The sequence below is a fragment of the Dipteris shenzhenensis genome, chromosome 22, assembly GCF_047967505.1.
Source record: "Dipteris shenzhenensis isolate YYH24624 ecotype China chromosome 22, Dip_SZ_1.0, whole genome shotgun sequence".
Lineage (NCBI taxonomy): Eukaryota > Viridiplantae > Streptophyta > Polypodiopsida > Gleicheniales > Dipteridaceae > Dipteris > Dipteris shenzhenensis.
The window spans coordinates 33,063,617-33,135,705 of NC_141617.1; the positions used below are offsets into that span (position 1 = coordinate 33,063,617).

The 72,089-nt window shown below is 41.8% G+C and overlaps 1 protein-coding gene and 1 pseudogene across 1 annotated transcript; both read left to right on the plus strand.

Moving 5' to 3' along the window:
- Positions 1 to 38,861: 38,861 nt before the first annotated feature.
- Positions 38,862 to 43,664, plus strand: LOC147888015 (uncharacterized; annotated as a pseudogene).
- A 7,051-nt stretch (positions 43,665 to 50,715) lies between these two features.
- Positions 50,716 to 53,028, plus strand: LOC147888016 (SPX domain-containing protein 1-like). The gene is made up of 3 exons (XM_087393762.1): positions 50,716 to 51,169; positions 51,485 to 51,653; positions 51,774 to 53,028. Exons 1-3 carry the CDS (start codon positions 50,774 to 50,776, stop codon positions 52,229 to 52,231), a joined length of 1,023 nt encoding a protein of 340 aa, XP_087249888.1. The 5' UTR covers positions 50,716 to 50,773; the 3' UTR covers positions 52,232 to 53,028.
- Positions 53,029 to 72,089: the final 19,061 nt, after the last annotated feature.

Here is a 72,089-nt window from a genome sequence, read left to right on the forward strand (position 1 = left end):
AATTGCATATGAGGAGCTCACGACAAGGTTTGTACCCTATCTATTAAAATTGAAACAATTTCATGACATTATGCCATCATCTAATCAAAAAGATATGGGCAACAACCTATGATACCAAGTCATCCATTTTGGGAACACATAAATATGTATCTAGATAGCACAAGTATTGAAAGCTCATCAAAAGCAGACTTCAGACACTCAGCTACACAAAATAGTCTAAATATTGCAAGACAATTCCAAAAAGAACAATGCCAGGGAACACGTCAAAGATCCCAAGAGCTGATAGCACTATACACAATAAGTCCAACAAAGAGCACTAAAGTACCCATTGCAAAGCAACAAAGGAATGAGAAACTTGATCCACCAATACAATTGACATAAGATATACACTAGGTAGCATGTCAAGGATCCCAAGAGCCAATAGCATTTTACAAAGAATTCAAACAAAGAGCATTGAAGTACCCATAGTAGAGCAACAAAGGAATCAGAAAGTTGATCCACCAGTACAATTGACAGAAGTGCAAATTATAATATTGAGAGAAATGAGACCTCTTTTGTAGATGAGTGACATAGAAGCTATACTTAAAACCTTACAGCTAGGGAAATACATCATTTGCAATTGGACATGCAGCCAAGAGATATTTATCACCATTGGAAGCTAGGAGACAAGTTGTCCCAATATTTGGGATTGCAATTAATGTTTCATATATGTGATCCTAAAGATCAAGGAAATCCATGTGCGTGGACACTCTCTCTTAATATAGTGGTTGTCAATTGAGGCCCAAATTATCATTTAAAAGCTCCTAAATTAAGAATTTTGTTATATAAAAGCTCCTAAATATTCAATCAAGTAGTCTATAGAGAATACATTATTTCCTCTTCTGCCCTTTTCTTCTCTTATCTCCTCTCTTCTCCTCTCTTTCCTACTCTCTTTTCCTCTCTTTACTTGTCTCTTTTTCACTCTTTTCTCCTATCTTTTCCTTCTCTCTTTACTTGTCACTTTCATCCTCGTTTCTCTCTTTTCATAAGCATATGTATTTGTGTATGCTTATGCTTATCCGCTTATGCATGCGCTTTCCTCTCTTTACTTCTCTCTTTTTCCCTCTTTTTCTCCTCTCTTTTCCTTCCACTCTTTCATCCTCTCTTCCTCTCTTTCATCCTCTTTTCTCTCTTTTCATAAGCATATGCATTTGCATATGCTTATGCTTATATGCTTATGCATGAGCATATGCTCATGCATAATTATATGCTTTCTCTATTTTCCTTCTCTCTTTTCCTCTCTTTAATTCTCTCTTTTTCTCTCTTTTCCTCTTTTTACTTCTCTTTTCCTTCCACTCTTTCATCCTCTCTTCTTCTCTTTTATCCTCTTTTCTCTCTTTTCATAAGCATATGCATTTGCATATGCTTATGCTTATATGCTTATGCATGAGCATATGCTCATATGCTCATGCATAAGCATAATGATATGCTTTCTCTCTTTTTCTTCTCTCTCCTTCTCTCTTTCCTTGTCTCTTTTTCTCTCTTTTTTCTCTCTTTCCCCCACTCTTTCCTTCTCTTTTTTCCCCTCTCTTTTTTCCTTTTCTCTTTTCCCCTCTCTCTTTTTTCCTCTCTTTTCTTCTTGGCCTCTCTTTTCTTCTCTCTTTTCCTTCTCTCTTTTACTCTCTTTCCTTTAAGCCTTCATTCTCTCTTTTCCTCTTTCCTCATATGCATCTACGTATGCTTATGCATGAGCATATGCTCATGCATATGCATAATCATATGCTTTCTATCTTTTCCTCTCTTTACTTCTCTCTTTTCCTTCTCTTCTTTCCTCTCTTTCCTTTAAGCCTTCATTCTTCTTTTCCTCTTCTTCTCCCCTCTCTTTTTTCCTCTCTTTTTATTTATTCCTCTCTTTTCTTCTCTCTTTTCCTCTCTCGTTTCCTCTCTTTCATCCTCTCCTCCTCTCTTTTCCCCTCTCTTTTTCCTCTTTTTCATTCTCTCTTCTTGCTCTTATCCTTTTCCTCTTTTTTCTTTTGCTCCTTAGCCATATTTGGTTCTTTTTTTTCAAACAGATTCTAAATGGAACACCCATGCCGCCCTCACCCACAAGTGTCTTCCCAAAACCCCAACCTAGTTCCCCACATTGGAGTGATTCGAGACATCCAAACTCTATTATCACATGTAGCAGAGAAGATTGTGCATGATACAAACTGGGTGAAGTATAATGTTGAAGTGCATACGCTTGGGTGGGGTCCTGACCAAAGGTGTGTTGAGTAGCAATGATGATTGAGGCAAGCACAAAACAACCTATAGGATCTTCGTGAGTTTTGGAGAGACCTCCATGACTGACTATATAGCAAGGATGACACTATAAAGGACATAATGGGTTGTGTAGAGATCTTCATGGATTCCAAGTAGTAATCCATGAAAAGTATGATTATATATTAAAAGAAGTGGAAGATGAGGTCCCGAGTGACCCATCTAGCGATGAGGAGGAGGAAAGTACCTCAGACAGGAATGTAGAGCAATAGACCTCCTCCTCTATTTTGGCATTTTTGGAGAATGTCTCTTTTGGAGACAAATTTTGCTTAACAATACTATTTTTGCGATATTTTTTGTATATGAGAACTCTTGTTTAACAATACTATTTTTTGCGATATTTTTTGTATATGAAAAATCTTTTGGATTCCACTTGTCTCAAGTAAATAATTGTCCTTTCATAATTGTCTTAAGTAAATAATTTTCCTTTCATAATTATCTTACGTAAATAATTGTCTTTTCATAGTTTTATTAAATTGAATTTGAGCTTGAAGTAATAAGTTGTCTTTTAAGAAAATTGTCTTTCCGCTGCTTACCCACTCTTGTGTTTGTTTTTGTTTTCATGTTTGTGTCTGCATTTGTCCAATCTCCCCAAATTAGACATGGCATCACACTGCACGTCCTCTCAGTATGGAACCCCTCGTAGGAGGAGACGTCATGATTTGTACTCTCAAGAGGACCCCTCAGTCGACTCCTCAAGGGCCTATCCCTGCGACTACCCCTAGGCCGACTCCTCTCAAGTCTAGCACTACGACTACTACTCAGGGAACTCCTTTGCTAGTAGCCCACGGCTTCCTTGAGAGTCCCAACGTGTTTGTCACATAGATGAGAGATGCAAATGTAGAAATATTCTTCTCTCTACTGACCCAGAGAAGCTCAACTATTCCTACACCCCTCGGGGGTAGATAAGGGCCATTGACAACAGTTGTACCTACTAGACAGCCATTCCCTCTAGCCCCTTCGACCAAGCGGTCATCATCTAGGCATACCCATCATAAGGGAAGGAAGAATAGGAAGGGTTGAGGCTATTGTGCTGACTTGAGGGATGTAGATGAGTTAGCACACTCACATCCCTATAGGTCTCCACTTGCTCATGAGACCCAGTACTAGTCAGGTCCCTTTCCTTCTCCCACTCCCACTCCCTCTACTACTCCTCACTCTGTAAGTGCTCACAGTACCACCCCTCACTCAATCTCTCCTACTGCCACTCCCATGCCCTTGTCCCCACTCGAGGACTTGTATCATTACCTCACTAGGGGTGGAGAGATCATAGAAAATAAAAAAGGCAAAGAAGTGCTGCCATGAGGCAGTTGATGAGCCAATTTCAAGAGCGGTATAACAATTGACTAGCGGCACCAAGATGACAAAAAGAAGAAGGCAATCATTGAGGAATTAAAAAGGAAATACCCTAACCCCTCCAATTGGGAGTTTGATGACAATTACATGCGAGAGCGTATGTGTGCTGTCTTGAAGCATTGTAGGTCAATCTTCCGAATTGCCATCGTAGTCAAGAAGCATAAACCTAGCTAGGTAGATAAAGCTGGCTAGAAGATTTTGAAGAGGGAGTATAGGGATAATCCCAAAATTTTTGACAATTAGAGGAGGGTTGCGAGGAGACAGTTGGACACTATAGGTACTTTGCACCTTAGTAGTGGTGGAACGGGCACATTCGAGGCATGGGTGGCAAGTCTACTTCTTCTCATTTAATTTATTGTTCTATTTTTTGAATTATATATTGCATGCACTTTATCTAACTCTCATAATTTGGGTCCACAACAATCTATGATTGGTCTCCTTCCCACAAATGAAGAGACGAGATGCGCATTATGCATAAGAGTGAAGCCATGGTTTATTGAGATGGAGGCACAGGGAGTGGCAGGTGATTGGACTGCGGTGGCTACTCGCTCTCGTTATAAGTCTACTCTAACTTCTAATCTCACTTTTTAAATTGTTTTATTCTTTAAGTTCCAATCTCATTTCAAATTAATATGGTTTCACTCTTAGGATGCAAGCTCAAATGTCCCATCAGTGGTGTAGGTGCACGGTGGTGATGAGGAGGCATGTCTCGAGGGGTTTGGATTAGATGGCTCCTACAAGGGCCTAGGATCAGGCGAAGGTCACAAGGGCAAGGGATAAGGTGGAGGTCATGAGGTCCAAGGCAATGACAATGACGAGGACGATGACTTTGAAGAGTTGGATGTGCAGCAGCAGTAGTAGTAGTAGTAGTAGTAGTAGTAGTAGTAGTAGTAGCAGTAGCAGTAGCAGTAGCAGTAGCAGTAGCAGTAGCAGTAGCAGTAGCAGTAGCAGTAGCAGTAGCAGTAGCAGTAGCAGTAGCAGTAGCAGTAGCAATAGCAGTAGCAGTAGCAGTAGCAATAGCAGTAGCAGTAGTAGCAGTAGCAGTTTGTACATACTTTCACATATATATGCTTTTGTATTTCGGTTCATTTGAGAAATTTTGTATCACCCTTTTTGAAGGGGAAATTTTGTAACAAACAAGGTTGAATATATATACTTCAACATGTATATGGTTTTGTCTGTCGGCTCGTTTGAGCAATTTTGTATCACCCTTTTCACAAGGGAAATTTTGTAACAAACAAGGTTTGATAGCTTTATCTCGCCTGTTTGCTTGTAAACATTCTTTTGTAATGCAAAAAAATAAACATTAGTGGGGCAAAATGGGGCCACAGCAAGCCTTTTTTTGCCCCACTAATTTTTTTAAAAAAGTTCTATCAAGGGTCGGTATATATTGATACTTAACTAGTGTTGGTATATACCGACCTTTACCAACGTCATTATATATTGACATTTATATCACGACGCATGTTTTCCAACATTAATAGCAACGTAAATAGTGACCTTTGCACTTGTGACATGAAGTTGGGGGTAATAAACTTCATGCACCTCTTCACTTCCTACTGCTTTCGGTCTGAGTGATAGAGATATTCTTCATTGGGAAAGGGACATTAAAAGAAGCTTTTATATCAATAGACCACACCATACTATCCTCCCTTAGATGAGAATGAAGATGGTAACATCCCAAGTGATGTTGTAGTCAAGCATAGGGAGAAGGAGAGGATTAGTGGAGGCCATAATCTCAGCAAGCCGGTCTGCGCCAAAGAGAAGAGCAATATGTTGTTGAAAGAAGATCTTGCAGCTCAACATGACATGAACTGATATATATCGAGGATTTTGAAGGGGTTGATTGGGTCGGATGGGTAGGTTTCACCCCCTTCATAGGATGTGCACAGTTTTCGAGCAAAAACCTACGAGCAAAAAGTTCCGAGCAATAATTTTTGACACCAACCATGCTTGTATATTTCTCAAAGAAATATACAATTCTTTCTTAATTTCTCATTTATGGAACCATATACTTACTTATTTTTCATTATAACCCTCATTTTAGAGAACATCATCTATATATGAACAAATAGTGAACACTTTAGAAACTCCTATAAATACCTCCCTACCATGCTCTTTTTTGAGGATTTTGGTAATTCAATCAATTTAAAAGAGTTTCCCTAATCTTTAGCAATCCCATATTTGAAGCTCTCATGTAATAATGTATACCATATTCCTTGGATGAGTAGGAAAAAGATATTGGAAACCTCATACTTGAAGCCATTATAATCAATCATAAATTAATCTCTAATGCATTATCAAATATGGGAAGGCAAGGTAGGGATTCTAAAAATATTCCCAATTCTCTAAACCTAAGTACTTTTAAGGAAATGTGGTCTCTATTGAACTCCTTCCTACCATAATATGAATTAGGGAGAAGTAACTCTCATATACATCTTGAAATTCTTAATTTTTCTCTTTTATAACTATAAAAAATATAGTTTCAAGCCTTCCATTTCATAGATCATGAAATTTTGAGCATTTTTCCTTTTTATAGCTCCTCAATCTGAGCTAAGGAGCAAAAGTTATGACCTCTTCTGCGTAGGCTCTCCAAGGGTATTTCGGCAGTGGAATAGGGTTGGGACAAGCTCTTCAAACCATATTCCTCTAGCAAAATACACTTAGAGTGTCTATTAAAAAGGTACTATTTATTTTTCCTAGGTCATCCTCAAGAATTATAAACAGGATATTTGCTCAAAATTTTATGATCCAAGCAATGGTGAAAGCAAAAGAAAGGATTTTTGAAAGTCATAAAATAAGTCACCACTTGGAAAATAAGTCATAAAATAAGTCACCACTTGAAATCAAAAGAAAGGATTTTTGAAAGTCATAAAATAAGTCGCTTGGGGGTTTTTGCTCGGAAAATGGAAACGCCCTTCATAGATACCTTTACACTTAGCTCAAAACACTCTCCAAACTGTCATAAGATATAGAGACCCATAACTTTCAGCAAAGACATGATATAAAATATTCAAACACATATCTAGATGCATCTTGAAATGGGCTTCACTTTGATATAGGTTTCGTAAGAGATAGAGAAGCGGTTAGAAAGATATGGGCAGGTTGCTGGACAGGGGTAAAAACTATCTGAAAAACAAATAGTCACACACAGAGAGTAGTAGAATTTTGGTCTAAAATCTAATACAATAACTAAAGATAAGGGTGGTGTTTCTTGAAAAGAGCTTCACATTTATAGAAGTTTCACCCAAATCAGATGATCGAGCAAAAAGTTACGAGCAAAATACTGACAAGGGGTAAAATTGTTATAAAAAACACCTACTCCTTCTACTGGAGCTGACTTGGGAGAATACTACCTCCATGCTTAGACTTCATCAACGATCCCAGTCCCATAGAGGTCACCTAGGAAAAAAAAAAGAGCTCCCTTTGTGGCTTGGGAAATAGATAAACCATGTATGTGGAATGAGCAGCCAAATCGATAACACTTTTGAGCACTTTGGAAGAGAAAGCAATGGAAAAAGGGAAGAGACACTCAAGAGAGAGAAACTAAAGTGACCTTCATTACCAATAGAGTGAGACTCCACTCTAATGCAACTCAAAATACTACAAACACAAGGGAGAAGAAGAGGTTTCATATGTACAAGAGGGTGCGGAAGCTCCAAGACTACTCATAGAGAGAGAATGAACTAGAGAGAGATGGACTATCTACAAGACGGAGAGAAGGCTCATGGAAGAGGCTTGAGGATCCTAGAGCTACAGCAACATGAGGCCTAATGGTGGAAGAGATGAACAAGCTAGAGGAAGGCTCCTTTTATAGAGATTTCATCACCCTCCTTCACCCATTTACAATTGCTGCCTGTAGATTCTTTTCCCCATCAATCACATAAGCCCATATGTCACCATCCATGTCCTTTTTGGCTACTCTTGCCATATGTCCCATCAAAATATGCTCAAGACTCTTAAAATATTAAGAAATTCTAGAGTCTCCCCACATGGAGCCCATAGGGACCCTCTCTTTTTCATATGTCCACATCCTCCTTATTCCACATAGGAATTCTAGAAGGATTTCTCTTGACTCCACACTCCTCCACATGCCTTTCACATGCCTTCCACATGCTTGGCATGTGATCTCTCTTATATTATTAGAACACAAGGACATGAGCCCACCTCTTTATATGACTCTCTTCCTATTTTCTAAAAACCCCATAATATCCCATACATAAATAACTCTCACTGCATATGAAGGTATTTATCATTCATACACATGATATTTACAATGATCCATTCCACTTATCCTCTCAATCCCATGCAATATCTTAGAAAATAGAAATAAGTGAGAGCCACTAGGCTATCACTTGATACTCAAACTCTTATCAAACATAGAAGAAAACAATACCACTGCCAAATTAAAAAAATCAAATTTTTGGCATCACCGCACCTGTTTTAAAAAAACTTTTTAATGTAAAAAAGGTCGGTATTTCCATCAAAAAATGGCCTGTACCTTGTAATGGTATGGATTGATTTCTTACATAAAGTAACAAAGTCGCAACATCCATCATGAAAGAAATAAAGAAGGTCATAGATGCACGTGGATGTTTACCTTGCACCTTGCGTATACATGCCGATCATAACTTCTAGACAAAAAATAAGAATAGATATATATTTGTTTTATGCTCTATGTTGGTTGGTTTGAAAATATTTGAAGTAGTGGAAGTTGTTTTTCTTCTTGTTGTTCATACACATGAAGACATAGATCAAATATTTAGTGCTATCTTTGGTGAGTCAAAGTCAAGGGTTGTTCTAAGATTGGAGGATATGATGTCTTGAATTGGGAAAAAAATTGGAAGCTCTTGAAAGGAGGAATCAGAAGTGGCTATTTTGGAGAGAATGGTAGATTGGAGGGCATTTATAGAGCCACATTTACAAGGGGGAGATGAAGCATTAATAGGGCACACAAATCCACACTATTCTGATTTAGCATGCATAACGATATTCCAGTGTTGCAATGGAAGCACTACTCAATTGATGAAGGTCATTTATGGAGTGAGCCATATGCTTTATTACAGAGAATAACTCCATTGGAGGAAACTAGATTTGTTCTTGCAAATGACAAAGAAACTGATGCAGATTAAATGAAAGGCTTGGATGCCTTTATTAAACATCTTCAAAGTGTGGCGCAAAAATATCCTGAGCAGGCAATAAAGAATGGGGAGATAATCAAGTTAGTTGAGGCACTTGTCAAATCTTTACAAAAATAAGAAAATTTAATGAGCATTAAATACTCTGAATCTTTTTGGCCAGAAGAAGCTACGGCACCCAAATCCACATTGGATACAAATATGGGACTAGATGAGGAAGAAGATGAGCAATGCCTTTTACCTCGAAAATATTGTGGTAGGAAGGGGGATAAACCCTTACCAGAGTTTGTACCCTCTGATGAGATTGAAGAGGGTATGTTTGTTGTGGTTTGGGCATCTGATGTAGATTCAGAGTTGGATGAACAAGGTGGCCCAATTTGGGTGGCAAAGGTTGCTCATAAAGCAAGGGATTAGAAGGGAATGCCTATAACATTCACAACTTTATGGTATGAATCAAATCCTTTGAAAAATCACCCCAGAAAATACACAGTGAAACAATTATATGAGGGTTGCTTGCAAAAGAAACATGAATGGATTCTAAAATAAAGAGGACTTGACAAAGGTGGAAGTGATTAGCATTATTCATTGCTGGAAATCAAGGACTCAAAGCTACAAAAAGAAGCATGGCTATGATGTTGAAAAATGTATCACAACTCATGATCCTAGCCTTGCACATATTAAACATCATTGGCTAGGCTTAACCCATCAAGTGAAAATGCAATACATGACTCTTAATGAGATTTAGAAGCATAGGATAATATATTGTATGCATTGTTCTTCGAAAATGATATATCTATAAACATGGTATTCAATCAAATGGTGTATCTATACACCCCCTATATATTTAATTTGACAAACTCTTTTCCATATGATCAAATGGTGTATCTATACACCCCCTATATATTTAATTCAACCATTGACTCTTTCCATATATTGCATATTGAGTGGAGGTGGCACAACATTTTAAGCTTTATTAGACCATATTTGTGAGGAGGTGATCCATTTTTTTGCAAATTTACCCATGATGTATCAAAAAGAAGTCACCACTTACAACCTTGGGGGTTTTTTAGGTTTATTATGTGGAACTAACACATCTAGTGTTCCCAAAATACCCAATTTATGAGTCTACTAAGTGATATTGAGCGTAGGTGACTAGTTTAGAAAAAAATTCCAAATTAAGTGAGAGAGTGTAAAATTTTTGAATATGGTGTTTATAGTCCTTTCATGTTTCATCTTGTTTCGACTATCGGTGTCCAACATGGTTATGAAAAACCAATGTTGGTGACCCACATGTGGTCTAATGTGTCTGATGAGGTTCTTCAAAACAAAAATCCATGTATAGACCTATTTACAAGACAAGATTTGAATTGTAATTTGGTATATTATGAATGAGAAGCGTACCAAGTCTCCATCCATTATGAGATATAGAGCCTTGCCTTTGACCTTACCCTAACAAAAATATTTCTGATCGCAATGCGGCAAAGAAAGGGTATGTATAATATTCCTAAACATTTTTATTTTCTTCTAACCATCGATGCTAAACATGGTTATGAAAAACCAACGTTGGGTGACCCTCACGTGTGGTAATGTGCATGACAAGGATCTGTAAAATAAAAGGCATGTATAGACCTATTTATGGGAGAAGATTTGGTATGGTTCTTGGGTGCAATTTTGTTGAGAGTCATACCAATTATTTATCCATTATGAGATATAGAGCAATGGATTTCAACTTATCCAATCAAAGATGTTTTAGCTCGCGATGTGGCAAAGAAAGGGTTGTCTAGCAGAAGCCAATATGCTACACTAATTGAAATGAAATTAAACCTAGCAAAAATCTTTTCTACATCATATATGAGATTCATACCAAGTTTCATCTTGTTTTGACCATCGGTGTCCAACATGGTAATGAGAAACTAATGTTGGTGATCCACGCGCATTAAAGTGTGTGTGATGAGATTTGTTAAAACAAAAGCCATGTATAGACCTATTTATGGCACATGATTTGATATTGTGATTTGGTATATTATTAATGAGAATCATACCAAGCCTCAGTCCATTACAAGATATAGAGCCATGCATTTTACCTTACCCTAACAAAAATATTTATCATTGCCATGCGGTAAAGAAAGGGTTATCTACCCTAAAACAATATGCTATGCTACTCCAAATGCAATAAATAATAGTAATAATATTTCCATCATGTATCAGATTCCTATAAAAATTTGTTTTCTTTTGACCATCGATGCCGAACATGGTTATGAAAAACCAACGTTGGTGACCCTCACGTGTTGTAGTGTGCGCGACGGGGATTTGTAAAAAAAAAAGGAATGTATAGACATTTTCATCGGGAAAGATTCGGTATGGTACTTGGGTACAATGTTATTGAGAGTCATACCAATTCTCATTCCATTACAAGATATAGAGAAATGGATTTCAACTTGCCCTAACAAAAATGTTTTAGCTCGAGGATGTGGGCAAAATCGGGTTGTCTACAATAAACCAATATGGTACACTCCTTAAAATGAAATAAAACCTAGCCAAAATCTTTATGAGATCATGTATTAGGTTCCTACCAAGTTTCATCTTGTTTCAACCATCAGTGTCCAATATGATTATGAGAAACTAACATTGGTGACCCACACGTGTTCTAATGTGTGCGATAAGGTTCTTTAAAAAAGAAAGGCATGTATAGACCTATTTATGGGACAAGATTTGATACAGTTCTTTGGTATAATATGAATGATAATCATACCAAGTCTCGGTTCATTACAAGATATAGATCCGTGAATTTGAGCTTACCCTAATAAAAATATGTCTCATCATAGTGCAGCAATGAAAATCTACCCTAAAATAATAAGGCTACACTACTCCAAATGCAATAAAGCCTATCCATAATTTTCATGCCATCATTTATTAGATTCCTAAAAATTTGTGTCTTCTTCTGACCATCGATGCTGAACATGGTTATGAAAAACCAACTGTTGGTGGCCCACGTGTGTTCTAGTGTGTGCAATGAGATTCTTTAAAATAAAAATCCATGTATAGACCTATTTATGGTACAAGATTTGATACAGTGCTTTGTTATAATATGAATGGAAATCATACCAAGTCTATGTCCATTACAAGATATAGAGCCATGGATTTGACCTTGCCCTAACAAAAGAAATTCTTATTGCCGTGCGGGAAAGAAAGGGTTATCTACCCTAAAACAATATGCTACACTAGTCCAAATTCAATAAAGTGTAGAAATAATATTTATGTTATCATTTATTAGATTCCTTAAAATTTTTGTTTTCTTTTGACCATCGATGCTGAACATGGTTATGAGAAACCAACGTTAGTGACCCTCACATGTTGTAGTGTGCGGGATGGGGATTTTTTAAACAAAAAGGCATGTATAGACCTATTTATGAAACAAGATTTGGTATGGTATAATTGGGTATAATGTCATTGAGAGGCATACCAAGTCTTGATTCATTTCGAGATATAGAGGCAAGGATTTGACCTTACCCTATCAAACATATTTTTAGCTCACAGTGCGGTCAAAAAGGAGTTAGCTAGCCTAAAACAATATGCTATGCTACTATAAATGCAATAACACCTAGTCAAAATATTTATGCCATGATGTATTAGAGTCCTACAAAGTTTCATCTTCTTTCGTCCATTGGTGCCCAATATGGTTATGAAAAATCAATGTTGGTGATCCGCACGTGTTCCACCATGTGTGACTAGGTTTTGTAAAACAAAAAGGCATTTATAGACCTATTTATGGGACAATAGTTGCTTGGGTACAATGTCAATAAGTTGAATTCCAAGTATCAGTCTATTGTGAACTGTAGAGCCATGGATTTAACCTTACCCGATCAAGACATTTTAGTGTGTGGTGTGGTAAAACACAACTTTCTATCCTAAAGCAATATGCTATGCTACTCCAAATCAATTAACCCCTAGCAAATATCTTTATGCCATCATTTATTAGTTTCCCATCAAGTTTTTTCTTGTTTCAACCATCGATTCCCAACATGGTTATGACAAACCAACGTTTTCCACCACCACGTCTCATACATGAATATAAAAAAATACACGTCCATGTGCCCTCCACATGCTCCTATTGCATGCATATTTCTTCGATGGGTATGATACTTTACACATATCTTAAACCTATTAGCTGTAAGGCCCACCGTGCAAAGTATCATGTTCATCACACATCGTTTCCATGATTAGGCACACATATTTTATCTCGGGGGGGTCACTATGTATAAACCCTCTATATCACGTGCGTTCAAGGCCTATATTTTAAATCCCTTATCTGTAAATTTTTTCATTAATAAAATGTACCCCTTTTCTATACAAATCTGTAAATTTTTTCCAAAACTATTTTAAATAGTCCCTTATGTATATTTATTTCTGCAAATTTTAGAAATAAAAAATATCCTTCTGTTGAACTCACATGATAGGGTTATATATGATGAGTGACCCCCCCGAGTATTTTATCATTTATGTCTCTACATGAGTATCAAAAAATACACATCAATGTGCTCCAATCACATGTGCATATGTATGATGGTTATGATACTTTTCACATGCCTTAAACATATTCACTTTGAAACTTGTGCAAAGTCTTATGTCCATCAGACACTAACTGCATGGTTGGGCATGCATATGTTCTTGTTTTTCACCATGTCTCATACATGAATATGAAAAAATACGCATGATCGTGCTTTTATTGCATGTGCATATGTCCGATGGGTATGATACTTTTGACATTCCTTAAACCTATTCACTTTAAATCCCATAAAAAGTATCATGTGCATCAGACATTGTTTGCATGGTTAGGCACGCATATGTTTTCATTTTTCACGATGTTTCATACATGAGTATGAAAAAATATGCATCATCGTGCTCCTACCGCATGTGCATATGTCCAACGGATACAATAGTTTGTACACACTTAAAATTATTCACTTTAAGGTCCATTTAAAGTATCATGTCCATCACAAACCGTTTGCATGGATGGACACACATATTTTTTCGTTTTCCACCACATCTCATACATGAGTATCAAAAAGTGAGCCACTATGTGCTCCTATCACATGTACATTTCTTGGATGGGTAGTGTAATTTTCATATTCCTTAAACCTATTTAACTTAAGTCCCATCAAAAGTATCATGTCCATCCGACACTGTTTGCATGGTTGGCCATGCATATGTTCTCAAATTTCATCATGTCTCATACCTAAGTATAAAAATATACGCATCACTCTGCTCTGTCGACCACATGTGCATATGTCTAATGGATACAATACTTTGCAAACACCTTAAAATTATTCACTTCAAAGTCTATGCAAAGTCTCATGTCCATTAGACACCGTTTGCATAGTTGGACAAGCATATTTTTACATCTTTCAGTAGGTCCCATACATGAGTATAAAAAATAAACATCAATGTGCTCCTATCGCTTGTGTATTTGTCTGATGGGTATGATACATTTCACACATGTTAAACCTATTTACTTTAATGCTTGTTCAAAGTATCATGTCCATCATACACCCTTTGCATCATTGAGCATGCATATGTTCTCGTCTTTCATGTCTCATACATGAGTATGAAAAATACGCATCCGCATGCTCCTATCACATGTGCATTTTTCTAATGGATATGATACTTTGAGAATAACGTAAACCTATTGAATTTAAGGCATGTGCAAAGTATCATGTCCATAAAACACTATTTGCATGGTTGGACAGGCATATGTTTTCATTTTTCACCATGTCTCATACATGGGTATGCATTGGTGTGCTCCTATTGCATGTGCATATGTCTGATGGCTACAATTCTTTACACATGCCTTAAAAATATTCACTTTAACAACCATGCAAAGTATCATGGCTATCAAAAACTGTTGCATGGTTGGGCAGGGATATGTTCTTATTTTCCCACCACATCTCATACATGAGTATGAAAAAATATGCATCGGCGTGCTACTACTGCATGTGCATATGTCTGATGGATACAATACTTTGAACATGACTGACTTAAAACTATTCATTTCAAGGCCCATGCAAGTTATCATGTCCATTAGACACCATTTGCATAGTTAGGCAGGCATATTTTTGGGTTTTTCACCATGTCCCATAAATTCTTTAAAAAATATGCATCGGCGTGCTCCTATCGCATGTGTATTTGTTTGATTTGTATGATGCTTTGTACATAACTTAAACCTATTCACTTTAATTCATGTGAAAAGTATCATGCTTATCAGACACCTTTTGCATGTTTGGGCACACATATGTTCGTGTTTATGTGTCATACTACATGAATATAAAAACTATGCATCAGTGTGTTCCTATCGCATGTGCATTTGTCCGATGGATGCAATACTTTGAAAATTAATTAAAACTATTTACTTTAAGGCTTGTGAAAATTATCAAGTCCATCTAACACTGTCTGCATGGTTGTACATGCATATGTTTTTGTTTTTCACCATGGTTAAAAAAAATGCATCGGCGTGCTCCTATTGCATGTGCATATGTATGATGGGTATAATTCTTTTCAAACACCTTAAAAATATTCACTTTAAGGCCCATACAAAGTATCATGACCTTCAGACACTGTTTCCATGGTTGGGCAGGCATATGTTCTTACTTTTTCACATCTCATACATGAGTATGAAAAAGTATGCATTGGTGTGCTACTACCGCATGTGCATATGTACGATGGGTACAATACTTTACACACACCCTAAAACTATTCACTTAAGGCCCATGAAAAGTATCACATCCATCAAAAAACATTTGCATGGTTGAGCACACATATTTTCACCTTTTTCACCACGTCCCATACATGAGTATAAAAAAATATGCACCGATGTGATCCTATCACATGTGCATTTGTCCGATGGGTAGGATACTTTGCACATGCCTTCAATATTTTTACTTTAAGATACGTGAAAAGAATCATGTCCATCAGACACCATTTGCATGGTTGGGCATGCATATATCTCATTTTTCACCATGTCTCATACATGAGTGTCAAAAATACATATTGACGTGCTCCTATTGCATGTGCATTTTTCCTATGTGTATGATACTTTTCACATCCTTATAATTATTCACTTTAAGGCTTGTGCAAAGTATCATGTCCATCAGACACCATTTGCATGGCTGGGCACACATATGTTCTCGTTTTTCACCACGTCTCATACATGAGTGTAAAAAATATGTATTAGTGTGCTCCTATTGTATGTGAATTTTTCCAATGGATATGATACTTTGCGCACTCATTAGAACTATTTACTTTAATTCCAATGCAAACTATTATCTCCATCAGACACCATTTGCATTGTTGGGCATGCATATGTTCTCATTTTTTATGACCTCTCATACATGGAGTATAAAAAATATGTATGAGCGTGCTCCTATCACATGTTTATTTGTCTGATGGGTACAATACTTTGCACATACCTTAAACCATCAATATAAATGCCGTGCAAAGTATCATGCCCATTAGACAATATTTTCATTGTTCGGCACACATATTTTTGGCATAATTGAGTATCAAAAAATAAGCATATGTGTGCACCTATTGCATGTGCATTTTTCCAATAGATATGCTACTTTTCACACGCCTTTAAATTATTTATTTTGATACCCATGCAAAGTTTCATCCCTATCAAACACCATTTGCATGGTTGGCCATGCATTTTTTTTCGCTTTCCACATCTCATCGATGGGTATAGGCTCTATCCTAAAGCAATATGCTACGCTACTCCAAATACAATAACACCTAGTCAAAATTCTTATGCCATCATGCATACATTAGGAAAAAAGGGAGCTCATTTTAGGGCCTTTTACAGTTTGGAAAAATAAGCTCTCAACCAATCAATAGAGGGCCAATGTAACGTTTGAAATTCAGAAAATAAGAGAAAATAGAAAAAAGAAACAATACTTTATGTAGGTACAAGTGTGCTACATTAATGTGGAGATTGGTTTTTTATTCTCACAAGATCTTTGGACAAGAAGATAGAATCTAAACTGACATTTTATCTGACAAGGGCCTTCCCGCTTCCACCTTCCTTTGAAGTTTGAAATGTTGTGCCGCCTTTCCTTCGAAAGGTCTACCATTCTACACCACTGCCTCATTGTGCAGCAGCCTCTTATTTTCCAAAACTGCTCCCTTGATCCTGTTTGGCGGTAGAGTAAGATGTTTCTTGTCAACTGTCTGTCTGCCCACTTTCTCTTTCTTGAAACTTCAATTTGTTATCTTATTTACATTACTTTGCTATTGTTACAGATTCAGAAAATCTCCATGGTGAATAAAAACCATGGCCGTTCTTGTGGAAGACGCTCTGTGGATGATAATGTTATGAAGGCAGAATTATACCACACATCCTTACCCCGTCGACCTGCTTCTTCTATTTCTTCGGTAGAGAATTCAAGTACAGTCAAAACGGAAGGAACTTGGGAAAGGTTTAGTGTTTCGAAAGGAGCATGGGTGCTCATGCAACCTAGAAAAAGAAAAAGACCCCAGACAAAAAACAATTTCTTGGTGTCATGGAAGGGAAGAGTACGAGATTTTAAAATCACCAAAGGGAAGATATCGGTGAAAGAAGTTTTGATTCAGCATGTGTACATGCATAAAGAACTTGTCTTGCGAGACTATCCAAAAGATCTTCCACAACACAGGCCTAATTGTATATTTTTCTATTGTGGTTTTTTTCTTTACGAGGTGTATGGATTTTTAAGATGAAGCTTTCTTTCTTTGCTTATTGACATTCTTGTGTTGTTTTATAGATTTAATTCTTCATCGTATGAGACATGGCAAAACATCGATTGTATTCTGGGATTTGTAGATGTTCTGCATGGATCGATAGGAGAACAACAATACCAAGGTCAATGTGGAACAGAGCTAGCTCAATCAAGTATATTTTTTACTAATCATTTTTATCAGTTGCTGGACAATGCTAACACACATGGTGTGTTAATAAAACAAGACCTTCCGGCATGGAATTCAATGGATTGGCCTCACCCACATTCTAGTGTTACAGAGGCATATAGGGTCAAGCTTTTCAAAGAAGTACAGAAAGCTTTGAGGCCCAATATTGCCACAAGGATAATAAAAATTTCTTTATGCATGCCTCTCACAGTTTTTGTGGACTTGTTTAATACCTTTCCAGTGAAGGTTTCAAAAACAATGTTCATAGTTAAAGCAACAAGTTCAACATGCATGCCACAATTTTTGGATAAAGGTTGGGATAAGAAGACATGTAGTTCAGTGTTTTGTGAGGTTGTCCAACCTTCTATGCAACTGAAGTACATGGTTGCATCACAAAATTTTATTTTTTCTTTTTATTATAAGCGCAGTCGAATGCTAGGCACAAAACTAGTCCCAATGGATCAAGATGAAGATTCTTTTTATGCAGAAAATCAACTTCTTGATATTGATGTTGTTGAGAATGGTGATGTGCTAGTCAATATCTCATTAAGAGAATGCTGCTCCCTAGCTCAATTGCGCAATGACATTCTGTTTGAGACAAAAGGTTCTATTTCAAATGACTTTTTATTTATCTACAACAATAAAAAGGTACACCATCTGATTTATCCTAGTCTCATTAAGCATTGCTATTAGTTTACTTTACCACTCTGATTCATATTGCTTTTTTGCAGTTGCTCAAAAGAAGAGAGAGCTCAATAAAATGCAAAGACATTGAAAATTTGAAAATTGAGATAACACAGACTCCATAAATAAAGGTTTTGTATTCAATCAAGTAAGATTTTGTACAGAAGTGTTTAGTTGTACATGTAGAACATATTTCTGACATCCATTTTCTATTTATGTACAGCTTGATCTAGAGGCTGCTCTACATGGTCCAAGATCTCCCTATCATCATTTTTTGGATAATCTCTTTTTTGATGCTCCATCCTGTCCTGTACAGTATGTTGGTGCTGCTCCATTGTCTCCTCTACTACCCCAGGAGCATCTGTTTGCTGTTGCTCCATCTTCTCCTCAACAACATCAGTAGCAGGTCCTTGCTCCTGTGGCTTCTCCTCCTCAGCACTAGGTGCTTGTTCCTGTGGCACCACATCAGCTTCATCTGTGGCATCAAGGTGTATGACACCTTCTTGTACCTTAGAGCTCTCACCCAACTCGACAGTAGCTGGAACAATAAGTTTGGGGGAGGCATAGCTCAAAAACCTCCAAATTGTATGAGCTCTAAAATTATATACATAGTTTGCACTGAAGCTATCTTCTTTCATCTGCAATGGCATATGATAATTTAGAACACTTTGTATCATTATGAATTATCTTCAAGCTAAATGAAATTTATTTTTTCTTACAAGGTCTGGCTGTTCTTTCTCAAAATAGTTTGAAAGTAGATATTTGGCACTGATCAACACTCTCCATCCGTAGCTACTTGAATCATCTTGTTGTGGTGTCTGTACAGTTGGAAAGATATGTTAGAAACTGTTAACATCTGAACAAAACAAAATTATTCAATAAGTTCAAAGGCATAGCATGAAATAGACATTAGTAGAGGGAATGACTTTTTACCTCTAGATTTATTGGCTCTATTGAATCCAAAAGAGAGACATTAGGAGGACAGTGTTCCAATGCATCTAGAAGCCTTCTAATACTACTGCAATACATATAATTTAGTTCGTATGATATCAAAATAATGAAGTTTTAAGTTCAAAAAGCACACACAGCACTATTTCAGCTCTCTGTGTGTGTTTTTAAGAGAGTTGAATATAAAGCATTGCTTCTGTTGGATGTCAATAGAAACAAAACTCCAGTGGTCATTGCATAAGGAAAAAAGCATTAGGAAATCAAAGGCTACAAGAGTTCTCAATCTTAAAGAAGAATCTTAAAAGAAGTAGTCACCCACATACCTATTATGGTATGGAAGTAGCAAAACATCAATTACTTCAAAATTGCAGTGTCTGAACCAGTTGGAAATACTGATGGGAGTTTCCTTTGCATCTCTTAACTTAGAAGAAATGGCAGGATCAATAATATGGACTGTATGCTATACAGAGGGGTGAAGCCAGCTTCTCATCATGCTGCATAGGACCAAAAAATAATTAGGGTAGGGTATAAAGGAGGTACAAGGAGGATTCTTTTGCAAAAAATGTAAAATAATAGACACTTACTAGAGCATTGCAAGAATGATAGTATCTGAGCAATACTCATTCTTATGAGCCAATGCTGCCAAGCATGGTTTTGTCAAGTCAAAGTCATTCACTGAAAATTCATCCTCAATATGGACAACTATATTAGGGCCCAACTCCTGCAACCTTCTATGTACCTGCAGCTCCCTCTTTCCAGTCTCCACATCTATAATAGATTTTGTTTCTTTTATTTGCTGCTTCAGTGACTCCTCATAAGCAGTCTTCCCTCTGGTGTTCTTTGAGTGGGTTACTTCAACAACCTTAACCTTATCTGCCTTCAACTTCCTTGTAGGTGGAATTAATAATATGTCTCTCATCTTTATGTCCTGCCATTCCACAAGATGAACAAGCTTGTCATACCTCCATCTCACTCTGGACAAAGTGTTGAAGTCTTTGGCCATCAAAGTCACCGTGTGAGCATGGGCTGCTACCAGCATTGCATCTTCAAAATATTTTTCCAAGTAATCCTCTGCCATTTCTTGTAAGGAAAGAATGGCAGTCCTGTTCCACCTGAACCCAAGGTGCCAACTATCACATATTTTTCTCACCAGTCTTTGAAAAGGTGCCTTGGGGATTGCAAAGCCTATAGCTTTCTGTTGCTTCCTGATCTCCCTTAGCACACCTGCACCATGATTCAATCTCTTGGCCTTTTGATTGAGCAGGCTCATTGGCTTACCCTTCCTGCCATGTGCAGCTCTTCCCTTTGGAGGCACACTAAATTTCTTGGTACCTACCCCAGCTGCTGTTGCTGCAAGCCCTGGCCCTTTGCCAGCTTTCCTTGCAGTTGACTTGGTTCTTGCCATCACTCTAACAAACTGCATACAAAGCAATGGAAAGAGATTACAGCCATGGAGAACATGTTTTGACAAAAAAAGGGCAATCACAGGGGTGGATGAAGCAACATTGAAAAATTTGCAATAAAACGTGATACGAGGAGTTTGAAATTCCTAACAGGTCCAAATCGCATTTTCCTGCAAATTCCTGAAATGACATGCTGGTGCATTCCTACAGTGATTTCTCTGTCTTCACAACTAAATACAGTATGAATGGAGTTTATGCAAGAAGAGTATAGCCATGGATAGCTATGGAAGTCACAAAACCAGAATGACAGATGAAGCAACATTTCAATATTTGCAACAAAACGCGATTTTGGCTGTTTGAAATTCCTAAGGCCTTCTCCTCACGTTTTCCTGCAAATTCATGAGGCAGCATGCTAGAATATGCCTTCAGTCATTTGAAGGTGTTTGCATGTCCATGCAGGATGGATTGAGTCTATGGAAGGCAAGAAGTGTGCACAGATTGAAGGAAGAACCCATAAGTACAGTTTTACCCTCACATGCAATTATCACACTTGAAGATCTGCATTCCTACAGTGATTTCTCTGTCTTGACAACTAAATTAAATATGGACTGAATCTATTCATTTCCATGTAGGATGGATTGTTTCTATGGTAGGCAAGAAGATTGCAGAGACTGAGGGAAGAACCCATTATTCCTGACCTGAATCTATCTGTGGGTGTGCTATGCTGCTGATGAGTACCCTGTGCTGGGGATGAACCTGTACTATTGGTCAGGATGCTAATGTTGCAGAGTATGGAGGTAGGGAGGCAAGAGAGCAGAGACTGGAGGGCAAGAGGGCTGAGACAGGATACCACAAATAAGTGCAAAATACAAATAAGGCAGCTACTAAATCCCACACGTGTGGAATGTAGTCGTTTTTCACACGTGTGGATGGGACCTAGATCTCTTGGAGTTTGAAATTTGGCACGTGTGAAAGGTACACTTTATGCCTTGGAACTTGTGCCATTCATGATTTCATAATCAATTCCACAACCACTCTTCCCTCCCTTGCCTCCCAATCTTTCATCCCTGCCAGGACCCTCGCATCTTCCGTTTCCTTCTCTCTCTGATCCTTTCCTACCCAGCACACTCCATCCAGACTGCAACTTACTTGAAGAGTACTACCACTGCCAGATCTCCAGGTTACCTAGAGTACAGAGTTCAAGCTAGTGAAAGAGCAAGAGATTCACCAGTGCAACTCCAATAGCATGGAAAAGGAAAAAAAAGGTCATAATTCTAGATTCTTTTCAATGTTTTTTGACATATATTTCTTCCATCCATTGGATTTTTGATGTCCAAATGTCTTCACTCAGTCCACCCTTCTTGTTACATATTCAATTGATACTGTCCAAGAATGTGGTGAATCACCCAGGAAGTTTGATCGGAGATGGATATGAATAGAACCTAGAAATTTGTAACAAAATGCGAGGAGAGTGGTTTATACATCTCTAAGTAGCCCATATCGCATTTTGCTGCAAATTCCTGTTGTTGACACATTCCTCATGAAAAGCTTCACTCAGCTCCAGCCTTTCTCTTGCATATCAAATCATACTGTCCAGGAATCAATGAGATGAACCTAGTGTTTGATTTGACATGCATATCAACAGAACTGGAGAATTTGCAACAAAATGTGAGGAGAGTGCTTTATATTTTCCAAATGGGTCCCCCATCGCGTTTTGCTGCAAATTCTTGTGTCTGATTTGATTCTCACTTCTACCTCATTGTTTTGCTATCTTTGGCCCTGTGGAATTCTTCCTTGATGATGAGAAATGTTTTTGCTTTGGAACAGTTGACTCCCACGCCCCACCTTTCAAGAGGAAGCTGGACTTTTCAGCTGCTATTATTAGACCACAGCAATCACCAAGTGATTCATAAGAGCTCATGAAGGAATTATTTGGTGATATCGAGTTGGCACCTGCCAACTAGGCTACATGCAAGTGCAGGAAGGCATCCCTTGACTGACCGCACTGAGAGTAGATGGAGCATTTCCTGAGGTAGCCCACTCTCGGGTTGTAGGGCCCGTTTGGAGCCTCAGATGATCCCGGATTGGCTCTGGGCCGAACGGAGACCGTAGGTTACTTGCTCTATTTTGCGCATCGGCTCTATTGTATGGTCAATGGTCTATTTTGGGACCAACCCCCAGTCGACCATTTTGGGTGGACTAGGTCGGCCACCCGATTGAGCCTAACGACTACGACTGGTGGCTATATAAGAGCAAGCCCATGAAGCCCATTTCATTACTGGCTCCAGCAACCCTGATTCCTTAGCATCCAGCCTCCATCTTCTACTATTTCCAGCACGCCATCGAAGCTTCTTTCATAGGAGCGCACGGTTGGGAGGCAGCGCCATCTATTGTATCAGTTCTATATTAATCAAATTTTTGATTCTCCATACTATCTTGTTTTCTCTCTTGCATACGAGATCCTATTATCTGTTGAGCACAGATGTTGTATTATTTTCTTACATGGTATCAGAGCATGGACTCTAGCAAGAAGATTTGGTAGTGTGTTTTTGTTTGCGAGCAGATTGTGAGAGATGGCCCAGCCCGCAAGACTGCAAATCCCACCGTTCGGCAAAAGTGGAGAGTTGGATAGCTCTAACTATCCACTCTGGAAGTTCAAGATGAAGACCATCCTAAGCGCATATGAGCTTTGGGACATTGCTACTGGGGTGGACGCTCGGTGGACGTGAGGCCAATTGCGAGACCGGATCTAGCCAATGCAGGACAACAAATAGTACCAACTGTGAATGAGATTCTTGCATGGACAAGAAGAAATGTAGATGCATTGCGTTCTATTGTCTGTAGTGTTAGTGAGAGGTTAGTGATTCCATCATGGTGTTCATTCAACATGTCACCATAGCAGAGGAGGCATGGATGGTCTTGAAAAATCAGTACGAGACCATGAATCAGACATGGATTCTGAATCTGGACACTCAACTCACAAACGAGAAGTTGTCTAAGTCTAAAGCGACAGAGAAGTTCATCACCAGGGTGAAGAATCTGCACGATCAGGTCTTGTTATGGTGTTCAAAAATCTGCCCCTCAACCTTGAGGAATTCAGCGCAATGCTTTTGGGGGAGGAGATGCATCAAAAGACGAGGACTGGAGAAGATTCGACTTTCTGGACCGGATCAAAGAAAGGTAAGGGTAAGGACTCTGGTGACCCATCTTCTTCTGATGATAAAAAGAGAAAGAAGAAGATCAAGTGCTTCTATTGCAACAAGGCAGGGCACAAGCAGAATGAGTGCCGAAAGAAGATTGCAGATGAGAAGAACGGAGTAAAGAAAGAGTCCAGCAACAGCGCGCAGGCAGTACCAATAGAGCTGTTCATCGCAATTGAGGAGATTTGCATGGAGGCAGTTCATGTACCTGTGGATGAACCGTGGATCATTAATAGTGGTGCATCATGCCACATGACGAGTCAGAAGGATTGGTATACCTCTCTACAGCTGGTAGGGAATGACATCCTGGTAGTAGTCGACAATGATGCAAAATGTCCAGCAAAAGGAAAAGGTACAATTGCTCTCAAGTTAGATGGAGTTGTAAAATAGTTATCCGATGTTCTTTATCTGCCAGATATCAAGAGGAACTTGTTGTCTATTTCTTCGATCATGGATCGGGACCTCAAAGTTCAATTCGATAAGAATGGTGCACAAATCCTGGATCTTCAAGGAAAGGTCATTGGTAAACGTACACGATGCAACAACATTTACGAACTCTCAGCTTTCAATGCTCGAGTGGATGTGAAGAATACTAAGCTGTGGCATGAGAGGTTTGGTCATCTAAACCTTAGTTCTTTGAAGGAGATGCATAAAAGTGGAATGATTGTAGACCTACCAGAAATTTCAAATCTACCCGATGTATGTGAAGCTTGCATGATGGGCAAGCAGCATCGGCAACCCTTTCCTAAAGAGGCCAATGTTAGCCCTCTCTACTCTGAAGACTAACTCAAAACGCACTACTGCGACAGATTTACATGCGTAATCGAACTTCAGAACTGCGTATGAAAATTCATAGAGTAGAACAGTGATCGACAGAATCATTCATGATAAAACAATAAGGTAGATGCAATAGAATATCTGTATTACACTTCTCCGAGCAGTACAACACCGTACTCTCTGATACATAACAATGTTCCTCTTCTGATCACACTGATCCTTGCTCCGATCCTCATCAATGAGCCCCCTGAATGATCGCTCTCTTCTCTTTTATCTAACCGGCACACATAACTCCTTCACGGTTGCCGTGACGGTTGCCGTGATGGTTGCCGTGCCGTGATGGTTGCCGTGATGGTTCTAGAACTTCCGTCTTTTCATATCTCACTATAAACTAGATACAACGTATTAATGATAATGATCTAAGGACTCCCCCCCTAGTTCCTCTTTGCTGTTGCTGCTTTTGCCCTTAACACTTGGCACTCCCGGTGAATCGGATTCCGGATCCGCATCCGAACCCACCGATTCTCCGCTACGGTTCATCCTCGACGTCGCCACCATCATCGTCCGCCGCTGCCGCCGCCGGAACTGCTGCCGCTGCCGCCGCCGGAACTGTTGGAGCCGCCGGCGCCAGTACTTGTACTGCCGGAGCCGCTTGCGCCGGTCGAAGTAAAGGTAGCTGCTGCGGGTTGAGAGCATGGGCATCCACAAAAATTTGGAGCTATCCATAGAAAGGTGGTGCCGCCGCCCCCGCCTGCTGAGCTACTGCCGCCATCCGATGAATATAGCGGCATGCTGTCCGCAGGTCGACCAACAGAGCTGCTCTCTCAACATGACTCGTTCTCCGCAGCTGTTGTAGCTCCTCTTCATGCAGTCGGGTCTTCTCAGATAGAGCGAGTTCGAGATCGGTTACCCGCATACTGCGATCTGCTTTCTTCGCCACACCATCCAATCGTTTCATTACCCGCCCCAATTCCTTGGTTTGGGCACCTGTTGATTGTTCTGCCGTAGTAGCTCTGATCTTCAGCAAATCGGCCATGAGGCTCTTCACCTCAACTTCATGTTGATGGTGCTCTTCTTTCCGGGCGAGCTTGAGTGCCAACAGTTGAGATCTGGCATCGTCACACTGCTGTTGCACCACCGCGACGTGTTCTTGCAGCTGCAAAAATTGCCTTGCGTCAAAGGATTCCCCGTCCGCTGGCTCCGGAAAAGCTACCACAAAAGCGGCTGCTGCGTCCGCTTGGGGTCATGGCTTCATTGCGGGAACCTGTGCGATCTCGGGTCTTTTTCCTCTGGCCTTCGCTCTTCGGAGGGCTTCTTCCAGTTCGGCGATCCGTTTGACATAGCCTTTGGAAGAATCCACCGGTCCCGCCGCTGTCTGCTTCCCGAGAGTATTTGCCGATGTAGAACTTCCACCCTCCAGTTGTGCCGCAGTTTCCGTCACCGGTACTGGTGGTAAAAATGCTGTTCCTGTGCCCCCTCCCGCCGGATCATCCTCATCCCTCCAGGCCAACCGTCGATCGAGAGGCCTGCAAGCCCGCTCCAGCTCTACTCGCAATTGACGTTGATGATCAAGAAAAATACCCTGCATCTCTGCGACGAAGGCTTTCGATAAATCCAACAAAAGTGCCTCGTCCAGCATGCGTGTAGAGCTAGAGGGTTGCCGGTACCCCATGACTTCCGCTTCCAACAACTGCACCCTGGCGGTCGCAGTTGTAGCCTTCTCCATCAATTGTTCCGTCAGCCGCAGGTGTTCTTGAGTTTGGGCGACAATCGCTGTCCTTGCTTCCTCCATATCCTGCTGTCGCCGTGCATCCATCTGTTGGAATCGTAACAACTGCTCCTGCAGCTGTTGATTGCGTTCGAGCAGCCTGGCATTTTCCTGGCGCAACCTCGCCTCATTCTCCTCCAGCTGCCCCTTCTGAAAACATTGGAGCAAGCGCTCCGCCAACCGTCGTGCCGTGACCAGATCATATGTCTCCACCGGCGGAGATAGCTGCAGCTCACCACTCCCCCTTGGGACTACACGGGTTTCCTCCTGACATGCCTGTCTCCCCGAACTGTCCTCCCGAGTGTGGACTGAGCTTTCCCCTTGCAAGGCCTCCGCTTCCGGGCGGGTTTTCTTCAACATTGCTCCGTCCGGCACAAGAGCCAACTTTCTTTTCAATAAACTGGCCATGCGGCTCGATGTTGCTGAGACCGCTGGCCTACTCCTCTGGCTGCCCTGTGGAACTTCTGCCGGAACCACCACTGCAGGTACTACCGCCGTAACCTCCACCGCAGGTACTACCGGAGTCACCTGGTTCCTTGGCGTCAGAGCTCCCTCCGTTGTTGATCTTGCTGGTTCCACCTCCTTGGACTCCTTGTCCGAAGCATCGTCTGTGGACTCCTCCACTTCCACATACGACCCTGGGACTACCGGTTCCGCATCTGGTCCGAACAAAAGAAATAAGACTTGCCCCATCCGGGATGTTGCCGTTGGCTTCAAGAGCTTCTTGGCCACCTCCAGAATTCTGTCCGCCATCAGCTTCGCCCAGGGAACCGGTTTCCCTTGCTCCGCCCTCTGGAATTAAGTAAACTGGGTCTGTCCCAGTAGCTCTGCTTTCACCTTCTGCCAGAGTGCCTCCGCAATAATCTTGTAGCATGTCTTCTTCGAAGCATCCAGCTTCTTCATGTTGTACTCCCCCTTGCAACCTGCGCCGAGAGCTGCCTCTATGGCACTGCTGGTAAGCTTCGTGACTTTGCATGGACCATCCACCAGCAAGTGCAACCGGGCCGCTACCAGCTCCTTGCACAAGGTGAAAGTCTTTCCATACACCACGACCTTGCACCCGCGTGCAAGCTGCGCCAAGATATCTTGCGCCAATGGATGAACTGGTGTCGTAGCCCATGGCAAACCTGCGAACTCCACCAGACGAGCTCGTGTCAGCCAAGACTGCACAGCCTCATCCCCAACAGGTAACGGATTGATCAGATGGAAGACCACCATAGCGGCGAGAAGCTGGGATGCGAGGGAGAAGAGTTCTGGAAAACAAAGAGTTGGAAATAAGCCCCCTTTTGCTTCCAAATTGCCTTTTGGATGCCCTGGTGAACTCCTTGTTTGCATGCAACGATCAAGTGTCCCATCATCCTGATAAAAACCCCACTTCGAAGATTCAGTAGATTGCATGGCGGCGTCCTCGCTCCGCAACACGAAGCTTTGCTCCCACCGTTTCTCGGAATAAAGTGAGTGATACCACACGTGCGTACTAATAGCCCCCATCATCGGTTTCTCCACCGAAATGGCTACAAATGCATTTGAAATGATCATCACAGGTGGTATCTCCGGAAATGGGTAAGGTGGCATGGGCCCTGTATATGGTCGGAGACGAAATCCATTTACCGGCTTCTGCAACAGCTCCCCCTGTAGTGTTCCTAATCGGAACGTGCCGTCACCATAACGCTCCACCACCCAATACGGACCTCCCCACCGTAACTTCAGCTTACCCGGATGCGGACCCATCCGAGTGTTAAACAATATCACGGCATGTCTCCGTTTGAAGGTCTTCTTCTTTGAATGACGGTCCACCCAGACCTTCCGTCTGTCCTGGACTACCTGTGCAAGATACGCACTGTTGAACCGCTCCTCACCCAGCCGATCCAGCTGTTCAATCCTCCGGTCTACGGACTCGTCCCAGCCCAATTTCTCTGCCGCTGCAATCCGCAGACTCGGTACTAGGAATTCCATGGGGACCACTGCTTCACCTCCGTAAACCAACTTGAATGGCGTGAACCCCGTCGCAACCTTATAGGAAGTCCGGAACGCCCATAATGCGGAGTAAAGTTTTTCATCCCAATCTGTCCGATTTTCATTGACCAGCTTTTTCAGAATGACTAGCAACACCTTATTCGAGGACTCCGCCTGTCCGTTTGCCTGAGGGTAATACACTGTGGACTTCTTATGAATGATTAGGTGCCGGGTAACCAGTTCCCGTAACACCGCATTAAGGAAATGCCCACCTTGATCCGTGACGAGCTCAACCGGACATCCGTACCGTGTCATAATGGCTTCATAAAGGAATCTGGCCACAGCCTTTGCCGAATTATCCTTCAGTGCTCTGGCCTCCACCCATTTGGTACAGTAATCCGTCGCCACCAGGATATACCGGTTACCTGTCCTCCGCGCCGGTGGCGAAAACGGACCTACAAAGTCCAGCCCCCACTTCATGAACGGTTCGAGGGCCAGTATGGGATTATGCGGCATCCGGTCCCGACCTGATGGCTGGCCCAACCTCTGGCACACATCGCATCTTTTGACGAACCTATGCGCATCCCCCATTAATGTTGGCCACCACAGACCTCCTTGGAGTACCTTCCGTCCGGTTACTTCTCCTGCGAAGTGTCCACCGCTGATTCCTTGGTGAGCCTCTTCCAGGATGACCTCCTGCTCATGTGGGTACACACACCGTCGCAACACACCATCTAGCCCCTGCTTATACAATTGGTCAGCAATGATCCGAAAGTCTCTGCTCTTGAGCGCGAGCCGTTTCCGTTGGTCTCGCGACATTCCGTCGCGCATCTGGCCCGTGTCGACAAAGTGAAACATGTCGTCGTACCACGTCTTTGGAGCTGCCGGTACCACCGCCTCCAGTTCGAACAGCTGGGCATCCGGAAAATTCTCTTCCACACCCATCGGGTCTTCGCCAGATTCCAACCGCGAAAGGTAATCCGCTACGGCATGTGTACTTCCTGGTCGATGGACCACCGTGAAGTCGAACTCCTGTAAAAGCAGCATCCACCGGGCCAACTTTCCAGTGAGCTCGGGCTTGTGTACCAAATACAACAAGGCGGAATGATCCACATGAAACGTGAACCGATTCCCCAACAGGTAGTGACGAAACTTTGTTACGTAATAAATCATCCCCAATGCTTCCCGCTCTATCGTAGAGTAATTCCGTTCGTCTTTTGACAACCTGCGACTTGCATAATACACCGGTCGGAACCACTTGCTTGTCGCTTCCTGCATGAGGACACTACCAATAGCCAAGTCCGAGGCATCCACGAAGACATGATACATCTTCGTCCAATCTGGCGGCTGAACCACCGGTGCTGTCGCCAACATCAGTTTGAGCCGTCGAAAAGCTAAGTCACAAGCAGGAGACCAGACTACCGGTACTTTGTTGAGTTGGTCATACAGTGGTGTCACCACATCCGCCAGATACCGCAGCATTCGGCTGTGCCATTTAACCTGCCCTAGGAATCTCCCGAGCTGCTTACCGTTGCCAGGAACCTTTGCCTGCCGAATCGCTTCGACCTTCGCCGGATCTACCGCAATGCCTTCCGCCGAGACAATGCAACCCAGCAGCATACCGCTGCCCACGGCGAATGCACATTTCATAGGGTTCAGACACAACCGTGCCTCCCTACACCGGGTTAAGCATTTCTTCAGATGCTCAAGGTGCTGCTCGCGACTCCCAAAAACACTGAAATCGTCCAGAAATACCTGCATAAAGATTAGTAAATAATCATCAAATATTTCTTGGACCATGCGTTGAAATGTTGCCGGAGCATTCTTTAGCCCAAATGCCATCACCAAGAAAGCAAATGCTCCCCACTCCGTGATGAAGGCTGTTTTCTCTCGATCTTCTGTGCCATCTGCACCTGGTTATACCCACTGAAGCCATCCAGAAAAGAATACATCTCGTGACCTGCCACTGTATCCAGCATAGTATCATTAAACGGCAAGGGAAACGGATCCGTGATTGTCGCCGCGTTAAGCTTTCTGTAGTCAACACAGACCCGCAACTTCAAATTCTTTTTCGGAACAATCACTATTGGCGAAAGCCACGTTGCACGGTCAACCGGATAGATAAACCCGACCTTTAGCAGCTTGTCCAGCTCCTCCTTCACCCTCTGGGCATAGTTCGGGTTCATTCTATACCGTTGTTGCCGAACCGGTATCGCATCCTTCTGCAGATTGATCCTGTGCTGATAGAATTTGGGATCGATGCCGAGCAAATCTGTGTAGTCCCAGGCGAACACGTCTTTGAAGGATTTCAGCAATGTCTCCAATTTTCCCCGAAATCCTTTATCGAGCTTCGCACTGACACGGACGTTCTTTGGCTCCTCCTCCGTCCCGAGGTTAAGATCCAGCAGCTCGTCTTCTTTGACCCTCCGCGAGCGACGGAGTTCCTGCTCGAAAACTCTTTCCGCCTCCGCCACTCCCGCTTCGTCCGGCATGTCTCCTGTGCCTTCCGGTAGACTCCCTTCGACTGGTTCTTTCGTGGAACTGGATGACTCCTGCGTAGCCGAGGGAATCTGATGCTGATATTGCTTTAAAACGGCAACCACATCGACCTCGAACAAGCTTACCAGCTCCGTATTCCTACTGAAGTAGTCATCCTCCTCTTCGACCCCCATTCCGTCCATCATATGGATACCTTCCGCCATCGTCGGTCGGAATGGTGTCCTCAGCCCTTGTTTGGTATGTACCGAGAGCTTCAGCTTCTTTTTTCCTTTCCGAATGGTGATGCGGTCTGATTGCCAGTCTTGTTTCACACGGGCCTGCCGCAACCACGGTCTTCCGAGCAATAACGGGTATGACCCGCTAATATCCTCCATCCGGAGAATCACCGCAGCGATTTCGAACTTCACGCCGCAAACCTCCATTTTCAATCCACGGAGCAATCCTAACGGCTGCACTCTCCGTTGGTCTGCCATCCGAACGGCGAAGGGTGCTGATTCCCATTTTGTGATACCCAATGGCACCAGCATTTGTTCGGACAGGATGTTGACCCCAGACCCTCCGTCCAGCAACACCCCTTCCACACGGCTGTTCTCCAGTGTTACGGAAATCACCGGGACTGCTTCATCAAAAACAGGAGGCTGTTCTTCCGCTTCAGGCTTTGCAGATCCGTCTGACGACACTTCCATTGTTACCGCTTCCATCTCCGACTCCATCGCCCTGACTGGTTCCGTCAATTGTTTGATGAGAGAACTCCGGAAATTGGGTACCAATGCTAACAATTGCTCCATTGTCATGTGTATTTGCTGTTTCCGCAAATCCTGCCATAAATCATATGGTTCAACACCCTCCTCGCCGGTCATCAGGCTGTCCTTCTGACTGGTAGGTAGACAAGTCGCTTCTGGCTGCTCTCCTTGCAGGCGCCTTCCCACCTTCGCACCATTCTCCGTCACCGAGACTGCCTTTTCCGCGCTCGGCCTAGGTAACACCGTTGGGGTTTTCTGGACCCATTCACCGACCGTCGACCGCACCTTTTGTTGTGCCTGCCAGTCCAACGCCGTAGGTCTCCCCTTCTCTTGCTGGGCCTTGTATTCCCGCACCTTTTCCTGGGATCGTGTGACCACGAGCACATCTCCGCTCGCACTTCCTCCCACTTTGCCTTCAACAGGGACACCCGCCGGTACTTCCGGTACTTCTTCGGACTTCGGACTAGGCTCCTTGCTATCCTGTTGCTGACTGGCATCATCGCATTCGATAATCAGAACCGCATTCACTGCTGGTGCGGACTTGCCTTCTCCGGATCCCCGGGTTGCTTCCTTTTCCGCCTTGTGGCGCTTGAATAATTCGCAATCTACCTTTCGATGTCCGGGTTGATTGCAATAAAAACATAGGAACGTCCGTTCCCCTGCTGGTTCATCTGCACCTGTTCCACCCGTTCTCGGCCGCCAAGGTCTTCTCGCCGGTGCGGCTGGTACCGCGGCTGGTGCTGCGGCTGGTGCCGCAACTACCGCCGCCACCGCTGGTGTCGGGGCTATTCGTGCATTATAGCGGCAGATCTCCGTGGTATGCGTCGCTGTTTGGCAAATCGCACACCACCGCTCATTCAAACCGCATTCCTCTGCTAAGTGTCCTGCATTCCGGCACCGATTACACCAAGTATCCTTGCGAACTTTTGAAGAGGACCCTATTCCACTATCCCGGCTTTTGGCTCCGGCAGCAGATCCTTCCGGAAATGACTTCCCTGCCGCTTTTCCAGCCTTCCGCCTCATGGAACGTTTGTCCTCCTCCTCATCCGACTAATCCGACTCCTCCTCATTATCGGTATCGGAGTCTCCCTCAGCCTCCTCATACTTTACTTTTCCTTTCCTTCCCTTGGAAGTAAACAGAACTTGTTCCGCCCTCACCGCTGCTTGGACGACTTCTTCCAATGAAAGAGCTTCCAGATCCAACGATGCCAGGGACCTTTTCAATCCTTTAATCAGCCCCTCCATGAAGTAAGCATTTTGGATGGGGACTGCCGGGGTAGTTGCTGCATCGAGGCGGCGGATCAACGACCGAAACCTGGCCGCATACGCCTCCACTTCTTGGTTCTTCTGTTCCAGTCTCCCCAGTTTGGCCAGGACATGAACACGGGTCTTTTCCTCCCGAAACCGGAGCAAAAAGGCATCCCGCAGTAGATCAAACGTGGCGAAATGGGTAGCTCCATATTGCGCGATCCATACTGCCGCCTGCTTCTGCAGTGTCGGGATGAAAGTCGCCATCTTCATAAGATCTATCGCCTGCACTGGTGGAGCCGTATTCACCATCCATGCCATCTCAAATGACAATATATGTGCATCCGCATCCTCCTTATCCCGTCCCGAAAACTTGGGGTACTTCACCGTCATCCTGGGTACCAGTGGTGGAATAGCCGCGCTACTTACCGCCGGAACTCCACCCCCGCCTCCGCCTCCACCGCCTCCACCTCCCCTCCCGGGATCTGGTGACGGACCTGGGGCTCCGCTTCCTGCAGGCACACCACCCCTCCGTCTCCTGGGACTCGGTGGTGGGGAATTCTGCAACGGTGACGCTTCGTCTTCCGGAGGAGCACTTGTTAAATCGAACGGGCTACTGCATCCGGAGGATTCGCCTTCCTCCTGAACACCGGAAACGACTGGACCTTCCTCTCCTGGGATCAGCGGAGGTGTGTCAGAGCGGCTACTACTCTCACTATCGGTGAAGAAGCCGAAGAGAAGATCACGTTGAGCCACATATCTGTCATGCCGTTCCTCGCGGGTTGTACGTGCCGATACTGGAGTTGCAGGCTCCCGAGGCCGTGCCGGAGAGCGCGATGTTCCCCCTGGCTCACTCCCAGCGTCATTCATGCGCTAGTCCACGCACCGAGGAATCAGAGTATTACAGATGGGGAGCATCCAACCTCTCCGGGGTATCCACCGTGACGAACATGGAAATCTTCCGTGGTCGCCAAAGTGTTAGCCCTCTCTACTCTGAAGACTAACTCGAAACGCACTACTGCGACAGATTTACATGCGTAATCGAACTTCAGAACTGCGTATGAAAATTCATAGAGTAGAACAGTGATTGACAGAATCATTCATGATAAAACAATAAGGTAGATGCAATAGAATATCTGTATTACACTTCTCCGAGCAGTACAACACCGTACTCTCTGATACATAACAATGTTCCTCTTCTGATCACACTGATCCTTGCTCCGATCCTCATCAATGAGCCCCCTGAATGATCGCTCTCTTCTCTTTTATCTAACCGGCACACATAACTCCTTCACGGTTGCCGTGACGGTTGCCGTGATGGTTGCCGTGCCGTGATGGTTGCCGTGATGGTTCTAGAACTTCCGTCTTTTCATATCTCACTATAAACTAGATACAACGTATTAATGATAATGATCTAAGGACTCCCCCCCTAGTTCCTCTTTGCTGTTGCTGCTTTTGCCCTTAACAGCCAACAGGGCAAAGGCTCCTCTAGAGCTTGTTCACACGTACCTCTATGGAAAGATGGAGATAGAAGCTTTGGGTGGTTCCTACTATATGACGCTGATCGACGACTACAATAGAAGGATATGGATATACTTCTTGAAGACAAAAGACGAGGCTTTCAGTAGGTTCAAGGAATGGCATATAATGGTCAACAAAGAATCGGGGAGGAAGATGAAGAAGTTGAGATCAGATAGAGGTGGAGAGTTCACATCGACTGAATTCGAAAGTTACTGCAAAATTCACGGGATCAAGAGGCAAAAACCCCCGCCACATACATCACAGCAAAATGGAGTAGCAGAATGCAAGATGCGTGTCATCTACGAAATGGGCCAGAGTATGATGAAAGGGAAAGATTTGCCAAAGACTTTCTGGGCTGAAGCATGTAACACTGTAGTTTACATCCTCAATTGTAGCTACACGAAGGCTATGAATGGGATGACTCCACTGCAAGCCTTTTCTAGTAAGAAACCTTCAGTTGCATATTTCAGAGTTTTTGAATGTGACTATTTTGTGCATGCCCCTGATGCTACCAGGACCAAATGGGAACCGAAGAGCCGGAAGTGTATTTTCTTGGACTACAGTGAAGAGGTGAAGGGTTACCATCTCTATAACCCTATTACCAAGAAGGTAATTGTAAGTCGTGATATGGTCTTCTCAAAACAGCCGCATCAATTGGAGGAGGATGCTTCCTTCCCAGACAACCAAGACTAGGATGTCCATCCACTACCGCCACCAATAGCAGACCGAACTCCCCCAACGGTGCTTGGGAGGATTCAAGACAAAGAAGATGAAGAAAAGCTTGCAGAACCACAACGGCAACGGCCATTCTCAAAGTGGGTAAAGCAGCTTTTGGATGGCAGAGAACCTCCAGCCATTGAGGAGGAACCATCCAAACATTGCCGGTCCAAGAGATTAGAGGAGCAAAGAAGGGTGCAGGAACACTTGGTCAACTATGCTTTGATGACAGAAGTGATCCGTGCTGATGAACCCAAGTGTCTTGAATAGGCACGGGGTGATGATAGGTGGATGGAGGCTATGCAGTCGAAGTATGGCTCCATAATGAAGAACAACACTTGGGACCTTGTGGATCGACCACCAAAATGAAGGTAATCGGCACCAAGTGGGTGTGCAAGACCAAGTCCCGGGGGATTCAGAAGGGGAACCTTACGATACCACGTGAGTGTACACTAGGGGGGTTTTTTGCAAATGATGCATAAGCTTATACATTAGGGGTGGGGGCCCTTTTATGTTTTGGCCAATCTTAAATTTAAGTTAGGGGGGTGGGAAGAGGGGGGGGGGGGGGGAACTAATCTTTACCCTAGATGTAGACCCAATGTAGAAATGACACACAAATACTCATTTGATAAGTCAGTCACTGGGTGTTCATGAACTAAGCCCAAAACTAACACTAGGTCTCCTTCATTGATGGTGATTCTTATTGTTAATTATGGTAATCAAAGAACTAATCATGGCTAATTAAAGGGGCCAATGTTTAGAGAAAATAAGAGAAAAGGCTATGGAAAAAGGTGAAAAGTGCTTTTCTTGTGGACCTCATTGTGGTGGACATGTGTGGACCTCCAAGGTTAAGTGATAAGAAATTATGCAACCTTGTCCCTCCCCATATCTTGACAGTCTCAAATAATTCCTTTGTTGTATTGGAATATCTCTTCCCTTGACCTACTCTTGAAATGTTTTGTGAAATGTCAACAAAGAAGTTCCACAATGCCTTCTTTCCCTCAACAAACAGACCTAGCTCATGAGCATTGATTATATCTTGACAAAATTTTCTAACATCTTTCCTCACCATGGCTTCCATAGTGCTCTCCCGAAGACTTCTAACCTTCACACTCAATGCAACAACTTCAGTTCTTGTGAATGCTATCTCCTTCTTCAATACCCGAACCATTGTGGATTTTGTTTTTGCTACTCTCAATAACTCTAAATGAGTCAAATAATCTAACCGTCTACCACCTCCTGTGTCTCTTGATCCACGAGTGTTTAAAGATCGAATTTGTCAATACACTCGCATGCGAAAGTCTCGTTCTTTAGGAATAGTAGCACATGCACCACATTGCAAATTATCAAAGTATGTTCCCTCCAAACATATCCGCTTGCAATCCTTATGACGGAAAGTGCCATTAATTTCAATGAACTCTGTTGTCCCCATCATAATTGTTGCCTTAGTTGCTGGCTCATTGTGCCATTTGCCACCTCCCTTACTATCATCCAAAAAGGGCTTCAAGTCAACCACATTCCCATCATAGTTATATGACCCTTGCCAAAAACCCCAACACAAGGTTGCAAGCAAGCTACTCTCTGTGAGCAAAGAAGGAATCTGTTAAGTTTAGGATTGACTTGATGGAGAGAGAGCCAAAAGCCATATGACTAGCTACACCTAACATCTCTATAAAAAAACAGAAATAGTGATTGAAAATAGAAGCTTGAAAATTTGTCTAATGGAGAGAGAGCCAAAAGCCATATGACTAGCTACACCTAACATCTCTATAAAAAATGTTCACTTGGAAAATACAAAGCTGATGGAAAACACAGCTAGAACATGTGAGTTTTACCTTTAGCAGAACATTTCTTGAAAAAACCACTTAGATCTCTTTGCTTCTTATGTATAATTGTCACCTTGGATGGGTGACCACCAGCCCTCTTCACTTGATTACTAGAATCAATGCCACTAGCCTTTGTGATATGTAGCTTGGATTTCATATGCTCAATCATGCATTGTCGTAGAGATCCTGTCTTTGGAAATAGTGGTATCCACTTGTTATCTAGCATGCAGCTTATATAGACTTTTGATAGAGTGCTATAATCTCCAATAGTCTCTTTTACTAGTTGAAACACCACATTACTCTCACTTGCAAAGGTTGAAACCTCCAACATTGCTTCATTTACTTTTTCTTTTCCTAATTCCATAATGTCATCCAATGAATCAAGGCTGTCTTTTCTATGGCTCTCTTGCTCACATAACCCAATAATCCTCATATGGGATGCTGAGTTGATGTGTGAGTGTGTGTAGTTATACAAAGTGTCAGGACCCCCTTGACCATAAGAGCAATCACACTCCTCACACCAAATCTGAAACAATGCTTTACCATCCTTGTCCTTTGACATGAGCTCAAATCTATCATGTCGGCCTTTTGCTCTTAACTTTTCTTTGGCTATCTTAATCTCCCTCTGCCATTTTTTGACCTCAGATGGTGTTGCAAGGTGACTCTTCAATCGATTCTTAGAAACACTACCACACGTAGTCGAATCATCCACCATATTGTACCTCTCACACCCTTGAGCAAGATCATGCATACATAAATCTAGAGACACTATACACTTTGGCTGCATTTTATTGCTATCTCCAACTGAGTCCACTTTTTGGCGTTTGGCTTGTGTATCATATTCGCTCATATTGTACCTCTCACACCCTTGAGCAAGATCATGCATACATAAATCTAGAGACACTATACACTTTGGCTGCATTTTATTGCTATCTCCAACTAAGTCCACTTTTTGGCGTTTGGCTTGTGTATCATATTCGCTTTTCAATTGGATGGTTACTTCTGCAACATCAACTATCCATCTCTCCTCTTGCTTGGCCCCTATTGGAATTTTCCTAGATCCTCCCAAAAATATAAACTCATCTATGATGAGATTATCAAGGATGATCTCTTCTCTCAAGTCCTTGTAGGTACCACCGGTTTTAAGATGAACATATCCCAACACATGATTTTCAGCCACACCCTCATCTAACACAATCACAATATCATGCCTCTCCATGCTCCTATAAAAGGGCTAGATAACAAAAAAGGTGCCCAATAAGATAATCTCAAATGGACAGAAAAACCTATTGTAAAGTAAAGAAAATGAGGAGAAAATTACAGCAAAACCATCATTAACATGTTCAAAATGAAGGATGAAATGGACATAAAACCTGGAGCAAAGTATAGAAGAATCAGAGCTGCTTCAAGCCAACAATCTCCTTTTGAAGCTTATAGCTACTCTAGCAACTAGTAACAAATTTATTATTCAAGGTTGATGAACATGGCTTGCAAGAAGGGGATATTGAGAGGAAGGATAGACAAAATTGGAGAGCTGCACAAAGGATTGCTGCAAAGAAAGTACAAAAGTGTTTGAAGTTATTACAAGAAGGCTATGGTGCTCACCAAGAGCGGACATTGGGCACACGTATGTACTTATCAATAGTAGCATCTACATTGATATTTTCTTATCACCTACCTTAGACTTGTATGGTCGTGTGAAAGCTGCAGGAAAGGTGTCTTTCTTTTTCAGGTATGTAGAAGTTGCTACCATTGCTATTAGTGATATATGAATAAAGGATTTTGAACATATTTCCAAGGTTTATGTGGCTAATACTCATGGTTCTTTCTATATGTAGGATTTGGCGCATGTGGATCACTAAACATGATGCATACTCTTTAAAGCAAAACTTTATCAGTAGAGAAACATTCATTGACATTCAGTTATCATGTCACTTTGTGGTTCTCTTGATAAAGACTTTTAGGGAAAAGCATCCTCACTTGCACGTACCCCTTTCTTGCACGGGATTGGATGCATGTGAGAATTTTTTCAGCAAGGTGGGTGGAATGGTTCGAAATGAAAGATGCTATGATGGCTTTGATTTGCTGAGTAGTATAGGAGCATTTAATAGAATAGCAGAGTTTCAAGCAGGTTCAATTCTTAAATTTCCAGCAGCTCATTCTAAACAAGAAAATATATGGGCTACTTTGGAAAAGGAGAACGACACTCCTTTGGCCAACCTGGGAGACTATGCTTGTGTGAGTAGTGACAACCAATATCTGCATTGAAAGAGGGATTATTAGAAGCAAAGGCCATAAGTGAGACACTTGGTATGCGCGATGAAACTTTTTGGAATGACTCATGGGAGGAGGGAGATCTCTTAGAACTCTTCAACCCTAATCTTGAATATGTGGATGAAGATGAATCATTGGATGATGTTCTACTTATAGATGAAGATAATCACTTTGATAGTGGTGTTCGAGGTGATCTGGATGAGGAAATTACTAGTGAAAGTGAGCTTCGTCATGTGATTGATTGTCTAATTGATGAGGAGGAGAAGGTGGCTAGTGAAATATCACCATTTGTTGAAGTGGATGGGAAAGCCATTTCTAAAAGCACACTTGTTAGCCAATTGAATGGAAATCCCACACTATCTAAAGATAGATTAACAAGGGTGAAAAGTGGAGTGTATTTTTCTTTGGAGAAGAAGGCAATGATTCATACAGGAACATGTCTTGGTATAGGATCTGATTGTGCAGTATTGTTTGAAAGCACACCAATAAATGCAAACAAAAAGACAAGAGGAAAAGGAAAAGCTGGGAATACTAGTAAGGGTGCTGTAAACGCCATGTGGTACCTTGGAAGGGTGGTAAGCATGAGGAGAAAGGTTGGAAATTGTCTAAAAGAGACAAGAGGCCCCTTTGATCTATTGGATAGGCCTTTGAATGTTCAAATTCATTTGTCATGGTATCAACAAGCAAAGGGAGCTAGGACCTACACATATGACCTTGTTGACAACCAATGTGTGGATTTGGAATCTATAATAGCCTTGGCCAATCTCAACTATGATCGACAAACAAAGAAATACCATCTTGATGAGAATGACTACAAACTTTTCAATGAATATGTTCAAGGCAGAAAAGGTACATTTTCTATTTTTTAAATTTTTGTAAAGTTTATCCATTTTGAAGTCGTCCCTTCCCTTCCCTCCTTCCTAGTCCATTTGCAGCCCTACTGCTCCAATCTCTGATGTAGATGAAGGTAACATATGTTTTTGTTAATGTGCTTTCAATCCTTCTTATCACATAGGGATCCTAGGTTTGCAGCATGTAACTTGACAGGGAGCTTATGTTTGTTTTGCAGGATAAATTTGTTGGCAAGCTATGTGGCATGATGCAGCATTTATGAGAAGATGCCCATAGATGTGTCAATGCTAAACTTATGGATTATAGACATGGATTGTAGACATGGTTTGTCCGGGTGTTACTCTTGTTTAATTTTTAGTTTTTCTAGTAAACATTCAAGATGCATTTTATGTTTTCTACTCTATCAAATTTTGGTTTAGATTCATGGATTGTTCAGGTGTTACTCTTGTGTAACTTCATATTTTCCGCTATTAAACTTCCAAGATGCTTTTCAGCTTTCTCATTCTAGTGTTTGTTTTTTAAGGGAGAAGAAACTTGTTTGTAATCATTCTTATACGCTATATATTGGGTCTACTACAGCTTTCTAGCTTGTCCGCCCCAATAATAGTGAATGTAGTTGCTGTCTACACTATTCTGAGCAAGTTTTGAGACTGTTGCCAATTATGGGAAAGGATTTGGAGCTGTTTACCTCTGTATTTGGCAATACAACATTCAAATTAGTTCATGTTTTGCAAGTACAAGTCTGCATTGGAAGTTCAGTGAGGTTTGTGCATTGTTTAGCCAAGCATTGGCTAGTGGGTTAATGTGATTTTGTTGGTGCAATACCATTCACAGCATGTGAATCAGTGGGCAGTTTATGCATACATCTAAGATGGTTCAGATTCAAAATCTGAATCTAAATTCGAGAGACGTGTTTGAAGTTTTGGCCTATTAAACTTCCAAGATGCTTTTCAACTTTCTCATTCTAGTGTTTGTTTTTTAAGGGAGAAGAAACTTGTTTATGTTAGTGTGTAATCATTCTCTTATACGCTATATATTGGGTCTACTGCAGCTTTCTAGCTTGTCCGTCCCAATAATAGTGAATGTAGTTGCTGTCTACACTATTCTGAGCAGGTTTTGAGACTGTTGCCAATTACGGGAAAGGATTTGGAGCTGTTTACCTCTGTATTTGGCAATACAACATTCAAATTAGTTCATGTTTTGCAAGTACAGGTCTGCATTGGAAGTTCAGTGAGGTTTGTGCATGGTTTAGCCAAGCATTGGCTAGTGGGTTAATGTGATTTTCTTGGTGCAATACCATTCACAGCATGTGAATCAGTGGGCAGTTTATGCGTACATCTAAGATGGTTCAGAATCAAAATCTGAATCTAAATTCGGGAAACGTGTTTGAAGTTTTGGCCTATTAAACTTCCAAGATGCTTTTCAGCTTTCTCATTCTAGTGTTTGTTTTTTAAGGGAGAAGAAACTTGTTTATGTTAGTGTGTAATCATTCTTATACGCTATGTATTGGGTCTACTACAGCTTTCTAGCTTGTCCGCCCCAATAATAGTGAATGTAGTTGCTGTCTACACTATTCTGAGCAGGTTTTGAGACTGTTGCCAATTACGGGAAAGGATTTGGAGCTGTTTACCTCTGTATTTGGCAATACAACATTCAAATTAGTTCATGTTTTGCAAGTACAGGTCTGCATTGGAAGTTCAGTGAGGTTTGTGCATTGTTTAGCCAAGCATTGGCTAGTGGGTTAATGTGATTTTGTTGGTGCAATACCATTCACAGCATGTGAATCAGTGGGCAGTTTATGCGTATATCTAAGATGGTACAGAATCAAAATCTGAATCTAAATTCGGGAGACGTATTTGAAGTTTTGGCCTATTAAACTTCCAAGATGCTTTTCAGCTTTCTCATTCTAGTGTTTGTTTTTTAAGGGAGAAGAAACTTGTTTATGTTAGTGTGTAATCATTCTTATACGCTATGTATTGGGCTACTACAGCTTTCTAGCTTGTCCGCCCCAATAATAGTGAATGTAGTTGCTGTCTACACTATTCTGAGCAGGTTTTGAGACTGTTGCCAATTACGGGAAAGGATTTGGAGCTGTTTACCTCTGTATTTGGCAATACAACATTCAAATTAGTTCATGTTTTGCAAGTACAGGTCTGCATTGGAAGTTTAGTGAGGTTTGTGCATGGTTTAGCCAAGCATTGGCTAGTGGGTTAATCTCGGGGGGGTCACTATGTATAAACCCTCTATATCACGTGCGTTCAAGGCCTATATTTAAAATCCCTTATTTGTAAATTTTTTCATTAATAAAATGTACCCCTTTTCTATACAAATCTGTAAATTTTTTCCAAAACTATTTTAAATAGTCCCTTATGTATATTTATTTCTGTAAATTTTAGAAATAAAAAATATCCTTCTGTTGAACTCACGTGACAGGGTTACATATGATGAGTGACCCCCCCAAGGGGTTAATGTGATTTTGTTGGTGCAATACCATTCACAGCATGTGAATCAGTGGGCAGTTTATGCGTACATCTAAGATGGTTCAGAATCAAAATCTGAATCTAAATTCGGGAGACGTGTTTGAAGTTTTGGCCCATTAAACTTCCAAGATGCTTTTCAGCTTTCTCATTCTAGTGTTTGTTTTTTAAGGGAGAAGAAACTTGTTTATGTTAGTGTGTAATCATTCTTATACGCTATGTATTGGGTCTACTACAGCTTTCTAGCTTGTCCGCCCCAATAATAGTGAATGTAGTTGCTGTCTACACTATTCTGAGCAGGTTTTGAGACTGTTGCCGATTACGGGAAAGGATTTGGAGCTGTTTACCTCTGTATTTGGCAATACAACATTGAAATTAGTTCATGTTTTGCAAGTACAGGTCTGCATTGGAAGTTCAGTGAGGTTTGTGCATTGTTTAGCCAAGCATTGGCTAGTGGGTTAATGTGATTTTGTTGGTGCAATACCATTCACAGCATGTGAATCAATGGGCAGTTTATGCATACATCTAAGATGGTTCAGATTCAAAATCTGAATCTAAATTCGAGAGACGTGTTTGAAGTTTTGGCCTATTAAACTTCCAAGATGCTTTTCAGCTTTCTCATTCTAGTGTTTGTTTTTTAAGGGAGAAGAAACTTGTTTATGTTAGTGTGTAATCATTCTTATACGCTATATATCGGGTCCACTGCAGCTTTCTAGCTTGTCCGTCCCAATAATAGTGAATGTAGTTGCTGTCTACACTATTCTGAGCAGGTTTTGAGGCTGTTGCCAATTATGGGAAAGGATTTAGAGCTGTTTACCTCTGTATTTGGCAATACAACATTCAAATTAGTTCATGTTTTGCAAGTACAGGTCTGCATTGGAAGTTCAGTGAGGTTTGTGCATGGTTTAGCCAAGCATTGGCTAGTGGGTTAATGTGATTTTGTTGGTGCAATACCATTCACAGCATGTGAATCAGTGGGCAGTTTATGCGTACATCTAAGATGGTTCAGAATCGAAATCTGAATCTAAATTCAGGAGACGTTTGAGTTTTGGCCTGGGAGGAGAAATTGGATGGAACCAAGTATTCCATGTGGAGTTTTATAGTGAATAATGTGTTAGTTGGTAAGAGTATATGGGGCTATGTTAGAGGTGATGAGGCTTGTCTTGTAGATCTAGTTATTGCTTCTACTACATCTTTGTAAGGAGGTAATGCATATGATATGCAGCTAGCTTCGATAAGGCCAGCTACACCTGTTGCTCCCATTGAGGATTAAAGGAGATGGGATTAAGGGATGGCCAGGCTATGCCACTTATAGCCTTGTCCATTAAAAGGATCATCATACCTCGTATCTGTTCCTCCAACATACTTGGAGAATATGTATTGGAGAAGGAAGGAGGCTAGGCTTACTTGAAAAGACATCTTGATAGTATTTCAAGAGCTTTACGTATGGAAATACATCGGTGGATATGTTTACTCTTTGTAGATGTACAATCAATACATATGCAAAATGGTATAATGTTGCCTTGGTTAGCATGTCGATGTAGGTGATTAGCATGTAATGGATGTAATGCCAACAAATGAGTGCTCTTATCATCACTATTAGGCATGAATCAAGAACATCTATTTTAATAGATGTAACTTTAACGAATGCTGTTATCATCATTATTAGGCTTGAATCAAGAATTACCATGCTAACTATGTATGGTAACAAGTGTGCGGAGGGTGTGCGGATGACAGATGGATGTTTGACAAAATATGATAGCCGTCTTATAGTCTTGTTGTTTGACAAAATAGGATAGCCATCTTGACGTAGGTTTAAGGAAAGGGGGGGAGCACACTAGACTTTTTCTTGTACCTTATAAGCTTAAATAGGGGTGTTTTATAATCCTACATGGATCTTAAATAGGGGGTTTTCTTGAAGTTCATGCACGCAGGTGACGTCCCCCTTTAATGAAGAGTGAATCCCTCGGGGACCAAGTAAAAGTCTGATGGCACATTGGATAAGTACAAGGCTCGGCTCATGGCAAAAGGATTTGCACAGGTACATGGTTTTGATTATCAAGATACTTTTGCTCCCACAGCTCGACTAACCACAATTCGCAGTGTTTTGGCTTTAGCTGCCCAGGGAAGTTGGGCAGTGTTTCAAATGGATGTGAAATCCACCTTTTTGAATGGAGATCTCAAGGAGGAGGTATACATGGAACAACCGCCAGGTTTTGAGATCCTCGGTTCAGAAGGTAAAGTTTGCAAACTGAAGAAGGCACTTTACAAGCTGAAACAGGCCCCACGAGTGTGGTACCAGCGAATTGATGCCTACTTTCTATAAAATGGGTTCAGGAGGAGTCCATCTGATGCAAACTTGTATATCTTCAGAGAAGGAGGCAGGGTATGATCGTGGTTCTTTATGTGGACGACCTTGTCATAACAGGGAACCATGAAGAGAAGATCTCGCAGACGAAGCACGGACATCTTCACGAAGGCTTTTGGAAGAGACTTGCTGGAGAGGCATCTTCATCGACTTGGCATTGGGCCAAAAAAGTAATTTCACTTGCGGGTGGACATTGAGGGGGGGTGTTAGATATCAATGCTCCACTCTCATGTAACTACGCAAGAACCAGCCAACTCTACTTGTAAGCCCCCCATATGAGGAGAAGGCATTTGAGTAGCTTGGTTATATGGTACGTCCTGGTTTGGACACCAGATGGGGGCCATGTGTGGCATGATGGCTGGACAGCTTCAGATAGAGTTGGCACATTGCCAACTAGGCTACATGCAAGTGCGGGAAGGCATCCCTTGACTGACCGCATTGAGGGTAGATGGAGCATTTCCCAAGGCAGCCCACTCTCAGGTTGCAGGGCCCGTTTGGAGCCTCAGATGATCCTGGATGGCCCTGGGCCGAAGGGAGACCATAGGTTAGTTGCTCTGTTTTGCGCACCGGTTCTATCGTATGGTCGGTGGCCTATTTCGAGACCCCCAGTCGACCGTTTTGGGTGGACTGGGTCGGCCACCCAATTGAGCCTAACCAACTACGATTGGTGGCTATATAAGAGCAAGCCCGTGAAGCCCATTTCATCACTGGCTACAGCAACCCTGATTCCTTAGCATCCAGCCTCCATCTTCTACTGTTTCTAGCATGCCATCGAAGCTTCTTTCCCAGGAGTGCACAGTTGGGAGGCAGCCCCATCTATTGTATCAGTTCTATAGTAATCAAATTTTTGATTCTCCATACTATCTTTTTTCTCTCGTGTACGAGATCCTATTATCTGTTGAGCACAGACGTTGTATTATTTTCTTAAAAAATCTTCAATGAGGTCAAATGTGAATTTTTGTATGTTGCGCATACACATGAGGATATCAATTAGGTTTTTAGCACATTCTCAAGAGAGTTAAAATGCAAGGATGTGGAGACAATAGATGACTTGATAAGAAGATGTGGGAGGCAAGTTGGTGGCCATAAGTATAGTATGTGAGAGGCTCAAAAGAATGTACGATTGGAAGAGCTTCATTCAACCTTTCATACAAACGGGTGGTGATGCTCTAACAGGTTATACCAATTAACACTACTTTTGTTTTTCGTTAAAGGATGAAAAGCTAGTAATGCCATGGCAACCATATTCTCATGATACAAAATGGGAACCTAAAGAACCTTATAGTCTCTTAACTTCAATTCCCAGCAAAGAAATGTATCCAAAATGGGCTCCTAGACAAGAATTCTATCAAAACTCTAGGTTTGAAATAGAAGGATTAAAAGCATTCACTACATACAAAGAGGAAATCCTTTGGAGATATCCTGATTCGAAGCCTACTTACAAGGAACACACTACTGGTCATTGTAATTAAGAAGGCACACACATTGATAAAGGACCTTGAGAAAATGCAAGCAAAGAATATCGAGAAAGAATGCAATTTGTTTTGGCCAAATGTTTATAATGATTTGCGCCCAACTCCAGCCTTTTAAAATGGATTTGTATCACTACTCCCACATCCATATTATGGACCAAAGAAGAGAGAGTTCACGCAACAAGTAGATATAGAGGTCGATTGTTTTGTTGTGGTTTGGCCATTGGATGATGAATATGAGAATGTGATGTTTTGGGTTGCAAAAGAAGTTGGAGTGCAAAGAGATAATCAAGGGAGAGATACAACATTTATAGCGGTATGGTATGAGCCAAAGTGTAGGAAGGAGAATATGGATAACAACACATTGTATACTCATTGTATAAGAAAGGAATGGATCCCAAAGAATGGATCCCAAACCATGAACTGGTCTAAAGGTTTTGACAAAGACAATCATAGTGTCTTGGCATTCAAGGGCAAAGAAATCAAAGAAGCACATGGGATATGAGATAGAAGGAAAAATAAGAATATTGCAACCAAGTATTTTGCATATACACAAAATTTAAAGGATGCTTACCAGGGAGGAAAAATCTTTCTTAACTTGAAACTTTGAGTGCATGGTACACGTTTGGTGCACTTAAAATTGCTTTATCTTATTTTCCATACATGCATTGCCTATTGTGCCAAAAAGGCAAAGAAAGTAGAGGAAGTAAGCAAGGGAGTTAGGAAGGAAGCAAGGATGGTAGAAACAAACGGCAGTAGATGATGTAAGGGATGTAAAGAGAACTTGATAGTTATGGTAGTGTTAGTTGGAAGATATTGTGCATGTGGGTCTACAAAGACATATACGATAGAGTTATGAGGATGCCGATTGTGACAGTCTGTACTATAGTGATTCTTGTTGAGAATGCTAGGGCATAGAATAATGAATGCTAAAGTTGTTTGGGAGACTAGGGATGTGTATGGTGGTGAGACTTGGTGATACATTTTTTCACATGGTTTTATCTCAATAGAGTAAGATAAAGTATGAGATGAAAGGAGGATGAAAGCGACATAAGAGTGTGCACACATTGATGCATAGCATTGAAAAGGGTCATTGCCAATTGTTGCATTGGAGAACTCACTACTAGTGCATTTTCCAATGCTTAGTGCTAAACTTGGTTTCTAGTTTAACATTATTAGTGCCCCTTTTTTTTAAAGCCCATGTAGTGTAGTAACCCACACAGTTTGTGTTCCATGCATGTATTATGTTGTTCCAATACTTAGGAGAATATCCTACACCCACCCCATCATGAAAAGAGAAAGATTCAAGTGAAAGAAATTTATTCAATTGTATACACAAAGGGAAACCAAAAAAAAAAACACTAGGATACTTATGCCATTACCACATGTTTGAATCTTGGAGTCACTAGAAGTAGGTTTGCGATCACCAGCCATTAATAAAAGTAGTGAATGGTTTGTCAAAATCAATTCAAACTCCAACTGTATGCCTTTGTTAACTTGAAAAGTCTATGAAGCAACAATTGATCATTAATAGTTTGAAAGTTCTTCTGCATAGCTCCTATGTCCAAGGATGATGGTCCTTAGAGGGACTCTCCTATTGGTAGTCCTTGGAGAATTTTCAGAAAACAAATGTTTAAAGCTTGAAATTGTGGGCAAAAGTAAGGATCACAACATGAAATAGAATTTCAAAAGAATCTAACTTCAAAATGTATAGTTAAAAGAACATACTTGGTCCTTATGGGTCCCATCCTTCAAATTTTGCTAGAGCTAGAGACTAGGTTAGCTTTTTGTTAGAAGCTTGTGAAGACTCGACCATTTAATACATGATCAAACAATTCGAGTAATATGGTTTACATGAAAGGCATCAATTTTTTAATTTATTCATTTCCTCAACTTGCCTTAGGGAAAATGAATTTATGTGTAGTCCTTGGGGGATAGAGGGGATAATTGGCATGGTAAGCTACCTTGCATGCGCACACACACACACAACGAGAGAGAGAGAGAGAGAGAGAGAGAGAGAGAGAGTGAGAGCGAGAGAGAGAGAGAGAGAGAGGCTACCCTCGTCCCCCTAGACTAGATTCATAGGTCAAGATATGGTCATCCCCATACGAATTTCCATGCATCTTCGCTAGTCATCACACAATCTTTCAAAGGCGGTATGGGTTATGCTTGAGGGTACCCACAAACCTCCTACATTGCATACAGAAGTGGTGATGTGTTGTTATTGCCACTTACACATGACCAACCCCCGTCAAGTGCACTCTTCACAAAAAAATGGCCACTATCATGCAACCATCACGTTGTTGCATGAAGAGAGTTTGGAAAGATGAGAAGAGTTGCAATGGATATGAGGACACCTACCACTCCAACTCGAGGCAGATAGCACCTTGCAAAGGCCATGTTGCATCTTTGCTAGTGATGGTATTGGGATGGCCTCTAAAAGGCTATTCACCCGAAGGCCATAGTTTGCAAACCAAGGTGCCAAATTTTGAACCTAGTTCACACTGGCTGTTTTTTTTTTGTAAATCTTGGTTGCTCCTTAGGGGGCTAGCCAAAAAACTGATTGCAGGTTAGCATGGATAGCGGCAACATGGTCAAAGCGTATTCCCATGGAGGCAAATTTAAGCAAAAATGATGCTCATTTCTAGCCCATCATCCATTTCCCCTTCCTGCTCTGTGATTATCAGTGTTGAAAATGAGCATTTGATTGCCTTGTTGGAGATGGGGGGAAAACAATCTCCATCATAGCATGATGGAGCTACCTACTCTTAAAGCTGTCCACAAAGCTGCTAATGCACAAAAACCCATTGATTCTCACAAGTTGATGGAAGTAGTAACCCGTTACCTATAGAGGCCCTACCTATTATAAGGGCAAGCATAGGAAAACTACTAGTGTGAGAAAGCTCGCCACTCATAGGGAAAATATTAGTGTGAGAAAGCTCGCCACTCATTGCTATATGAGCAGCAAAATGTATCAAATTTTTCCTTGAGCGGGCCCCGAGGAAGGGCTCTTGGAGTGAGTTTTCGCATTGGTGAACACTAGCAAAACGGAGCTCGACTTAGGAATCGTCGTCCCCCCGAGAGGTTGTTGTGTTACAAATGCTCACTTTTGGCCTTCGTGTACACTGTAGGAGAGAAATTATAGCCTTAGAGTGTATTCCCGCATACCAGAAGGTTGGTAAATATGCCAATCCCTTGCAATATCAGCGTTCGTCCCCACGTAGGCCGTATACTGCAACGTTCGTCCCCTTCCATCAGTAATTATCAGTAAGGAGATCTCCTGGCATCACAAATTTATTTCCATAGTTGCCTTTTTGGCAAGAAAAGGGGTTTCGCATCGTAAAGCCTAGGTGGAGTTGAAGAATTTTCGTCTCCACCGGAGCACCTGCAATGCCCAAAATTGCTAATGAAAAATGCAGTGTTGAGGCAAATCATAGCAGATCCTGGCATATTTGCCATCGCGGGAAAGCCCTCTTAAATCAACCCCAAACCCCTATATGCCCGAGTGGAGAGATGGGAATTCCGTTTGCATCGGAGCGTCCTTTCATGCTAGAGGTTGGTATTGATAATTGCAGGGCCGTTCGGGGGAACAAGGTGAGCGGAGGCAAATGGTAGGACATTTTGCACATGTAGCATACATATCAAGGGAGGGAGCGAGCTTAGCAAACCACTTATTGGCCTGCCACGTCAAAACGTGGAAGCCTTATTGACGGTGGGTGAGCTTCTGAAAGCGAAAATCATTTTTGATTCTTTTTTTTTTTCCATCTTTAATTTCCACTCTCACTCTTTCTCTCTTTCTATTTCAAGGCAAGCCCCCTCCCCCCCTCTCTCTCTTCTCTCTTCTCCTTGCTACACATCCAAGTCCTCTCTCTCTCTCTCTCTTCTTCTTCTTCTTCTTCTCTCTCTCAGCTTCGAGGCCTTTGTTCTCTCTCTCAGGTTCCAAAGGGCAGGCCTTTTGAATGTATTCAACTTGTTTTGTGTGAGACTCAAGAAGCTCGAAGGGCTACAAATGTCGATGGGAAGTGAACGAAAAGAACGTGAGCTGAGGGAACGGCCGGGGGGGGGGAATATGCGGCGTGTCGGGGATGGATATTCCGATGATATTCTGGCATAGCGTCTTTTGTTGGCTTCCGACAACAACGTGGTCAAACGCTTCTTGTATTATCACGTAATTTACTACAAACTCAGATATCTCCATTGGGCATATGCTCCTTCCTTCTCCTTTTATTAGCTTCCCCGCCCCGACACTTCTTCCTTCCTCGTTTCCTCCATTGCCCTCCTCTCCTCTCATCGCTTCTTCCTCCCCTCACCCTCATGAAGTTCGACAAACGCCTCCGTCGCCTCATCCATCACTCCCTCCCCGATTGGCGTGACAAATACCTCTCCTATAAGTCCCTCAAACGATCCCTCAAACTCATCCCCCCCCTCGCCTTCGACCTTCCCCCCACCTTCCGCCCTGGATCTCCCTCCCTTGTTGTTCCTTCAGTTGATGTTCCTCCTCATCCCCTCCCTGATCCCCCTTGTAGCTCCTCCCTGCCCACAGCTTCGTCCTGCACCCACTGTACCCCCCAAATTACAATAGCTACCTCCTCCTCCCCGGGGGACATCAAAGACCCGGAAGCTGACTTTCTCGATCTCCTCAACTCTGAGCTTGACAAGGTGAACACCTTCTTCTTGGAAAAGGAGGAGGAGTATGTCATCCGTCTGCAGGTACCTTTGATGCACAACTTTGGTTTTCTCTCTTTCTGGGTGAACTTGTTGCTATGTTGCGCCATGGAAAATGGTTGCTATGCTTTTTTCCTTTTTGGGTGAACTTGGTTGCTATGTTGCGCCATGGAACAATGGTTGCTATGTTTCTTTTCTTTTTAGGTGAACTTGGTTGCTATATTGCGCCATGGGACAATGGTTGCTATGTTTCTTTTCTTTTTAGGCGAACTTGATTGCTCTGTTGCGCCATGGACAATGGTGTTCTATGGACGATGGTTATATGCGTGCTAGTTTTTCACATTTGTTGTCTGGGTACAGGAGATCAAGGGCAGACTTGTAGAGATCAAAGAGAAGCACGGAATCTCAGCGACCGCTTGTTCTAGCAACGGTGGTCTGAACAAAGAGATTGTCGAAATTCGAAAGGACATTGTCAATGTCCACGGAGAAATGGTTTTGTTGGAAAACTACAGTGCTCTGAATTATACAGGTGAGACAACTGTCTGCTCATAAAGTGTTGCCATGGAAATGTGAGATCTATTCTCTGCAATTCCCCGTTCGTTCTGCATTACACAAGCCCGTTTCAATCGTTTGCTTCATTCAAAACTAGGTCTGGTGAAGATCATAAAGAAGCACGACAAGAAAACCGGTGCGTTGTTGCGGATACCGTTCATCCAGAGCGTGTTGCAAGAGCCCTTCTTCGCCACGGACATTGTCTCCAAACTGGTGCGTGAATGCGAGGAAAATTTAGAGTTTCTCTTCCCGTCATCCTACTCTTCCACTGGGTCTGCCGCTCCCTCATGGGAGCATGGAAATGGGAGACACGCAGCCTCTGAGCCAAGTGCCGACGTCAGATCCTATCAAGGACACGATATTGTGAAAACGATCTGCAGGAACACAGAGGCAGCCTTAAACACTCTGAAAGAATTCGGCAAGGGAAGCTCGACATACAACGTCTTCTCTATTCCTCCGTTCAGTTATGGAGAATACGAGGAAGGAACCAGTTGTCGAGACGTTGGAGCAGAGGTGCATTGCTGTGCAGAAGTGCCAGTGTGCTGCAAATTTTAGTAGAGTCACCATCTTGAGAGCTACGTCGCTGAGGCAGAAGTGTACAAAATTGGCGAGAGACAGTTACCAGGCTGCAAAAGCAATTTTACAACACCATATGCAGCTTCTGCAGCCTGAAATTCTTCGCATTCTATACAGAATAGACAAGGCGGATTAGATCTCATCGCCATTGCAATTGTTTATATGCGCTTTCACTCGGGAGCTTAACCACATGTTCATTTTTCAAATGTTCTTTATTCAACTAGGAGGAACCTAAACCTTATGTTCATTATTCAAATGTTAATTCTACGAGAGCTAAGCCCTATGTTCATTATTCAATTACCAAGAGAGCCTGGACACTCGAGTCAAGGAGTTTTACTCCAATTACCAAGAGAGCCTACTCGAGTCAAGTAGTTTTACTCCAATTACCAAGAGAGCGGAGTCAAGGAGTTTTACTCCAATTACCAAGAGAGTCTACACATTCGAGTCAAGTAGTTTTACTCCAATGAGTCCTCCGAGCTCAACCACATGTTCATTATTCAAATGTTCATTCTTGATAGAAGGTGTAAGCTAAACCATACTACCGAGAGATGTATGGTCAAATGTACCAAGCTAAACCATACAAGGTGCAAGCTAAACCATACTTCCAAGAGATGTACATTCGAATGTTCATTCTTCAACTATAAGGCGAGAGTTGAACCCTATGTTCATTTTTCATTACCAAGAGCCATGTACACTTAAGCACAATTTTACTCCAATGTAAATGATGTGTCATCCAACCAATAAGGAGATGTACACTTGAATGTTAATTCTTCAATTACAAGGCAAAATTTTACTCCAATGTAAATGATGTATCATCCAACCAATAAGGAGATGTACCCTTGAATGTTCATTCTTCAACTATAGGCGATAGTTGAACCCTATGTTCATTGCCAAGAGAGTCACTCTCATGTAAAGTCAAGTCACATAGTTTTACTCCAATGTAATGGATTTGTCCTCTATCCAATGGACATCCCAATGTAAATGATTTGTCCTCTATCTAATAAAGATTCACCATTGTTATCTTTAGTCTTCTTGTGTTCATTAAAGTTTTGTAAAGTTTCTAGTCATCCCAAAGATGACACGACGTCCCATACTAAATAACTTGTCCTCTACCAAGTAAAGGTTGGGTGGACCCATTCACTATTGTCATCTTTAGCCTTCTTTTATTCATTCAAGTTTAAATTTGTAAAGTTTCTAGCTATAATAAAGATAAAGGTTATTGTTTAAAGTGGCCTACTTAATAATATATTGTGCTTTTGATAAAAAACATATGAGGTCTCATTTTCCTTGAGGGTATGTCTTGTCTTTTCATAAATAATACGAGCTCTCAAACTTTTGAATGGGAACGATATAGATTGTGTGCATTTTAGTATTTCTTTTCTTTGAGAGCAAAATATGTTTGAAATTTTCCTTTTGTTATTAAATAATATTTGGACAACAAAACTTGTTTGGTCTCCATTTTTTTATAAATAATACTTCGGTAGAAATATTTGTTCAAAAGTTCTCATTTCTTGTTGCGATATAAAGGTATTTGGAGTTGTGGAGTCACATAATAGCTAGATGTTTTCATTAAGTGAGATATGGACTAACAAATGGCCTCTGAATAAGGAATATAAGCAGCCCTTAATCTTGAGATTAGGGAACTAGTTGATAGGAAGCCTTGGGCCTTTAAAATATTGAAGAAACTACATTCAAGGCCTCTAGGTTGGTACAGAGACCTCCCCTTGTAAATAGTCCCCACTCTCTCTGTGTAGGCTCCCTCTCATCCCCACCACTACATGTGGCATTTACTCACATGGTAGGTTCCCACATCCTTTTCAGGTGGGCTATGGCATTGGTCTCCCCTTCTCTTGATGGGACTTTAAAATGTTTTCATGAAATCTCCCCAAATGGCCCAAATATCTCCCCAAACTATGGGCACCCACCAAGCCCTTTGCTTGAGTGAAAAGAAACCTTCTTGTGGCATAGGATAAGGACAATCCTCTCCCTCCTCTCAAATTATCCATGTACACATTATCCCTTTGCCTGAGTGACAAGAATTATACTTGTGGTGGCATAGGATTACTCATGAGAACCTCTTCCTCCTCTTTTCTCCCATTCTTTCTAAGATGGCGAAGTAGTCACCTTCTCCTAGATCAAAGCTATCACGTCAATCTTGTGTATATCACAATAAGTTTGCAATGTTTAGTTTACTTTGGAGTTAAGTAATGTATTTGGTTATAATACAACCCTCTACCATAGGTTCACACAAGGGTTCAAGAAAGGATAGAGCAAAGAAAGAGAAGCATTACAAAGATTACATTGTTGTCTTTTACAAGACAAAAAAAGTTTCAAGGTGAGGGTATAGCATGTGTACATGGCTTGTAATTTGCATTTGCATGGAATGTAGATTGAGCTTTCGTTCCTTCACCTTGTAACTATAGTTATGCATTGTAACACTAAAATGTTCTTTACTATAACATTGTCATTTTTGCATTAGGGCACTATTTTTGTACATTTTTGCAAGTTACTAACCTTGTGTGTGTGTGTACGTGTGTGTGCGTGTGCGTGAGCATGTGCATGTGCGTGTGTGTGCATGTGCATGTGCATGTGCATGTGTGTGTGCACATGCATGCACGTGCACGTGCACATGTGCATGTGCGTGTGCGTGTGCATGTGTGTGTGTGTGCACATGTACGTGTACATGTGCATGTGTGCATGTGCATGTGTACATGTGTGTGCATGTGTGTGTGTGTGTTCTCTATTATTGCAACACATATAAATCATATACGGTGGCATACTTGCTACCATAGATACATGGTTGAACATACCAAAACCCATACCTTAACATGGTGTGTGCATGCAAGCATATTTGTTCCTGTATGCACATGCACATACTGACACATGTGCACATGCGCACGCACACACACACACACAAACACACGTATGCACGTGTACGAGTGCATGCATCCATGTACATACACACACATGCATGGGAAAGTGGGTGCATCCATGCACATGTGCATGGGCAACTATGTGCGTGCATGATCACACGTACATACACACACCTACATGCGCATGCACACACGCACGTGCACATGCACATGCTTGCAAACAAACACACACACACACACACACACACAAACACACACATGCATGTGCACACACACACACACACACAAAGATGCACTTGAGGGTGTTCACCACATGAAGAATAGCCCACATCACATGCATTCTTGCCAAGGGGTGTAAGAAGCCTTTATAGGGTTTGTAGTGGAGCGATTAAAAATAGACCATACTCAGACACAATTGAAGAACGGAACTCAAAAAACATAGTGCCTGTTTGGTAATATGAAAAACTGAATACAAGAACTTCAAGCCGTCGTGTCTCAAGGACCGTGGTTGAGGTGAATCAGAAAGATGATTTCGTGTAGAGAAATAGTGGAAAAGATAGCAGCAGAGGGAGCGAAACGCAGTCCTCCATGTAGCTCGATGATGACAAAGATGATGAAGAGCTGGAGCTGCCCTAGAGTTAGGAGAGGATGGCAGTAGATGAAGAGGAGAAATGTGGATGCTTGTCAGGCAGCAGTCAAGAGTAGATCTGGAGTAGCAGCTGGAGGTTCAGCGCTAGATCTAAAGGAGAGGAATAGAGATACAGAGGAGTTGGGACAGAATTAGAGCAGAGGAGTAGATCTAGAGCAAGAGGGGCTGCAGCAAAGGATGGAGGACGTGAGGAGCAGCTGCAGGTCCAGTCCACTGAGAGTGAGGGGGTAGGGAGTCCTTTATAGGCCTGACCTAGGAGGTCAGCCAGCTGGTCAGTGGACTGGCTAGCTGGTGGGCCAGCTGGTCAGTGGGCTAGCCAACCAGTCGGCCAGCTGGTCTGGGTTGGCCAGACTAGCTGGTCGGCTTGATTCTAGCCGATAGCATGGCCCTGTTGGGTGCTAGTTTGTTTGCCCCTAAATTGGGGATTGTAGTTGCTTAACACCTCCTCTCAATTGCCAATTTGGAGGGGCAGACATTGTGTGCTTGGAGCTTCGTGTAGAGATGTCGATGGTGGCTATCCCTGCGAAATGCCCAAGAGATGCAATGCAAAAATGCAGAGAAGGTCACAAGAGGAGTGCCCTTGCAAGGGAATTGTTCACTTCCTCAAGTGCCTTAGTTACACGTATGATCAGCAGAAATAAGAACATTGTGAAGCTTGAGAGAATAAGCCACCCCCTCTCACCGCCGAAAGGTGGAGGGAAAAGCAAAGGTAAAGAACAAATATGTCGTAGCAACACTAATAATCCAGAGATGGTGGGATTCCGCCAAAGGAAGAGGTCATAGCTGAACAGTGAGCCACAGTGTGCCCGATCTTGGACCTCAGGAGAGAGGAGTCTACCCCACCTCTATGCTGGACAAGATTTGAAACAACATTCATCAAGACACATCGGAACAAAAAGGGTCCTGCCTAGGGAGAACTTGTAGATCCTGGAAGTCGATGCCGATGGTGGTAGAGGTGAACGATCATGACCTCCTTGTTTGAAGGAATGGGGAGGGTCAAGCCCGAAACCGAAAAGGGAGGGAGGGATGGGAGTAGAAAATGGAGGTTAGAAAGGAAGGGATGGGAGTAGAAGATGGAGTTTAGAAAGGGAGGGATGGGAGTAGAAGATGGAGTTTAGAAAGGGAGGGAGGGATGGGAGTAGAAGATGGAGTTCTCTCCTGTAGTGCGCAGCGAAATGAAGGAAAACTTATATGTTCATAGGAATGATGCTCCCCGTACCTATGGCCTCCATGAAGAAGCAGGATCTTTAGATCACCAAAGATCTGGGGTCTTTAGATCACCATGGCTATGATACCATATAGAGAAACGATAGGGTTTGTAGTGGAGCGATCAAAAATAGATGATACTCAGAGCAACTGAAGAACCAAACTCAGAAAACATAGTGCCTGTTTGGTAATATGAAAAACTGAATACAAGAACCTCAAGCCATCGTGTCTCAAGGACCGTGGCTGAGGTGAATCAGAGAGATGATTCTATGTAGAGAAACAGTAGAAAAGATAGCAGCAGAGGGAGCGAAACGCAGTCCTCCATGTAGCTCAATGATGATGAAGATGATGAAGAGCTGGAGCTGCTTTAGAGGTAGGAGAGGATTGTAGCAGATGAAGAGAAATGTGGAAGCTTGTCAGGCAGCTTGTCAGGCAGCAGTCAGGAGCAGTAGCTGGAAGTTCAGGGCTAGATCTGAAGGAGAGGAATAGAGAGACAGAGGAGATGGGGCAGAACTGGAGCAGAGGAGTAGATCTGGAGCAGGAGGGGCTGCAGCAAAGGATGGAGGAGGTGAGGAGCAGTTGCAGGTCCAGTCCACTGAGAGTGAGGGGGTAGCAAGTCTTTCATAGGCCTAACCTAGGAGGTCGGCCAACTGGTCAGTGGACTCGTTAGCTGGTCGACCAGCTAGTTGGTGGGTTGGCCAACTGTCGGCCAGCTGGTCTGGGTTGGCCAAACTAGCTAGTCGGCCTGATTCTGGCCGACAGCATGGCCCTGCTAGCTACTAGTTTTTTTGCCCCTAAATTGGGGATTGTAGTTGCTTAACACCCCCTCTCAATTACCGGGGCAGACATTGTGTGCTTGGAGCTTCTTGTAGAGATGTCGATGGTGGCTATCCCTACGAAATGCCCAAGAGATGCAATGCAAAAATGTAGAGAAGGTCACAAGAGGAGTGCCCTTGCAAGGGAATTGTTCACTTCCTCAAGTGCCTTAGTTACACGTATGATCAGTAGAAATAAGAACACTGTGAAGCTCGAGAGAACAAGCCACCCCCTCTCACCACCAAAAGGTGGAGGGAAAAGCAAAGGTAAAGAACAAATATGTCGTAGCAGCACTGATAATCCAGAGATGGTGGGATTCCGCTAAAGGAAGAGGTCATAGCTGAACAGTGAGCCAGTGTGTGCCCGATCTTGGACCTCAGGAGAGAGGAGTCTACCCCACCTCCATGCTGGACAAGATTCGAAACAACAGTCATCAAGACACATCTGAAGAGAAAGGGTCCCGCCTAGGGAGAACTTGTAGATCCTGGAAGTCAATGCCGATGGTGGTAGAGGTGAAGGATCATGACCTCCTTGTTCGAAGGAATGGGGAGGGTCAAGCGTAAAACCGAAAAGGGAGGGAGCGATGGGAGTAGAAGATGGAGGTTAGAAGGGAGGGATGGGAGTAGAAGATGGAGTTCTCTCCCGTAGTGCACCGTGAAATGAAGAGGAAACTGATATGTTCATAGGAGTGATGCTCCCCATAGTTATGGCCTCCACAAAGAAGCAGGATCTTTAGATCACCAGAGATCTGGGGTCTTTAGATCACCATGGCTCTGATACCATATAGAGAAACGATAGGGTTTGCAATGGAGCAATAAAAAATAGATGATACTCAGACACAACTTAAGAATGAAACTCAAAAAACATAGTGCCTATTTGGTACTATAAAAAACTGAATACAAGAACCTCAAGCCGTTGTGTCTCAAGGACCATGGCTGAGATGAATCAGAAAGATGATTCCATGTAGAGAAACAGTAGAAAAGATAGCAGCAGAGGAAGCGAAACACTATCCTCCATGTAGCTCGATGATAACCGGAGCAGAGGAGTAGATTTGGAGCAAGAGGGGCTATAGCAAAGGATGGAGGAGGTGAGGAGTAGCTGCAAGTCTAGTCCACTGAGAGTGAGGGGGTAGGGAGTCTTTTATAGGCCTGACCTAGGAGGTCGGCCAGCTGGCCGGTGGACTGGTCGGTGGGCTAGCAAACTGGTCAGCTAACTGGTTGGCCAGTTGGTCTAGGTTGGCCAGACCAGCTAGTCGGCCTGATTCTGGCCGACAGCATGGCCCTGAGAGCTGCTGGTTTGTTTGCCCCTCAATTGGGGAGTGTAGTTGCTTAACATAGAGGTGGATGCATTGCGTGCATGCATGCATGCGTGTGTGTGTGTGTGTGTGTGTGTGTGTTGGGGGGAGGATGCATGCATGCATGTGTGCATATGCATATAGTGCATACTTGCACATGAAACACAACATCTAATAGGGCAAGTAAAGATTAAGTAATGGGAGATCGATTTCAATTAAGTTTCAACATTTGGGGAGTGTAAAAAGGAAATAAAGATACCAAGGGGCATACGTGTACATAGGATCTGGGGAATATCGTAAGGAAATTGATATAACGTAGTTTGATATTAGCGACAACCAACAAAATAGCTAATGGCCCACCTTTTCATGCTAACACCCATGTACTAGCCACATTGATGCGCACCATAATGACTTTATTCATGTGAATATATATTTCAAATATGCTACTCTAGTTTAGTGTTCTATTGATGGGTAAGTTGTAGAAATTTTTACCAAGGCTTTGAGTTTTTAAAAGTTTAGATCATACTTTCAAGATAGGCTAGGAGTTTTCTAGATCCTACTACAACCTAAGAGGGCGAAACAGATGGAGAAGTTGTCTATATGTTATATTTTTCTATAGCAAACACATATCAGTACCAATCCCAAATTTTCTTTTGGTTTTGAATTTCCACATCATCTTGGATTATAAGACTTTGGTTTCATTTTTAGATATACAACTTCTATCTCAAGTTTGTGTATTTGGATCCTAGATCCTTTTTTTTGGAAATTTCACATCTAGATTATCTTTCTATTTTTTTCTTCTACAAATGTAGTGTATCTTTCTATTTTTTGCTTCTTCCAAGTGTGATTTAAGAGGGGATGCTGGTAATGTAAATCTTACTCATACTTGAGTGTCATCCTTGAGTAGTCTAACCGACAAACCATAATCCTCTCGTATATCTTTTAATTAGAGTTGATATTCATGGTTGTTGAGATGAGGCTAAGATTATTTGCCCTTTTCCTTTAATTTTGGTGGAGAAATTGGACTTCTCACACATATGTTGTTTAGTTAGATGTAGTGTGCCTGCTGATAAACTTGGTGGGAGATATCAATAACGAAAGAGGAACAAAAGAAGGTGAGAGAGAGAGAGAGCCAGAAGAGAGAGCCACATAAGTTTTCGTGGGTGTAGAACACCTTAATCTTCTATGTCATCCATATATATATGTATTTGAGTATTGTACATAACTAGGGTTAAGGTACAGTGGCCTTTAACCCCCGCAACCTCCCACTTAAAGTCCAATTTGACTTTAAGGGAGAACAACCAATGGACATACTATCCAATGCCCATCAATACACGACAATACTCAAACCACTCATGAGGTAGACTCTTTGTCAGCATATCTATAGGGTTATCATCTGTATGAACCTTGACAAGCTCTATGCACTTGTCCTCAAGTATCTCCTTGGTAAAATTATACTTGACCCTCACCTGACCTGAATGTGTTTGGTATTTGCATGAAAGACTAGATTCTATGCCTTCTGAATAGCACTCATGGAATCATTATGCAATGTTAGTACACCTGTATGGATCCCCAAATCTCCCACTAGCCGATCAAGAGATATAGCCTCCTTGCAACCCTCTCTGGTTGCAACATACTCGACCTCTATGGTAGGCAAAGCAATGCACTTATATGTGTGAGAAATCCACAACACTACACCTCTTGCAAAGTGAACACATAACCAGAAGGATCTCTTGCTATCCACATGTCCTCCATAGTCTGAATCTTTGTACCCAAGTACATGCATCTCTCCTCTGCCAAAGCAAATACACATCTCCTTGGTACCCTTCATGTACCTCATGATGCACTTAACTGCCTCCCAATGCCTCTGTCCTAGATTATCCATATACCAGCAGAGCTAACAACTCCCACTACAAATGCAATGTTTGGTCTAGTAGCTATCATAGCATACATAAGACTCCCAAATGCTGATGCATAAGGAATCTTGGCCATCATGGTCCTCTCCTCATCTGATTTGGGACTATCTTCTTGACTCAGTTTCACATATGGAGGTAATGGAGTACTTTCTACCTTCCCCCCCTCCATATTGAAATGTTGCAACACTTTTGTAACATACTCCTTTTGTGAAAGACAAAGGAGTTTCCTACTCCGGTCACATGTGATGCACATACCAAGAATATGACCTGCAAGTCCCAAATCCTTCATGTCAAAGGCTTCATGCAACTTGACCTTCAATGCATCAAGCTCATAAGTGTTCTTGCTAGCTAATATCATATCATCCACATAAAGTACCAAGAGTATTAGGCTATTAGCCTTAGCCCTTTAGTGTAGAGGCAGTGAGATCAATATCACTTCTTTTGAAACCCTGGGACTGAATGAAAGCATCAAACTTTTGATACCATTCTCTAGGCGCTTGTTTAAGGCCATGTAGGCTCTTTTTTACCTTGCAAATCAAATGTTCTTTGCCCTTTTCTTCAAAGCCTTCCAACTGTACCACGTATATTTCCTCATGCAAATCCCCATGCAAGAAAGTTATCTTAACATCCATCTGCATAAGCTCCATATCCTCTGCTGCCACAAGTCCAAGTATGCATCTAAGTGTGGTTATCTTCACAACCGGAGAGAAGATCTCATGAAAGTCCACACCCTTCTCTTGCTTGAACCCTTTAGCAACCAAACGGGCCTTGTACTTAGGCACATCATTGCCTATGACCTTCATCTTATAGACCCATTTACATGGCAATGCTTTCTTTCCATGTGGCAAAGAAACCAAGTCCCAAGTCTTAACTTTAGTGAGTGAATTGATCTGTGATTGCATAGCATACTCCAACTTGCACTAATCCTTGTGCATCATAGCCTCTATGTAGCACTCCTATAGCAAGAAGGATCCCTACAATTAGTAAAGCATCACATAGTCTACCCTTGTAACAAATCTCTTGGGTAGTCTAGACACTCTAGCATCTTGACACAATGATGCATAGCATGAAAAGAGTCTCTGCCAATTACTGAAGAGAACTCAATACTAGATCATTTTCTTATATTAGATAGATGGAGAAGTTTTACATTTGCAGGCAGAGAAACCTTCAACCTTCCACCTCACATGTTTTTCCTATTACCTTTTCATGTTTTAAAGCCAAAATATAACTAGAATATGAAAACTTGAAGTCTTCATTGTACATAGTTTAGTGGTTTTTTGACACTTTTCTTGGTGTGACACTTGGATGGTCATACGAGAGCTCTCTAACTCTATCCCATTTTCCTTTGCTCACCATTCCCTAGATCCTATGTAGATGTATGCCCCTTTATATCCCTATTCCTTTTCGCACTCAGCATGCACCGAAAGTCACACTTGGATGGTCATATGAGAACTCTCTAACTCTATCCCATTTTCCTTTGCTCACCATTCCCTAGATCCTATGTAGATGTATGCCCCTTTATATCCCTATTCCTTTTTGCACTTAGCATGCATCGAAAGTCAACTCTATCGCCTATCAATTAAGATCTCTCCTCTACAATTCCATGGGGGCTACCACTCTGGGAGCATGGAAAGGGAATACATACAACCGATGAGCCAAATGTTGAGGTTAGTTCCCATTGACAACACGACGTGGAAACAATCTGCATGATCACTATGCTTAGCAATATCAAGCAAATGCACATCGCTATATTGCTTCTAACTACTATGATAGAAATATCCTTGTGTATAAATAAATAGAGGTAGCCTTAAGCATTCCTAAGGAGTTTTGGCAAGGGAAGCTCAATATACAATGCATTCTCTATTACTCCATTCAGCTATGGAGAATACGAGGAAGGAACCTCTTTGTCAAGACTATGGAGCAAAGGTGTAATTTTAGCAGTCATCATCTTGAGAGCTACGTCGCACAAAATTTGCGAGGAACAGATTATGTGTTACCAAGCTAAGAAAACAATTTGATAACACCATATGCAGCTCATGCATCCTAAAACTCTTTGCATTTCATACAAAATAGACAAGGTCTGATTGGATCTCATCGCCATAATTAATTGTTTATATGCGCTTTCATTGGAACTTACCCGACAACTAGGTAAACCAGAAAGATATGCTCATTATTCAACTACCAAGCGAGAGCTAAACCATATGTACACTATTCAACTACCAAGAGAGTCACTCACACATGGTTTGTCCTCTAATAATGGACACTCAAATCATGTTGGTTTTCCTCAAATGCAAATTAGTTGTTCGCTATTTAATAAAGATTCAGCATTGTCATTTTTAGTATTCTTGTATTCATTCAAGTTTTCCATTGTTCATAGTTTTACCCCAACATAAGTGACTTGTCCTCTATCAAGCATTGTTCCCAAGGAACACCATTCCCCCTTGCAGAAGATCAAGAATACAATTTTGTGACAAAAGGGGGAGTGCTCCAGTATGGTAGAAAGAAAAGCTTTTTTGTGAAGGGGTGCTCATAAAATGGCTTGTCATATATAAGATTTATGGGAAATTAGCTTCTCACATATTAGGGAAGAATTTTATTCATCCACTTAAGGAAGCATAGATCATGAAACATTCCAAACGTGTGTTCTTGAAGTTCTAGAGCTGAAACAGAAAGTTCAAAGCTATTAAAAGTTTCTTTCATGTTTTAGTATAGTTTGTGTCATATAATGATGTGTTGTAAGGCATGTCATATGATGTGGCATTCTCGTCATCATTATCCTATTCCCCCTTCCTAAAATGCTCCCATTCCAACATCTAATGTTCTCAAAACATTCTCACTGCTTGGTAACTATGCTATTAAGTAAAGTTTAGGTGGGCCTACTCACTCTTGTCATCTTTAGGCTTCTTGTATTCATTCAAGGCTCATTCAAGGCTTGTCTTTTATGTTTAATATTTAAAGTTGCTCACTTGATAATTTAGTGTGCCAGTGTTAAGCAAGCATGTAATGTCTCCTTTTCTTTGAGGATAACAAATATGTTTTGTCTTTTGATAAACAATATTTAAAACTCTCAGCTTGAAATAGGAAAAATATTTGTTTTGGATATATCATTTAGATTCTATATTTTGATATTGTATTTCTTTAAGGTAACAACATGTTTGGCATTTTTCCCTTTCATAAAAAATATGTTTGGAAGTTTCCCTTTTCATGATAAGTAATATTTTGACAACAACACTTGTTTGGTCTCCCTGTTGAGCAATATGGTGCTGTAATCACATAATTAGAGGCGAAGGTATGGTATAGGAATGTATTAAAGTAGCCACATTAGGATGTGGGCTACATAATGTGAAGATGTGGATCAAGGTCATCCACAAGGAGAGATGTGGATTAGAGGATCTGACAAGTGGACTATTTTAAAGGCTCTCTCTATCAAAGAAGCCTTCTTGTATTGTTGAAACACACATACACTCAAGATTTTGTTTATAAGTCCAAGCTAATCTATCTTGGAACCTAATTGACTTGAGGTACATGTCATGAGCACTCTCTTCATCATGTTTTCACATAGGTTCCATCCACCTTAGAGCACTGAATAGATCTTGAGGCATGCATGTTCTCACATGGTATCAAAGCTTAGGTTTTTAGCTAAGTATAGATTAGTTGTATGCATGCCTTAGGAACTCATGAGTTCTCCTAGGTTAGTTTTAGCTTTAGATTGAGCAGTTTTCTTAAGAGAAGTTCTAGATTCTTGAGAGCTTGAGAGAAAGAGGGTTCTTCTAACCTTCTTTATCTTCGAAAGCCTGACGAGACTCTAGCTTTATTCTTTGAGAGAGTTTCATTTAATGTTCTTTATATTTAGCCTTTTGATGTTCTAGTCAACTCGATAAGTGCCTGTATTGTATCATGTAAAAATTGGATGCTTGAGAAGACAAGCTATGACGGATGTCCCATCTGGCAAGGCGCACACATCAACAAAGTAACCAGAACACACAAGACCTACATAGCCAATAGCAATGAGCAAATAGTGAGTCGATCCAAAGTGCCAGCAAGCAAATGACCTTGCAAGCACTCAACACCTTGGGTTTTAGCTACTCACAGTAAAAACTCAACCTTGACCTAGATGACTGACGAGATGGCGGCTCATCTGCCACAGCTATCCAATGCTCGATGCAAGCATGAAGGCAACCAGCAACAACCCAAAGGCCAACCCCCATGACCTTCATCAACCTTTTGCATTGCAATGAGCTTTGAGGAGCCGTAGCAACACAAAGGCCAACTCCACTGAACTCGTTCAATGCTCCTCTCCAGCTAAGCTACTAAGGCCATCTTCAAACTCGGCCCATGAGCCTACAAAAAGGCCTCCATCACAACAAGGAGCCTCTAGCCGCTTAGCTGAGCATCACCGATCGATGCCAGGCTCCAAGTCTACATGACATCTCACGGCTTCCAAGAGTTAGCTAACCATGGGTGCCTCCATATCTCCATGAACTCACCAGCAACTCCACACCATGTAGCAACTACAAGAGAAGAGACGCCATCATCATGCCATCGCAGATCTCGTCTTAGAATTTTTCCACAAGGTCTCATAAGGTTCTCTCAAGGACACATGGCAAATAATAACTAACCAGTGTTAGTTAGAAGTACCCTTGGTTAAGCATGTGGTCACACTAAGATGAGTTCAATCTTACCTTGGTCAATGGTCAAGTAACCCACAATAACCATGGTTAGGGTTAGGGTTAGTTAAATGCCACATCATCAAGGGCCATTTCTTGGTTAAAAACTTCGACAAGCCATAACTTGCAATCCAAAAAGAATCTGCACTCGCTCCAAAAAGGAAAAGTGATCGCCTTTTTTAGCTCTATGTGATTGTCAAGTCAGAATCATTATTTGTGAATAGATACTGCCATTGAAGCAAAACTCAGCTCATGGTAAGACCTTTGCAACAAATGATAAAGCAATGCATGAATGCAAAAAACTTGTCGAAAGCACAAGTGCTTGAGATGACCATATCATAGAACATGGCATCCATACATAAAGCATTAAAGGCACAAGAAGAACAAAGCATCACACATCAAGTTGCATCAAGCAAAGAAGAGAATGCCATCGGCAACATGTATTGAGAAGCAAAAGCCTTTCCACCTTTAGCCCACATGTTTGTAAATCAAACCTGGCCATCTGAGAGTGGCTATGTAAGAACCCAAGGGAGGATTTGATCTTGTAATACCCACATATGTCCACCTTAAGTAGTAGTATGCACTAAGGGGAGGTGATGGAATTGTAAACTCACATTTGACCACCTTGAAGTAGCCAAAGCATTGATCATGGCACCAAGGGGAGGTGTTTAGGAATATGGTGCCATGAGCACTCGAGATATGCATGTATGTGTGCATTCATGCAAGTTCGCATGCATGTCACATGCACACATGCATGCACACTCATGTGCACAAAGATTTCTCGCCTAGTTCATTAGGTGTAAACATATAAGTTTCTATAAGTGTTCCTATTTGTATCAAACATGAGTGAACATGCATGTCTCCATGGCATAATTTAGTCTAGATGAAAGAATCTAGGGTAATACAACATGGACATGAGAATTTCCAAAGTGATTTGCCAAAAGAGTACAATAAGGATCTAGAGGTAGATGCATTGCATGTGTATCTACCTAACAACATGGAGACAAGGTAAATGTATGGTATAGGAATGTATTAAAGTAGCCACCCTAGGATGTGGACTATATGATGTGAAGATGTGGATCGACCAGGACATCCATAAGGAGAGAGATGGATTAGAGGATCCCACAAGAACCTCCAAAGTTGAATAATAGCAGAAGATCCCGCAAGAAAGCTGGAGGAAATCGCAGAAAAGCCAAGGCCGAACACCAATGAATTCGAACAAGTCCAAACAAGGATCATTGAATTGTACCTTGCAAAGCCAGCTCCCTCAAAATTAGAACCATTGCCTCTTGCATGGTCCTTTGAGGTACTAGAAGGAGTATGCGCAGCAAATGAACCCTTACTTGGAAACACCTTACCAGTGGAAAAGTTACCCCACAGTTCCCAATGTAAGAAGTTTTGGAAATATAAGCCACATGTGCGGATGAAGCTCGATCAAGAGAATTCAAAAAAAGAAAGTAAAAAAGAGCCTAACAAATCAGTAAATGCAACTATGCCACCTGGTGCACATAGCACATGTCAAGCTAGTTCAACACCATCAGAGGCCGATCTTCGAGAAGTGCCAAAATACACAAGTGGCAATGCACCAATAGCAATGCCAAGACAACTAAGGGAATTTGAAGTTCAAGAAACCAATAGCATTGGAGAAACTCCAATCTATGAGGGACTAGCAAAAACACACTCAATAAACCTTGCCCTTGAAGGGGAGGAAGAAAAACTGGTTTTCATTGGGAAACAGCTTTGACAAGAAGATGAAACCAAACTCAAAGCACTCCTAATGGAATACCGTGACTGCCTAGCATGGTCATACAAAGAGATGAAAGGAATTAAGGGAATGGACAGGCCGAATCCACCAACAAAATAATATGCATTATCCTCACCAAGGTAGTAGAACCACATCGTTCTGATTGGGCAGAGAAATGGAATGCAGCCTTATGGGCATATAGAACCACACTTAAGGTTAGTACAGGGATCACAGCTTTTTAATTGGTGTACGGCCTTGAAGCTGTGGTCCCACTAGAATTTGTAATACCAAGCCTATGCATAGCAATACAGGAACACATGGGAGACCATGAATCCTTGAAATAAAGACTCTATCAGTTGGAGAAGCGTACAGAGACAAGACTAGTTGCCTACCATGCTATGACAACAGAAAAACACAGAAGAAAGGCATGGTTTGATAGAAATCTTAAAGCCAAAGACATCAAGGAAGGTGACTTGGTCCTATTATACAATGCCAAAGTACACAAAGGGAAACTGAAGTATCTAGTTCATGGACCCTACCGAGTAAGAAAGATGAATCCCATCGAAGCTATGCTGCTAGAAACATTGGATGCAGTCCAATTCAACACAACAATAAACGGGAGCCGACTGAAGCGCTACTACTTCAACACGCAAACCATCCCTGACAAAAACAAAGATTTTGGAAACCAAGTCTTCCTTAGTTAGGATAAGATTGTATCACGAGCACTCACTAGCATATGCATGTTTTTGCACATATAGTTTGCATTAGATTGTTACACGCACACTCACTGGCATATGCACGTTTTTGCACATTTAAGAAGACCTAATCAATTCCATATTAGGGATGATTGAGTCTTAGTTTCCCTATTAAATCCCACAAATAAGCATATAGTTAGACACATCATGTGCACTCACACAATTTTGCATAGGCACATAATAGATTGCATCAATAATAGTATCACACACTTTCATTCCATACTGTCAAAGCATGCAATGAATTCACAAGCAGGACAAGAAGCTATGCCAAAACTCAAGATGAATTGAAAAAAGAGTCTGCAGCCTTAGCAACGAGACCCTCGCCAAACATCACAGCCATCTCCTAAATGCAAAAATATTACACTTGCATACAAACTTATCAAGCTCAATGATATGGGTGTAATCACATCCAACATGTATGCAAGATAGCAAGAAATACCAGCCTCAACAACCAGACCCCCGCCAAACCTCTTCCCAAGAAGATTTGATGGCAAAGTCTATAGCCTCAGTAATGAGATCCCCTCTGAAATTCACAACCGTCCACCCCTCCTCAAGAGGAGCTAGGCTTCTTGACTACATACCATAAATTGTATGGTGCATAAGGCTAGAAATAATCTCTCTTAGAAATCCATGTGAGTTCTATATGCAACTCTTACATGCGAGTTCTACATGCGACTCCAACTCCTACATGCCACTCCTACATGCAAGTTCTACATGCGACTCCTACATGCAACTCCTACATGCGAGTTCTACATGCAAGTTCTACATGCGAGTTCTACACATTGCAACTCCTACATGCGAGTTCTACATGCAACTTCTACATGCAACTCCTACATGCGATTTCTACATGCAAGTTCTACAAGCAAGTTCTACATGTAACTTCTACATGCAACTCCTACATGCGAGTTCTACATGCAACTCCTACATGCAACTTCTATATGCAAGTTCTACATGTAGAGAGAGAATGTCTTACAATTCCTACATGCAGAGAGAGAACTTGTATAAATACCCCATAATAGAATGAAGCCCACACTCTTTGGGGCATTGTGTTGAGTTCTACTTTGGTATTCCAAGCAATTGTCTCAAGTATCCATGCTTCCTTGCACTCCATGTCCAAAAGCATGTCCTAACCTTGCAACTCCTCCTCCCCTCTCCTCCAACCTTGCAACCCATCCTCTCCCTCTCCTCCTCCCTCCTGCTCCTCCCTTCTACTCCTCCCTCTTCCTCCTCCTCCTCCCTCCTCTTCCCTTCTCCTTCTCCCTCCTTGGCCTCCTCCCTCTTCCTCCTCCTCCTCCCTCCTCCTCCTTCTCCTCCCTCCTCCTCCCTTCTCCTCCTCCCTCCTCCTCCTTCCTCCTTCCTCCTCTCTCTTCTTTCCCCCATGCTCTTACACCTTCTTCCTCTCCCACTCCTATGATCCCCCTAAACCCTTAGTCCCTCAATCCTTAACCTCCATGATCTACAAGGGAGACGAGTTCTCCACCATGTACTCTACCCTTAACCTTGGAACCTCTTCTAAACTATGGAACCTCCTTTGAAACCTTGGAACCTCCTTCTAAACCTTGGACCAAACCTTGGACCTCCTTCTAAACCTTGGAACCTCTTCTAAACCTTGGAACCTCCTTCTAAACTCTGGAACCTCCTTCTAACCCTTAAACTCCTCCTAAACCCTATAACCCCCAATGAAGACGAAAGCCTTCGTTACCTTAACCATGATGATACACGTTCCTTTTACACATGCATGCACTATGTTTGCTTACCACACTTAAGCCTACATCTCTCACCAAAACACGACTCGAGGTCCTAAGCTACACGTATACTACAAACGACAACTCCGACATATCTATAGGTGATAGAAGCCTCGAAACCCTGCATACTGAAAATGCCCTGCTCTTCCTACGATAGTCGTGGGAAAGAGCCAATAGATATTTCAAGAGATTAAAGTTAGCACAGATGGAAATGGGAAGAAGAAGAAGAAAAAGAAACTGCCATGCAAGAACATGCTTTGTAGCGATATTCTTCTTTACAAAAGACAAACACGACAAAGTTTGTGAGAGTTAGAAAGGGATTGAGGGGGGATGCATTTGAGTATACTAAGGGTGTGCAACTCAAAGCAAGGAGAAGAGTAGAAAAAGGGGTTCTAAGGGAACATGGATTGCTCCCCCTTAGGCCTTGAACATAGGGGCTATGCAACTTCAAAGGGTCTCTTTCACATAAGAGTAGTGTTTGTTGGTTTGCACAAACTACAAAGGTTCCACATATGTGCTAAGTACAAATGTCTCAAATAATAGATGTACCAAATTATATATCTGTAAAATTAAAGACGTGCTCATAATGCAAAAAATTGTGCTAATTGCAAATGTTAATAACACAAATGTGCTAATAACAAATGGCTGAAAGATCAAGGATATACTCTTAAGGCACATAGGGTATGGCATGATGGAGTTGGGAGTTGACAATCAAAGCTCAAAATGATTTTTGTGTTCTTATCTTCTTTAGGAATATTTTTACGCTATAGTAGAGGAATAGAAGAACACAATGCTTGATTGCAAACCATATGTTTTTATGTAGGCACATCTAGCTAGAGCAGTCACGTTTCCCATGGATTTAGTTAAGAGTGCCCCAAAGGTTTTTTCGGCTTTCCCATGAGATACATGAAGCCATCTATATTACCATTCCCTTTGATGTGTTCTCTTTGTTGTCTTATAATGTTTGTCAAATACATCTTGTGTAGGTCAATATTGGTCATCTCTTGGCTACCCTATGTTGAATCTCTATTTGTCTTAGTGTTTCCTATCATGGCTAATTGGCATTGTATTAGTTATATAGCATACATGATTTTGTTGATGTGGTTTTATATTCAAACATTAGAATAATATCATTGCAACACTTGCAAGCATTGTTAACTAGTTTTGAGCATATCAAACACTTCAAAACCATAATTGAATATTATAACTTACTATAACCATAAAATATTATAACAATATTCAATTTTGTAACAAAAAATTTATGCAACCACCGTAATCATAAAAGTAAGAGTTAAAACGTAGAACTTTAAAACTTTGGAAATTGACACTTCAGTAAAAATTATGAAGAGAAAGCGAAAGCACGTGTCTTAATAGAGTAGCATATAGTAGATGTATTCAAACAACTGTATACAAAAGAGCCATAAACATTTTAACTGTAGTCACTTGGACTTTAAGAGCCATTTGAATACAAATGTTTACATGTGGGATTCACTTAAGTACAAATGATTACATGTGGAATTGAAATTTAAGGTCCATTTAAGTATACAAGTCTACATGTGATCAATTGTCCACTTATACTCAAATGTACACTCATCTTGACTTTGGGCTTTAGAGAAATATCTTAATAAAAATTCCTCGCAGTTGTTGAAGCATAGACATCACCATAGCCACTCAGACACTCATGGAATAGGGAAGTTTCCTAGTTGATGTGGAAGCTAGTCCTTGAACTTAGGAAGAAGAAGTTATGTACTAGTAGGATTTGCTACTACTTGTGCAACCTATCATTTACTATGAGCATATTGTGTTAATTGAACTAAGGATTCCACAACCAGAAGTAGTCCAAAATTTTGAAGAAGCTTGTCTTTCCAAGAGGCAAATTGAGCGCACCCATGTGGCACTGCTCCTAGGTAAAGAATCATGCCAATATGTTTTTAAACTCTGAGAAACAACACTTTATGCACCTCACAATATTGAAAATCTATGCACAAGTCCATACAAGCACATCAAAGTAGAAGGGTGCCCACCACAAGAAGGCATATGCATCTTTCCACACAATGCTAGTGTGACACTCCCATTCTCTTTCACAATCAAAAATTCCTCTTCCCATTCAAAAACCCTTTCATGCCTTGTATGAAATGACTAAATCAACAAGCCATTCATACTACATGAGTG

Bases quoted from the DNA above. Each gene is read 5' to 3' on its own strand.
- LOC147888016 (XM_087393762.1), top strand. From the start codon at position 50,774: ATGAAGTTCGACAAACGCCTCCGTCGCCTCATCCATCACTCCCTCCCC. The intron at 51,170-51,484 runs GTACCTTTGATG...GTCTGGGTACAG, and splicing joins AGTATGTCATCCGTCTGCAG to GAGATCAAGGGCAGACTTGT. The intron at 51,654-51,773 runs GTGAGACAACTG...ATTCAAAACTAG, and splicing joins CAGTGCTCTGAATTATACAG to GTCTGGTGAAGATCATAAAG.